This window comes from Ranitomeya variabilis, chromosome 1, assembly GCF_051348905.1.
Source record: "Ranitomeya variabilis isolate aRanVar5 chromosome 1, aRanVar5.hap1, whole genome shotgun sequence".
Lineage (NCBI taxonomy): Eukaryota > Metazoa > Chordata > Amphibia > Anura > Dendrobatidae > Ranitomeya > Ranitomeya variabilis.
The window spans coordinates 596784732-596856820 of NC_135232.1; the positions used below are offsets into that span (position 1 = coordinate 596784732).

Consider the following 72089-nt stretch of genomic DNA (forward strand, 5'->3'; position numbering starts at 1 on the left):
TAGATAGTAAGAAGATACAATAGGGAACTTCACGGTCAGCTGAAAACCCTATTAAAATACCATCCAGAAATTACTTTAAGACTCATGTGTCAACTCATGACACCGGAGTGGTAATTTCGGCCCACAAGAGCTTCCAGCTACAGAAACATAACATAACTGTGAACTGGAACAAAAATGCAAACAAACTTAGGACTAAGAGTCCAACTTAGCTGATAGTAGTCTAGAAGTAGGAACATGCAACAGAAAGGCTCTGGTTACATTGATGGCCGGCACTAGAATAACTGAGCAGCAAGGCTAAATAGGATACTCCCACATCCTGATGGAAACAGGTGAACAGAGAAAGTGAAGCACACAAGTCCAGTACCACCAGCGACCACCGGGGGAGCCCAAAAACCAAATTCACAACAGGTCTCCCATTCTTCTCCAGCCGCAGCGGAGACGTTGGTCCCAGGGTCTGCTCAGGCAGATACTCTGCGTCTGGCTACTGCTGTTTTTCCAGGCTCTGCCATTGTAGCTAGTACTGGTCAGCGGCGAGGACTTGCTGCTGGGTGGGATTTCCTTAAATGCCTTGCAACTATCACATCATATGATATAACATAGCCTGTATAAAAGCATAGGCAGTGAATGCAGCAGACTAGTTGAGGGGAATCTAGATAGTGAGAGAATGTCACAGGTCACAGCTTAAACATAACAAAGGTATGAGGCAGACATAAGAAACTGAAGCTAGACTGTCAAGAGCACAGATTGGCAACCCATTGATCATGATCGACCAATTGATAGAAGGTGTGTGCTGTGTAGAACTAGACTTCTTTACTTGAGTTATCCTAAGGATGTGGTTTAATTTAAATCTGTGAGGAAGCTCAGGAGTCATTAAAGGGCTGGCCTGGATGGAGAAGTTGAGTTAGTCACTGGATGTAATTGCAAAAAGTATCCTTGCTGTAGTGTCAGGATGATTTTCTTTCTATTGTACAGATTTTTATTTCTGCCTGAGAAGATTTGAGCATGAATTTGACAGTGACTTTCATAGTGGGAAAGGAGGAGTCAGAGCTATTAACATTTCTATCTATGGTCATAAATGGGTAGTATATGCCTATATAATAGCACGTAACATCCAGTGTGTACCAGACCTCTGTGCTAAGCAGCAGATATGGCTGTAGTCTATCTTCTGTTTATTCAAGGTAAGAAATGTAATGTTCTCATTTTATCATTATTTATTATAGATGCTAAATCCTGGAAAACATGAAGTTATAGAATGACTTTTTTTTGGTATTTTAAAAATAATGCTATTGTTTCAATTGTTGATTACATCAGATTTGGGGAAAATTTGCCCCTTCATCCAGAAGAGCATTTGTGAGATCAGGCTCTGACATTGGAGAGCACTAGCTTCGTAATCTCATTTCATGTTCATCCTACAGGTGTTGAGGTCCAGGCTGTATGTGGCCGGTTATATTCTTCCACCCAAAACTCCCCCACCAAGCTTTTATGGACCTAGTATAATGGGCACAGTCATATGGAACAAAAAGAGTGTTCCACAAGTTGTTTTCACAAAGCAGCAAGCAAACAATTGTCAAAAATGTCTGGTATAATGAAGTATTAAGATTTTTATTAACTTGAAAGTAGGTGGCAAGACCAATCTTTGCATGTCATTTAATGTCTGGTAGTATCTACTCTTACAGGGATCACGGGTCAAATGGTTTTGAATCAGCCACAGAACATTGCATTATTGGATGTTAATGGTATGGCTGTCATTACTTGTGTGTCCAACGAAGACTTAGACACCATAACTAAAATGTCCTGGTATTACAGAAAATGGAGAAGCAGTGAAGCCCTGGTCCGTGTGAAGTCATGTTCAACTGATAATGATACACACAAATATGTCTGTAAACAAGAGAAATACACAGCCAGCCTGGAGATATATCATGCACAAACCAATGACAGTGGAGTCTATTACTGTGTGTATTGTTATTCTGCTGGTTTAGAGAAATTTGGTAATGGAACAAATCTGATTGTTGGAGGTAAGATGACTACTTGGGCTTATAGTCTGGTCAAAATATAGGAATGGATTAATTTATATACATGGAAGGTTTTTGTATAAATATGTGGTCCTTAACCCTTTAAGAACAAAGTACTGTAATTGTTTTCCTTTAATTTGTTTCTTTTTTACGTTGTAATGGCCCAAACTTTTCTATTTTCCCATCAACATAACCAAGTAAATGCTTGCCTTTTTCTGGATGACTTAAATGTTTATGCAGCGTTATTACATTTACTGAATAATGTTTTAGCAAAACAGAAAAAATAGGATGGAATTACTTTAAAAACAAATCCATTTTGCCCTTGTTTTTTGAGGGTGTTATTTTATTTTTTTTTTACAAAATTCACTGTGCAAAGTTAAATACATTTTAGCTGTATTATGAAGATCAATACAATTAGGAGGAAAACAAATTTCTATAGTTGTATTTTTATTTTTTGGTTGAGTTATGTGTCAGCTTTTTTTTTTTTTTTTTAGATTCTGAAAGCTGTAGCTTTTAATGGAACCATTTTGGCAGTATTTCATTTGACTTTCTGATTTCTTTTTATTTAGTTTCTTAGTAGGCAAAAAATCTGCGATTTTTATATTTCTTTGTGGTGTTCACTTAGCAGGATAAATATTATCTTATGTTGGTAGTTTGGAATATAATAAAATAAAATGTTTTGCTTTTTGTAACTTTTTTATTTACATAATAAGAAAAGGGGATGTGAATATTTTTATATTTCTATGTTTTAATTTTTTTAGAAAACACCCAAAATGTAAAAGATTTTTCAGAATAAATGGAGACATATATGCTAAGGGGTTAATAAAGTGAGACCCTACACAAATGTGTACCTAATCTAGCAATATATCCATATACAATAAAACAAATATTTGTCACATATAGAAACAACACAATTTTCTTAGTAAACACAGTTCTTTTTGATAATTTTACGCATAATCATATTTACTAGTTTTCTCCTTTTACTTGTTCTTCTATTTCTTCTCTTCTTAATTACTTTCCTTTGAGTTTTCTTGATCTCAATTTTCTTCTTATCCTTATGTTTTTTTACCCTTTCTACATCAACATCTAAATGCATAATTTGACAAAAAATATTAGGAGTCTATAGGAAAAAGATTGTTATTATGGAAGTATAAATCATATAAATGTAAAGTCTATTCAATGCTGCCCATATTTCACATTTGCAGACAGGTCCACCTTCAGAACATCTGTTCATATTCTCGGTCATCTCCACCCATGGAATCATCTTATGTCTTTACATTTGGCTTGTGTAGTACTTTCGGCTCATAATACAGTTCACGTATACTGGAACATATCAGGAATTTATCACAAGGGTCGGATAATCTCACGAGAAAAACCAGATGGAACATGGACCATAATGAACTTAATCTCCCTTCCCAAGGACAACTGGAAACATGGGGAAAAAATAACTTGTGAAGTTTGGTTCAATACCTCTTCTTTCAGTATCCAAAGGAGTGTTCCAGATAAATGTAAGATCGAATCCAAGAAAATTTAAGTCATGGAATCAAATCACTGAATATGCTAAGATTTTAGAATTCAAGTCCTCCCATAGTATGATTAGAATATGTTTATTTCTAATTACTAGTAATAATGGGACCTTCATAATTGCCAACTTTAACCAAGGTCCATCCACCAAACCATGAATTAGCAAGATCATAGACTGATAAATAAAGTTTGTACCGTGTAACTATTAAATGATGAGATATGGACATTTTAGTGGTGAAAGTTTCTGGTTTATACATTATATTAATTTACAAGTCAATGTTAGAAATATTATATTATTCCAGTCAAAATTTGGATGGCTCTGATCATGTTTGCACTTTACTAATCTACTTTTTTTCTTAATGCAGTTTGTCTGTGTAAGGATGATTTTGCACATCCAAGATTCACAGTCTGAGTATAAGTAACAAAATCTAGACTAGCTATGTGTTTCCTAATTTAAACTCAACAGCGTCATACTGTATATGCTGTAGAGACTGTTCAGGTCAGGAGACCTCCAGCTTGTCCACACATCGAACTTAGATTGTGAATGTTGGACATCTGAAACCAGTTGAAGCTGTTGAAATCATCCCTTTTGTGAGCTCTGAATAGAAAGTTGATGAAATTAGGACCATATTAGAATGTTGGTTTTATTGGCTCAACTTTATGAGGATAATGTTAGGTAAAATCTACAAAGAAAAATGGTAATTATATTTCAAAAATGAATTTTCATCTTCAAATTCTCATGTTTTTGACATTTTACAGATGAGCTCAGTGAAAGTGTTACCTCGAAATGCCAAAGTTTCCTGATACCAGTAGTGACTGCTGGGATTTTATTGGTAATGACTTTGCTTCTTCATCTTAGTAGAACTCTGAAGCTAACAGGTAACACATGATTGAATGAGGGATAATAGGACACCTGATCTTCTACAACAGGTGTCTTCTACTGTCTGTCAGTGATATCCTTTTTTCTAAAAATTGCCTTCCCCAGAATTTGTGAATATTAAGCCTTGAACATATATACAAATGTGCCAACTGATAGACCCCTTAGAGTATAGTTCACAACTAAATGTAACCCCATTTGCAAATTGTCTTCATTCATTATTTTTTTTTATATTGTAGAAAATAAAACTCCCAAGAAACCTGCAACTGAGGTAAATATCATATATTAAGTAAAATAGAAGAGCAGACTAAAACTGTTGCCTTCACGGAGCCTGCATTTAGTCTTGGACCATCTCTAATCTTTGCCAACCACATACTAATAAACTGATTTTTCATCAGAGGCAAGGACCAAAAAATGAAAGCATTTTGGGTTCTTCTACTAGAATAACAGCATTCCGTATTTAGAGGAGCTGTCAACATAACCACATCGCGGAAGGACTGTCCATTCATTAGCCAATTGCTCAATATGTGATCATAAAAAAAATTCTTTATAGAGATGAGGAAATTAATTTGATCAAAGTCAGTATGAAAGCAAAAAAGCAGTATACATTTTTTCGTGAATCTGGACAGTGAGAGGATTTCACAACTCACAGCTTTGCCATAGATATAGGGAGAGAAAGCCATAAAGTACTGAATAGACATTACAGATAGTGTGTGACAGTACAGCAGTGAAGAAGATTAGTGTGTGAGGAGGAGAGAATTATACAGTTGTAATTGATAAGTAGAGAGATAAAGGAGAGTCATTGTGTTTGTGAGGCATGAACAAAGAGGGACACATAGTTGGCAACCGCTGTTTGCTTGAACTTTGTGATTATAGTGCTGCTTCAATTCGATAACACATACACATTGTTTTCAGAGCAATTAATGGCTTTCAAATATTTTTAATTTGTGGCAAATCGATTAGCTGCAACTCAAATTACTTAGCAAAATTATGCAAAGTCATTTACTTTGAGCATCAAGAAGTTCACTCATCACCAGTGGCGTATCTGGAGCTTGATGTGCCCCCATGCAAAATTTGGACTGGGTCACGTGCAATCCTGAGATATATATATATATATATATATATATATATATATATATACAGTACAGACGAAAAGTTTGGACACACCTTCTCATTTAAAGATTTTTCTGTATTTTCATGACTATGAAAATTGTACATTCACACTGAAGGCATCAAAACTATGAATTAACACATGTGGAATTATATACTTAACAAAAAAGTGTGAAACAACTAAAATTATGTCTTATATTCTAGGTTCTTCAAAGTAGCTATATATATATATATATATATATATATATATATATATATATATATATATATATATATATAATGTCCTCCTTCCTGGTATACACAGTGGGTATGGAAATTATTCAGAACCGTTAAAAATTTTCACTGTTTGTTTCAGTGCAGCCATTTGGTAAATTCAGAAAAGTTCATTTTTTTCTCATTAATGTACACTCTGCAGCACATCTTGACTGAAAAAAAAACAAATGTAGAAATTTTTGCAAATGTATTAAAAAAGAAAAACTGAAATATCACATGGTCATAAGTAGGGTTGAGCGACTTTCATTTTTTTAAGATCGAGTCGGGTTTTGTGAAACCCGACTTTGTCCAGAGTCGAGTCGAGTGCAGTCGGCCGATTATCGCTAAAAGTCGGGGATCGACTGAAACACGAAACCCAATGCAAGTCAATGGGGAAGCATAGTCGGCAGTGAGTGGAGGCCAGGAAAACACCTACAGTGCCCATTTTAATGCCAAAAACATCCATTCTTGTTTCTGAAGCTTGTCAATCTTAATTAACTTTATAATAATAGTTGGGCATAGGAAATTGGGGGTCATTTTGCAAAAGTTGTGGGGGGTAGGGCTGGTTTAAGCCTTTAGTGGGCTCAGGAAACGTGAACTACGTCACGGCGGTGGAGCAGGGAGAGGTAAGTATTTCAACGTTGCAAGTGCTGTGATCCTGAGCAAGCAGGGGGGGCCCACTCGTTCGCATTGGCACTGGCACAGGGCCCCTCAAAGTACGGTGGTGTGTTTGCATGGCGGGGGCGCCTCCCACCAGCAGCGACACTTTTGCATACTCTGAGGGGCCCTGTGCCAGTGACGTCGCCAACGAGTATGCCCCCCCCACCTGATGAAGGAACCTGCACTTTCATCTGCACCTTCCTCTTTGTCCCTGTGTAAGGTGGTATAACATGCGGGAAGGGGAACCTTACTTTCAGCAGGGTCAGATTCTGGCTGTGTAGAGTGCAAGGGGAATGTAGTGGTCTAGGTCAATGTACCAGCAGACTCATCTAGCAGTGGTTGGGCAATGGGCAGGATGAGGAGGAAACAGATATAGGGCCAAAGAATAAAGTAGGCTAATTGCAGTTCAAAATTGGTAACAGGACTAAACAGGCGGCATTGCTTTATTCAGTGCAGTAGCAAACCCAAGAGCAGCAGACAGTGTTTCAAGGGCCCAACCACACTAGTAGGCCAAATGCAGTTTAATATCTGATACTATAGGCCGAAAGCCAGAAGGTAGAAGCTCAGCTGTATTCAGTTGAGGGCAACACCAGGGAGGGGCAGACACCGTTAGTAGGCCGTAACCAAAGTTGAAGGCCAAATGCAGTTTAATATCTGATACTATAGGCCGAAAGCCAGAAGGTTGAAGCTCAGCTGTATTCAGTTGAGGGCAACACCAGGGAGGGGCAGACACCGTTAGTAGGCCGTAACCAAAGTTGAAGGCCAAATGCAGTTTAATATCTGATACTATAGGCCGAAAGCCAGAAGGTAGAAGCTCAGCTGTATTCAGTTGAGGGCAACACCAGGGAGGGGCAGACACCGTTAGTAGGCCATAAACACCAATTTTTTTTAAAAAAAACAGCACTTAATGAGAGCCAGAAGGTAAAAGCTCAGCTTTATTCAGTTGAGGACAAACACCAGGGAGCAGCAAACAGAGGTATTAGGCCCCATCCAGCAATAAAAAAAAAAAAAAAAAAAAGCTTAATAAGAGCCAGAAGGTAGAAGCTCAGCTTTATTCAGTTGAGGACAACACCAGGGAGGGGCAGACACCGTTAGTAGGCCCTAACCACCAATTTTTAAAAACACAGCACTTAATGAGAGCCAGAAGGTTGAAGCTCAGCTGTATTCAGTTGAGGACAAACACCAGGCAGGGGCAGACACCATTAGTAGGCCGTAACCAAAGTTGAAGGCCAAATGCAGTTTAATATCTGATACTATAGGCCGAAAGCCAGAAGGTTGAAGCTCAGCTGTATTCAGTTGAGGGCAACACCAGGGAGGGGCAGACACCGTTAGTAGGCCATAACCAAAGTTGAAGGCCAAATGCAGTTTAATATCTGATACTATAGGCCAAAAGCCAGAAGGTAGAAGCTCAGCTGTATTCAGTTGAGGGCAACACCAGGGAGGGGCAGACACCGTTAGTAGGCCCTAACCACCGATTTTTAAAAACACAGCACTTAATGAGAGCCAGAAGGTTGAAGCTCAGCTGTATTCAGTTGAGGACAAACACCAGGGAGGGGCAGACACCGTTAGTAGGCCCTAAACACCATTTTTTTAATTTAAAAACAGCACTTAATGAGAGCCAGAAGGTAGAAGCTCAGCTGTATTCAGTTGAGGGCAACACCAGGGAGGAGCAGACACCGTTAGTAGGCCGTAACCAAAGTTGAAGGGCAAATGCAGTTTAATATCTGATACTATAGGCCGAAAGCCAGAAGGTAGAAGCTCAGCTGTATTCAGTTGAGGGCAACACCAGGGAGGGGCAGACACCGTTAGTAGGCCCTAACCACCAATTTTTAAAAACACAGCACTTAATGAGAGCCAGAAGGTTGAAGCTCAGCTGTATTCAGTTGAGGACAAACACCAGGCAGGGGCAGACACCGTTAGTAGGCCATAAACACCATATTTTTATTTAAAAACAGCACTTAATGAGAGCCAGAAGGTAGAAGGTAAGATTTAGACAGTGGAGGACAATTTGAATTAGGGACTGCAGACAGACTTAGTAGGCTGTCCCCTGTGGACCATGCATCCACCACATTAACCCATTGCGCCGTAATGGACACGTAACCTTCCGTGGCCATGCCTACAGGTCCATGTGTCTGTTGTCAGGTGTACCTTTGGACTCACAGATTGACAGAGTGCATGGACAATGCGGTCTTTTACATGCTGGTGGAGGGGTGGGATGGCTTTTCTCGCAAAAGAATTGTCAACTGGGTAGCTCATAGCGTGGTACAGCATAGTCCTTCATGGCTTTATTAATATTAAATAAAATAAAAAAATAGGCTCTATGCACTGTAAAATAGGTTCAAGGGGTAAACGGGCAGCATTGTTGTGGTCAGTGGAGGAGGATTTCAAGGAGGCACCGCAGACAGGCTTACTAGGCCTAAAATACCTAAAAATAGGCTCAAGGCAGTTTAAAATAGGTTACATGGATACACAGGCAGCTTTGTGGTCAGCGGAGGAGGAGTATTGCAAGTAGGGGCCGCAGACAGGCTATCAAAGGCCTAAAATAACAAACAATAGGCTCATGGCAGTTTTACATCGGTTACATGGATACACAGGCAGGCAGCATTGTGGTCAGTGGAGGAGTAATGCAAGTAGGGGCCGCAGACAGGCTATCAAAGGCCTAAAATAACAAACAATAGGCTCATGGCAGTTTTACATCGGTTACATGGATACACAGGCAGGCAGCATTGTGGTCAGTGGAGGAGTAATGCAAGTAGGGACCGCAGACAGGCTATCAAAGGCCTAAAATAACAAACAATAGGCTCATGGCAGTTTTACATCGGTTACAAGGATACACAGGCAGGCAGCATTGTGGTCAGTGGAGGAGTATTGCAAGGAGTGTCTGACCCAGTACTCCCAAAATATAAATAGATGTTAATGTCTCGCAAAACAAATAAAAAAAAATAAAAAGGGTGGCATACTTAGGTACAGGGGTGGGCTCATCTGCTGAGTTTCTGACATAGTAATTTGGCAGTAAATATTTAATGGTGCCAATATAGGACACTGACCCAGACTACTTTAAGTAGCATCATAGATGTCTACAAATTGGTATTGTCGGTGCCAGACATTGAATGATGTCAGCGAATAGACTAAACATTGGTGGAGCTGTGCGAGATAATTTTGCACGTGGTAGAGCACAGTTTGAGCTGGGGGGAACTCTCTTGCGGCCGGCGGTACCGCCCCAGGGCCCCTCATGTTACAACGGTGTGTCTGACGTTGGGTGCGCACCACCACCGCCAGAGACACTACATTGTACTATGAGGGACCCAGTGGCAGTGCCGTCGACCAAAAGCGGGCACACCCACCTCTTCAGACAAACAGCACTGTAACGGGTGCTTGAGCCAAGTGGCGAGACCACGGCCCCGTGGGGGGAGTTTTCACATTGCGGGAGGTGTAAACCTGTCGTATGCTGGACAAACAGCTGCTGCAAATTAACAGATTGGAACACTCAGTAAGACCAGTCCACAAGCAAGCACTTTTTATAGGAAAGCTAGGTGTCAGCCGGGAAAGGTGGGGCAAAATAATTTGAAATCCAGGAGTGGTTCATTTTAATGAAGGTGAGATCATCCACATTTTGGGTAGCCAGACGATTCCTTTTTTCGGTTAATATTGAACCAGCAGCACTGAGTACTCTTTCTGATAGCACACTAGCTGCTGGGCAAGCAAGCTCCTGCAATGCATATTCTGCCAATTCAGGCCAGGTGTCTAATGTGGATGCCCAGTAATCAAATGGGAATGACGCTTGAGGGAGAACATCGATAAGGGCTGAAAAATAGTTCGTAACCATACTGGACAAATGTTGTCTCCTGTCACTTTGAATGGATGCTGCAGTACCTGTCCTGTCTGCGGTCATTGCGAAATCACTCCACAACCTGGTCAGAAAACCCCTCTGTCCAACGCCACTTCTGATCTGTGCACCTCGAACACCTCTGCCATGTAGCCCCCTGCAGCTTGTGTGAGACTGAGAACCATCACCGGCGCTGTGTGCTGGGAATGCCTGAATCAAACGGTCTACAAGAGTAGCTTGTTTGGTTGCTAATATTTGTTCGAGGTTCTCATGTGGCATAATATTTTGCAATTTGCCTGTATAGCGAGGGTCAAGGATGCAGGCCAACCAGTAATCATCATCGCTCATCATTTTAATAATGCGTGTGTCCCTTTTGAGGATACGTAAGGCATAATCCGCCATGTGGGCCAAAGTTCCAGTTGTCAAATCTGCGGTTGTGCTGGTTGGAGGGGCAGTTACAGGCAAATCTACGTCACTTGTCTCCCTTAAAAAAACAGAACCCGGCCTTGCAACGCCACTAATTTCTGTTGGCCCAGGAGAAGCTTCCTCATTCAAAAAGTACTCATCCCCATCATCCTCCTCGTCCTCCTCCACCTCTTCGCCTGCTACCGCGTCCTCAACACGGCCCTGACCAGACAATGGCTGACTGTCATCAAGGCTTTCCTCTTCCTCGGCTGCAGACGCCTGCTCCTTTATGTGCATCAAACTTTGCATCAGCAGACGCATTAGGGGGATGCTCATGCTTATTATGGCGTTGTCTGCACTAACCAGACGTGTGCATTCCTCAAAACACTGAAGGACTTGACACAGGTCTTGTAGCTTCGACCACTGCACACCTGACAACTCCATGTCTGCCATCCAACTGCCTGCCCGTGTATGTGTATCCTCCCACAAAAACATAACAGCACGCCTCTGTTCGCACAGTCTCTGAAGCATGTGCAGTGTGGAGTTCCACCTTGTTGCAATGTTGATGATTAGGCGATGCTGGGGAAGGTTCAAAGACCGCTGATAGTTCTGCATACGGCTGGAGTGTACGGGCGAACGGCGGATATGCGAGCAAAGTCTGCGCACTTTGAGGAGCAGGTCGGGTAACCCCGGGTAACTTTTCAGGAAGCACTGCACCACCAGGTTTAAGGTGTGAGCCAGGCAAGGAATGTGTTTCAGTTGGGAAAGGGCTATGGCAGCCATGAAATTCCTTCCGTTATCACTCACAACCTTGTCTGCCTCAAGATGTACAGTGCCCAGCCATGACTGAGTTTCATTCTGCAAGAACTCGGACAGAACTTCCGCGGTGTGTCTGTTGTCGCCCAAACACTTCATTGCCAATACAGCCTGCTGACGCTTGCCACTAGCTGTCCCATAATGGCACACCTGGTGTGCAACAGTGGCAGCTGCGGATGGAGTGGATGTGCGAATGCGGTGTGTGGACGAGCTCTCGGTTCTGCATGAGGAGGAGGAAGAGGAGGAGAGGGGGCGAACGCCTACAGCCAACTCTTTCCTTGACCGTGGGCTAGGCAAAACTGTCCCAATATTGCTGTCCCCTGTGGACCCTGCATCCACCACATTCACCCAGTGTGCCGTGATGGACAAGTAACGTCCCTGGCCATGCCTACTGGTCCATGCATCTGTTGTCAGGTGCACCTTTGCAGTCACAGACTGCCTGAGTGCATGGACGATGCGGTCTTTAACATGCTGTTGGAGTGCTGGGATGGCTTTTCTAGAAAAGAAGTGCCGACTGGGTAGCTCGTAGCATGGTACAGCGTAGTCCATCAGCGCTTTGAAAGCTTCGCTTTCAACTAACCGGTAGGGCATCATCTCTAATGAGATTAGTCTAGCAATGTGTGCGTTCAAACCCTGTGTACGCGGATGCGAGGATGAGTACTTCCTTTTCCTAACAAGAGTCTCATGTAGGGTGAGTTGGACTGGAGAGCTGGAGATCGTGGAACTAGCGGTGGTGCCGGTGGACATGGGTGAGTGAGAGAGGGTTGGAGATGGTATTCTTGCCGGTGCCCTACATGCAGTGTTTCCTACTGCAAACCTGGCGATTCCCTGACTTCTTTGGCCTGGCGACGAAAGCTGCACAGATACTGCAGGTGGTGCGGGAAATGGTGGGTTTACAGTGAGGGAAGGGATGTAGCGTTGCTGACTAGCTTCATTGGCCGAGGGTGCTGCAACCTTTAGGGACGTTTGGTAGTTAGTCCAGGTTTGCAAATGCATGGTGGATAAATGTCTATGCATGCAACTTGTATTTAGACTTTTAAGATTCTGACCTCTGCTTAAGGTAGTTGAACATTTTTGACAGATGACTTTGCGCTGATCAATTGGATGTTGTTTAAAAAAATGCCAGACTGCACTCTATCTACTATAGGATACCTTTTCAGGCATTGCAGACTGAGCTTCTTTAACCGGATGGCCACGCTGTCCTCCAACTGGTTTTGGTTTTGCCACGCGTTTTTGGCCAGATACGGGCCCGGCAGATGGAACCTGTTGTGATGTTGATGCCTGCTGCGGCTCCTCCTCCTCCGCTTCTGAACTACTGCCACCTGCACCCTGTTCCCCCAATGGCTGCCAATCGGGGTCAACAACTGGGTCATCTATGACCTCCTCTTCTATGTCGTGTGCAACTTCGTCTGTGTAACCGTGTAAGCCGGTGGTATAGCATTCGTGACGGGGCACCGTAGTCTCCGCTGGGTTTGATTCTGCCTCAGTACACTGCGAGGGCAATGTTCTGGTCTGAGTCAAAGGAACAGCATAGTAATCTGGCTGTGGCTGTGCATCTGTGCACTCCATGTCCGATTCAACTTCTAATGGGCATGGCCTGTTAACTGTTTCACTGTCTAACCCAGGAACGGTATGTGTAAAGAGCTCCATGGATTAACCTGTTGTGTCGACTAACGCATCCTTCACTGTTGTTCTGGGTGAAGGACACAAGGAAGCGACTTGTTCCTGACCGGGAGCATCCACTGATGATGCACTGCTCTGACATTTTGCACTTTCCGAGGAGGAGGCGAAAGAGCTAGAGGCAGAGTGAGCAATGAAAGCCAATACTTATTCCTCTTGCTCCGGCTTCAAAAGTGGTTTTCCTACTCCCAGAAAAGAGAGCGTTCGAGGCCTTGTGTAGGCAGACGACGTTTTTGGCTCAACAACTCGAGACTTCGGTGCTGTACTGCTTTTACCACGACCACCTGATGCTCCACCACCACCACTACCATCATTACCAGCTGACAATGACCGCCCATGGCCACGACCTCTTCCACTAGACTTCCTCATTGTTTGCAAAACGTAACTAAAGTAACGCTATTTGTTACTGTAAAACAACTTATAACTTGAACTCAAACTTCTGTAGGATTTATATATACCTTCATAGGTGCCTGACTGTTGTGAACTATACTTCTTGGCTCCCTCTTGTGGTCACTAGTGGTTTGGCACTTGGATTGTCTTGATCCAGGTTGGTACTCACCTGGTTCGTTAGGCCTGGGGTGTTGCTATTTAAACTTCCTGGATTCTCAGTCCAGTGCCTGGCATCGTTGTAATCAGTTCATTTCTGTTTGCTCCTGTCTTCAGGTCCTGGTTCCTTGCAAGATAAGCTAAGTCCTGCTTTCTTATTTTTGTTTATTTGCATTGTTCTTATTTTTGTCCAGCTTGTACAAAATGTGATTCCTGATTTCGCTGGAAGCTCTAGGGGGCTGATATTCTCCCCCCTCACCGTTAGTCGGTTCGGGGGTTCTTGGATATTCAGCGTGGATATTTTGTAGGGTTTTTTGCTGACCGTATAAGTCATCTTACTATCTTCTGCTATTAGTCAGTGGGCCTCTCTTTGCTAAAATCTAGTTCATTCTTACGTTTGTCTTTTCTTCTTACCTCACCGTTATTATTTGTTGGGGGCTTGTACTATAACTTTGGGGTCTTTCTTCTTGAGGCAAGAGAGGTCTTATTTTCCCTGATAGGGTTAGTTAGTTCTCCGGCTGGCGCGAGACGTCTAGGATCAACGTAGGTACGTTCCCCGGCTACTGTTAGTTGGTTGTGCTAGGATCAGATATACGGTCAGCCCAGTTACCACTTCCCTATGAGCTGGTATTTATGTTTGCAGACTTTGCTGAAATCTCTGAGTTCCTCTGCCATTGGGATCATAACAGTATGCCAGGCCAAGTGAATTGTTAATGCATTGCAGAAGCGGGATTAAAAGAAAAGAAGTTCTGAGGTTTTTTTTTTTTTTTTTCTTCCTTCCCCTTTTTCTCTGAGTGGCTTGAAGCTTTGCTGCAGGCATGAATGTTCAGACCTTGATTACTAGTGTGGATCAGCTTGCTGCACGAGTGCAGGGCATTCAGGATTTTGTTGTTAGCAGTCCTATGTCAGAGCCTAAGATACCTATTCCTGAGCTGTTCTCTGGAGATCGATTTAAATTCAGGAATTTTAGGAATAATTGTAAATTGTTTCTATCTTTGAAACCTCGTTCGTCTGGAGATTCAGCTCAGCAAGTTAAAATTGTTATCTCCTTCTTGCGTGGCAACCCTCAGGATTGGGCATTCTCGTTGGCGCCAGGAGATCCAGCATTGGCAAATATTGATGCGTTTTTTCTGGCGCTCGGATTGCTTTATGAGGAGCCTAATCTTGAAATTCAGGCAGAAAAGGCTTTACTGGCTATCTCTCAGGGCCAAGATGAAGCTGAAGTGTATTGCCAAAAATTTCGGAAATGGTCCGTGCTTACTCAATGGAATGAGTGTGCTCTGGCCGCAAATTTCAGAAATGGCCTTTCTGAAGCTATTAAGAATGTGATGGTGGGTTTCTCCATTCCTACAAGTCTGAATGATTCTATGGCGCTGGCTATTCAGATTGATCGGCGTTTGCGGGAGCGCAAATCCGCTAATCCTTTGGCGGTGTTGTCTGAACAGACACCTGTCTCAATGCAATGTGATAGAATCCTGACTAGAACCGAATGACAAAATCATAGACGTCAGAATGGGCTGTGTTTTTACTGTGGTGATTCTACACATGTTATATCAGCATGCTATAAACGCCTAACTAAGGTTGTCAGTCCTGTCACCATTGGTAATTTGCAGCCTAAATTTATTTTGTCTGTGACCTTAAGTTGCTCATTGTCTTCCTACCCTGTTATGGCGTTTGTGGATTCAGGTGCTGCCCTGAGTCTTATGGACTTGTCGTTTGCGAAGCGCTGTGGTTTTGTCCTGGAGCCTTTAAAAATTCCTATTCCTCTTAGAGGAATTGATGCTACGCCACTGGCGGAAAATAAACCGCAGTATTGGACACAAGTGACCATGTGCATGACTCCTGAACATCGGGAGGTGATTCGTTTTCTTGTTCTGCATAAAATGAATGATTTGGTCGTTTTGGCCATGGTTACAGACCCATAATCCAGTTTTGGATTGGAAGGCTATGTCTGTGTCGAGTTGGGGTTGTCAGGGAATTCATTGCGATTCTCCGCCGGTGTCTATTGCTTCTTCTACTCCTTCAGAAGTTCCTGAGTATTTGTGTGACTATCAGGATGTATTCAGTGAGTCCAGGTCCAGTGCTCTTCCTCCTCATAGGGACTGTGACTGCGCTATAGATTTGATTCCTGGCAGTAAATTTCCTAAGGGACGATTATTTAATTTGTCTGTACCCGAGCATGCCGCGATGCGTTCTTATGTCAAGGAGTCTTTGGAGAAGGGGCATATTCGTCCATCCTCTTCCCCTCTTGGTGCGGGATTCTTTTTTGTGGCCAAGAAAGACGGGTCTTTGAGACCTTGTATAGACTATCGGCTTCTGAATAAAATCACTGTTAAGTTTCAGTATCCTTTGCCACTATTGTCAGACTTGTTTGCTCGGATTAAGGGTGCCAAGTGGTTCACCAAGATAGATCTTCGTGGTGCGTACAACCTTGTGCGCATTAGGCAGGGAGATGAATGGAAAACTGCATTTAATACGCCCGAAGGTCATTTTGAGTACTTGGTGATGCCCTTTGGGCTCTCTAATGCTCCTTCAGTGTTTCAGTCCTTTATGCATGATATCTTCCGGAAGTATCTAGATAAATTTATGATTGTTTATCTGGATGATATTCTGTTTTTTTCTGATGATTGGGATTCTCATGTAAAGCAGGTCAGGATGGTGTTTCAGGTTTTGCGTGATAATGCTTTGTTTGTGAAGGGCTCAAAGTGTCTCTTTGGAGTGCAGAAGGTTTCCTTTTTGGGTTTTATTTTCTCCCCTTCTGCTGTGGAGATGGACCCAGTCAAGGTCCGAGCTATTCATGATTGGACTCAACCTACGTCTGTTAAGAGTCTTCAGAAGTTCTTGGGGTTTGCTAATTTCTACCGTCGTTTTATCGCTAACTTTTCTAGCGTTGTTAAACCTTTGACAGATATGACCAAGAAAGGTTCTGATGTGGCTAATTGGGCTCCTGCAGCCGTGGAGGCCTTCCAGGAGCTGAAGCGCCGGTTTACTTCGGCGCCTGTTTTGTGCCAGCCTGATGTCGCACTTCCCTTTCAGGTTGAAGTGGATGCTTCTGAGATCGGTGCTGGGGCTGTTTTGTCGCAGAGAGGCTCTGGTTGCTCTGTGATGAGACCATGTGCTTTTTTCTCTAGGAAGTTTTCGCCTGCTGAGCGGAACTATGATGTTGGTAATCGGGAGTTGTTGGCCATGAAGTGGGCATTTGAGAAGTGGCGTCATTGGCTCGAGGGTGCTAAGCATCGTGTGGTGGTCTTGACTGATCACAAAAATCTGATGTATCTCGAGTCTGCTAAGCGCCTGAATCCTAGACAGGCTCGTTGGTCATTGTTTTTCTCTCGTTTTGACTTTGTGGTCTCGTACCTGCCTGGTTCGAAGAATGTTAAGGCTGATGCTCTTTCTAGGAGCTTTGTGCCTGACTCTCCTGGAGTCTCGGAGCCAGCTGGTATTCTTAAAGAGGGAGTAATCGTGTCGGCCATATCTCCTGATTTGCGACGTGTGTTGCAGAGATTTCAGGCTGCTAGACCTGACTCTTGTCCACCCGACAGACTGTTTGTTCCTGATAAGTGGACCAGCAGAGTTATTTCCGAGGTTCATTCCTCGGTGTTGGCAGGGCATCCGGGAATTTTTGGTACCCGAGATTTGGTGGCTAGGTCCTTTTGGTGGCCTTCCTTGTCACGGGATGTGCGGTCATTTGTGCAGTCCTGTGGGACTTGTGCTCGGGCTAAGCCTTGTTGTTCTCGTGCTAGCGGGTTGCTTTTGCCCTTGCCCGTCCCGAAGAGGCCTTGGACACACATTTCCATGGATTTCATTTCTGATCTTCCGGTGTCTCAAGGAATGTCTGTCATATGGATGGTGTGTGATCGTTTTTCCAAGATGGTCCATTTGGTGCCCTTGCCTAAGTTGCCTTCCTCTTCCGATCTGGTTCCTTTGTTTTTTCAGAATGTGGTTCGTTTACACGGCATTCCTGAGAATATCGTGTCCGACAGAGGATCCCAGTTTGTGTCCAGATTCTGGCGATCTTTTTGTGCTAAAATGGGCATTGATTTGTCGTTTTCATCTGCCTTTCATCCTCAGACTAATGGCCAAACGGAGCGAACTAATCAGACACTGGAGGCTTATTTGAGATGTTTTGTTTCTGCAGACCAGGATGATTGGGTGACCTTCTTGCCATTGGCTGAGTTTGCCCTTAATAATCGGGCTAGTTCCGCTACTTTGGTTTCGCCATTCTTCTGCAACTCTGGTTTTCATCCTCGTTTCTCCTCGGGTCATGTTGAGTCTTCTGACTGTCCTGGGGTGGATTCCGTGGTGGATAGGTTGCAGCGGATTTGGAATCATGTGGTGGACAACTTGAAGTTGTCACAGGAGAAGACTCAGCGTTTTGCCAATCGCCGCCGCAGTGTGGGTCCCCGACTTCGTGTTGGGGAATTGGTTTGGTTGTTTTCTCGGTATGTCCCTCTGAAGGTTTCCTCTCCTAAGTTTAAGCCTCGTTTTATTGGTCCTTATAAAATTTTGGAAGTTCTTAACCCGGTTTCTTTTCGTTTGGATCTTCCGGTGTCGTTTGCCATTCACAACGTGTTCCATAGGTCTTTGTTGCGGCGGTACGTTGTGCCTGTGGTTCCTGCTGTTGAGCCTCCTGCTCCGGTGTTGGTTGAGGGCGAGTTGGAGTACGTGGTGGAGAAGATCTTGGATTCTCGTCTCTCTAGACGGAGGCTTCAGTATTTGGTCAAATGGAAGGGCTATGGTCAGGAGGATAATTCCTGGGTGGTCGCCTCTGATGTTCATGCGGCCGATTTGGTTCGTGCCTTCCACGCTGCTCATCCTGATCGCCCTGGTGGTCTTGGTGAGGGTTCGGTGACCCCTCCTTAAAGGGGGGGTACTGTTGTGAACTATACTTCTTGGCTCCCTCTTGTGGTCACTAGTGGTTTGGCACTTGGATTGTCTTTTCCCAGGTTGGTACTCACCTGGTTCGTTAGGCCTGGGGTGTTGCTATTTAAACTTCCTGGATTCTCAGTCCAGTGCCTGGCATCGTTGTAATCAGTTCATTTCTGTTTGCTCCTGTCTTCAGGTCCTGGTTCCTTGCAAGATAAGCTAAGTCCTGCTTTCTTATTTTTGTTTATTTGCATTGTTCTTATTTTTGTCCAGCTTGTACAAAATGTGATTCCTGATTTCGCTGGAAGCTCTAGGGGGCTGATATTCTCCCCCCTCACCGTTAGTCGGTTCGGGGGTTCTTGGATATTCAGCGTGGATATTTTGTAGGGTTTTTTGCTGACCGTATAAGTCATCTTACTATCTTCTGCTATTAGTCAGTGGGCCTCTCTTTGCTAAAATCTAGTTCATTCTTACGTTTATCTTTTCTTCTTACTTCACCGTTATTATTTGTTGGGGGCTTGTACTATAACTTTGGGGTCTTTCTTCTTGAGGCAAGAGAGGTCTTATTTTCCCTGATAGGGTTAGTTAGTTCTCCAGCTGGCGCGAGACGTCTAGGATCAACGTAGGTACGTTCCCCGGCTACTGTTAGTTGGTTGTGCTAGGATCAGATATACGGTCAGCCCAGTTACCACTTTCCTATGAGCTGGTATTTATGTTTGCAGACTTTGCTGAAATCTCTGAGATCCTCTGCCATTGGGATCATAACACCTGACACTGAAAGGAAAATCAGGCCCAATGTTACACAATGACCGTCCACGGCCACGACCTCTTCCACCAGACTTCCTCATTGTTTGCAAAACGTAACGGTATTTGTTACTGTAAAACAACTTATAAGGTGAACTCTAACTTCTGTAGGATTTATATACACCTTCATAGGTGGCTGACACTGAAAGGAAAACCAGGCCCAATGTTACACACTAGGTTTTCTGTGCCCCAATAATTTGAGACAGATGGCACACACAGGAGCAGCACTCAAGCAGACTTGCCAATATTTATCTCCCACTAACTATTTTTTTTTGAAAAGGGAGAATTTACCCAAAAAAACCAAAAAGGCCCAGTATTACACACTGCTTTTCGGTGGCACACAATGAGAGACAGATGCCACACACAGGACTGGCACGGAGGCAGACTTGCCAATATTTATCTCCCACTAACTATTTTGTTTTTAAAGGGAGAATTTACCCAAAAAAAACAAAAAGGCCCAGTATTACACACTGCTTTTCGGTGGGACACAATGAGAGACAGATGCCACACACAGGACTGGCACGGAGGCAAACTTGCCAATATTTATCTCCCACTAACTATTTTTTTTTTAAAAGGGAGAATTTACCCAAAAAAAACAAAAAGGCCCAGTATTACACACTGCTTTTTGGTGGGACACAATGGGAGACAGATGCCACACACAGGACTGGCACGGAGGCAAACTTGCCAATATTTATCTCCCACTAACTATTTTTTTTTGAAAAGGGAGAATTTACCCAAAAAAAACAAAAAGGCCCAGTATTACACACTGCTTTTTGGTGGCACACAATGAGAGACCGATGCCACACACAGGACTGGCACGGAGGCAGACTTGCCAATATTTATCTCCCACTAACTATTTTTTTTTGAAAAGGGAGAATTTACCCAAGAAAAACAAAAAGGCCCAGTATTACACACTGCTTTTCGGTGGCACACAATGAGAGACAGATGCCACACACAGGACTGGCACGGAGGCAGACTTGCCAATATTTATCTCCCACTAATTTTTTTTTTTTTTGAAAAGGGAGAATTTAGCCAAAAAAAAATAAAATGGCCAAGTATCACACAGTGGTTTTTTCAGTGCCACACAATGAGAGAGAGATGCCACCCACATCAATGGCACAGAGGCAGACTTGCCAATATTTATCTCCCACTAATTTTTATTTTTTTTTAAAAGGGAGAATTTAGCCAAAAAAAAAAAAAAATGGCCAAGTATCACACAGTGGTTTTTTCGGTGCCACACAATGAGAGAGAGATGCCACCCATAGCAATGGCACGGAGGCAGACTTGCCAATATTTATCTCCCACTAATTTTTATTTTTTTTGAAAAGGGAGAATTAAGCCAAAAAAAAAAAAATGGCCAAGTATCACACAGTGGTTTTTTCGGTGCCACACAATGAGAGAGAGATGCCACCCACAGGACTGGCACGGAGGCAGAGTTGCCAATATTTATCTCCCTGCAGTTATCTCAGAAAAGTATGGGAGGCAGCTAGAAAAAGGACTGCTGCACACAAAAGTGTGGACAAACACACAAGATAGCTGTGCAGAAAGGAAGGAAATACAGGATTTGTGCTTTGAAAAAAGCAGTTGGTTTGCACAGCGGCGTACACACACAGGCACAGCAACGCAGCTATCAGGGTCAGGGAGCCTTCTAAGGCAGCCCAATGAGTGACAGCGCTGAGGAAAAAAAAATGTAGCTTCCACTGTCCCTGCAAACAAAAGGTGGTGTTGGACAGTGGAAATCGCCACAGCACAAGCGGTTTGTAGCTTTATGTACCCTGCCTATCACTATCCCTGCTTCTGAAGAAGCGGCAGCAACCTCTCCCTACGCTCACATCAGCAGCAGTAAGATGGCGGTCGGCGGGAATGCCCCTTTATAGCCCCTGTGACGCGGCAGAAAGCAAGCCAATCACTGCAATGCCCTTCTCTAAGATGGTGGGGACTGAGATCTATGTCATCACGCTGCCCACACTCTGCGTCCACCTTCATTGGCTGAGAAATGGCGCTTTTAGCGTCATCGAAACGCGACTTTGGCGCGAAAGTCGCGTACCGCATGGCCGATGAAACGCTGGGATCGGCTCGGTTTCATGAGACGCCGACTTTGCCAAAAGTCGGCGACTTATGAAAATGAATGATCCGTTTCGCTCAACCCTAGTCATAAGTATTCAGACCCTTTGCTCAGTATTGAGTAGAAGAACCTTTTGAGCTAGTACAGCCATGAGTCTTCTTGGGAATGATGCAACAAGTTTTTCGCCCCTGGATTTGGGGATCCTCTGCCATTCTTCCTTACATATCCTCTCTAGTTCCGTCAGGTTGGATGGTGAAAATTGGTGGACAGCCATTTTCAGGTCTCTCCAGAGATGTTCAATTGGGTTTAGGTCAGGGCTCTGGCTGGGCCAGTCAAGAATGGTCACAGAGTTGTTCTGAAGCCACTCCTTTGTTATTTTAGCTGTGTGTTCTTAGGGTCATTGTCTTGTTGGAAGGTGAACCTTCGGCCAAGTCTGAGGTCCAGAGCACTCTGGAAGAGGTTTTCCTCCAGGATATCTCTGTACTTGGCTGCGTTCATCTTTCATTCAATGGCAACCAGTCGTCCTGTTCCAGCAGCTGAAAAACACCCCCATAGCATGATGCTGCCACTACCATGTTTCACTGTTGGAATTGTATTGGGCAGGTGATGATCAGTGTCTGGTTTTCTCCAAACATCCCAATTAGAATTATCACCAAAAAGGTCTATCTTCATCTCATCAGACCAGAAAACCTTATTTCTCATGGTCTGGGAGTCCTTCATGTGTTTTTTGAGCAAACTCTATGCAGGCTTTCATATGTCTTGCACTGAGGAGAGGCTTCTATCAGGCCACTCTGTCATAAAGGCCCAACTGGTGGTGGGCTGCAGTGATAGTTGACTTTGTGGAACTTTCTCCCATCTCCCTACTGCATCTCTAGAGCTCAGCCACAGTGATCTTGGGGTTGTCCTTTACATCTCTCACCAAGGCTCTTCTCCCACGATTGCTCAATTTGGCTGGACAGCCAGGTCTAAGAAGACTTCTGGTGGTCCCAAATATAGACAGATGTGTGCCTTTCCAAATAAGTCCTATCAGTTTAATTAAGCACAGCTGGACTCCAATGAAGGAGTAGAACCATCTCAAGGAGGATCATACGGAAATGGACAGCATGTGACTTAAATATGAGTGTCAGAGCAAAGGGTCTGAATACTTATGACAAAGTGATATTTCAGTTTTTCTTTTCTAATAACTATGCAAAAATCTGTACATTTCTGGGTTTTTTCAGTCAATATGGGGTGCAGAGTGTACATTAATGAGAAAAAAAATAACTTTTTTGAATTTACCAAATGGCTACAATGAAGCAAAGAGTGAAAAATTTAAAGGGGTCTGAATACTTTCCGTACCCACTGTATGTAACTCTTTCTGGTGTGTATATATACAGCTCTGGCAACAATTAAGAGACCACCACATAAAAACTCAGTCATGGGCAGTCCAATCTCCAGACCTGGACCCTATTGAAAACCTCAGGAATGTAATCAAGAAGATGATGGATAATCATAAGACATCAAACAAAGAATTACTTAAATGTTTGCGCCAGGAGCAGTGTGAAAGACTGGTGGAAAGCATGCCAAGACGCATGAAAGCTGTGATTAAAAATCATGGTTATTCCACAAAATATTGATTTCTGAACTCTTCCTGAGTTGAAACATTAGTATTGTTGTTTCTAAATGATTATGAACTTGTTTTCTTTGCATTATTTGAAGTCTGAAAGCACTGGCGTTTGTTTTTTTTTGCAATTTTGACGATTTCTCCTTTTCAGAAAAAAAATAAAAAATGTATTGCTTGGAAATTCGGAGACATGTTGTCAGTAGTTTATAGAATAAATGAAAAATTTACATTTAACTAAAAAAATATACCTAAAAAGAAAATAATCAGACAAACCGAACATTTTGCAGTGGTCTTTTAATTTTTGCCAGAGCTGTATGTATATACAGTATATACAGTGAAGGAAATAATTATTTGATCACTTGCTGATTTTGTAAGTTTGCCCACTAACAAAGACATGAAAAGTCAATAATTTTAAGGGTAGGTTAATTTAAACATTGAGAATATCAAAAATAAAATCCAGAAAATCACATTGTATAAATTATACAAATGTATTTGCAATTTGCAGTGAGAAATAAGTATTTGATCCCTTACCAACCATTAAGAGTTCTGGCTCCTACAGACCAGTTAGACGCTCCTAATCAGCTCGTTACCTGCATTAAAGACAGCTGTCTTGCATAGTCACCTTTATAAAAGACCCTTGTCCACAGACTCAATTAATTAGCCAGGTTCTAACCTCTACAACATGGTCAAGATCAAACAGCTTTATAAGGATGTAAGGGACAAGATCATAGACCTGCACAAAGCTGTAATGGGCTACAAAACGTAGGATGCTGGGTGAGAAGGAGACAACTGTTGGTGCAATAGTACGAAAACGGAAGAAATACAAAATGACTGTCAATTGACATCAATCTAGGGCACTATGCAAAATCTCACCTTGTGGGGTATCCTTGATCATGAGGAAGATGAGAGATCAGCCTAAAAGTACAAGGGGGAACTTGTTAATGATCTCAAGGCAGCTGGGACCACAGTCACCAAGAAAACCATTGGTAACACATTATGCGGCAAATGTTTAAAATCCTGCAGTGCCCACAAGGTGCCCCTGCTCAAAAAGGCACACGTGCAGGCCCATCTGAAGTTTGCCAATGAACATCTGAATGATTCTGTGAGTGATTGAGAGAAGGTGCTGTGGTCAGATGAGACACAAATTGAGCTCTTTCACATTAATTCAACTTGCCGTGTTTGGAGGAAGAGAAATGCTGACCCAAAGAACACCGTCCCCACTGACAAGCATGGAGGTGGAAACATTATGTTTTGGGGGTGTTTCTCTGCTAAGGGCACAGGACTACTTCACCGCATCAATGGGAGAATGGATGGAGCCATGTACCATAAAATCCTGAGTGACAACCTCCTTCCTTCTGCAGGACATTAAAAATGGGTCGTGACTGGGTATTCCAGCAAGACAATGGCCCAAAACATACAGCCAAGGCAATAAAGAAGTGGCTCAAAAAGAAGCCCATTTAGGTCATGGAGTGGCCTAGCCAGTCTCCCGACCTTAGTCCCATAGAAAACTTATGGAGGGAGTTGAAGCTCCTAGTTGCCAAGCGACCGCCTCAAAATCTTAATGATTTCGAGATGATCTGCAAAGAGGAGTGGACCAAAATTCCTCCTGACATATGCGCAAACCTAATCATCAACTACAGAAACTTTTGACTGCTGTACTTGCCAACAAGGGTTTTGCAACCAAGCATTAAGTCTTGTTTGCCAAAGGGATTAAATACTTATTTCTCACTGCAAAATGCAAATACATTTATATAATTTATACAATGTAATTTTCTGGATTTTATTTTTGAAATTCTATCTCTCAGTGTTAAAATTAACCTACCCTTAATATTATAGACTGTTCATGTCTTCATCAGTGGGAAAACTTACAAAATAAGCAAGGAATCAAATAATTATTTCCATCACTCCATGCCCTCCAACCTGGTATTTATGCCCCTCATCCTGGCCCCATTCTGGTATATGTCACTAATCTTGGGCTCCATCCTGATATATGCTGTATATCCCCCATCCTGGTATATATCCCTCATCCTGGTATATGTCCCCCATTCTGTTCTTTAATGTATAGAAATAAATAAACCATTATACTCACCTTCCCTGTTCTTTCCCGTCATGCTGTGTCCTCTTGTGAAGCCAACAGTTGCCTTCAGCATGCATCTGACAAGAGCTCATGATGTGACTGCCATGCACCCCCGATCACGAGCACGCCATCAGCTGCATGCCTCGGATTGGCCAGCAGCTTGTATTGCGCCTGAGGACGTACATTCAGCTAAAGTATTTGCTGGCGTCAGTGTGCCCTTCACCCACTTGGCCCTTTTACAGTGGCGACCACTGCGACCACAATCGTTATGCCCTTTCTCATCACTAATTCCTTTTAGTAAAACTGTTAATTACTGTATGCATCATAACTACTCCTATAAGTTCAGAAGCAGGAATTGTTTTACATTTTGGTTTTGAAGAATTAATATAAGGTTATTTTGTTTGTTTACGGTCTTCACATGATATAGATTTATATATACACAGTCAGTTGGGTGCATTAAAGCCAATAAATTTCTAAAGACAAAATGTATTCTTAACTGTACCATTGAGTTTTTGCTGCAAATGTATTGGTTCCAACAAAATTAACAATAAAACAATTTGGGTGTGAACAAAACTAAATATTTTGCAAAAGTTATAGTTGTGATTTTAAAGAGTTTAAACCTAGTTGTTTTCTCAGGACATGATAAGCATTTACATAAGACCAGAGTAAGTAGGGTGCACTAAAGCTAGCAACATATTATATTTTACTGAAAGAAATAAGACAAGATTGATAATCTATGTTTTTTCTTTTCTTTTCCAGAATGAAATAGTCTATTCTGAACTAAATATAAATCATCTTTCTGGACTCAAAAATTAACGTCAACAGTGAAATCCAAAGATGTTATCTGAATGAAAAGAACTGAATAATGTATTGTGATGTATGTTCTAATAAAAAATATTTAATTTAACAATTATTTTTCTTTTTATAAACATTCTGTTTTCTGAATGTGCCATTAAGTTGTGATCCAAATTATGTCCAGACATTTATTATGCTGATTGGGTCCAAAAATTGTGTCTCAGCTCACATTATTTTTTGTATTCCTCTTTTTCTATTGATCATCAGTATTACTGTATATGTGTGTCTGGTGTGCAGAGGGGAGAAGGGACCATTGAGCAAATCAGAATTTGTTGGTGCTGTCGGTAGAGTTGTTATGAATTGATTTGTAGCAACTGGTCCATCAGCCAAATCAGTGCCCACTTGATGGGAAGCCCTGAAAGCCACCTATTATCTCATGAAATTACTGGCTTCTCATTTTTTTAGCCAGCCTGACATTATCATTGTGTCATGATGCACATGTAACATCGCGCCTCACGTGCTAATCACTGGACGAGCCACTGATGACATTGGATAAGGGTTAGTTAATTTTTCAGTATATGGGGCTGCTTATTCCTTGCTCCCTGAGTTGACGTCTTTACTTATACTACATTAGTAAACAAAGAGAAAATTCCCGATCGCAAGGTCCAAACAAAATTAGGGAAAGAGCAATTCTTAGAAAAGTAAAAAGTTTTTATTGAAGCAAAATATGGTAAAAAGTGGGACTACAAGCAGAATGTTGCCCGCACTCATGTATACAGCATAAACAATACATAACAATCAATGCTACTCAAGAGAACAGATTGCAAAAAGAGTAATAGCTGTTGTAGCATAGCGACTGGTCATATGAATGATGGATGGTATGTATCGCAGAGGTGGGTGGACCTGTGATGGAAGGCTGGGTATGTTTTGCTCAAGCAGATCTACTGCTGAGGGGTTTGTTTACATTGGGAAGGCTTCCAGGTGATTGGAGAGATGGGTGGGTTCAGTCACCTACAAACCCAGCCAAAAAGGCGTGTCTGAACACGTAAGATGGTTTTGTGTGTAAGGACCTGTGGTGATGTCACGCTCACCTGACTAGCCATGTGACAGGTACCTGGGTGTGGTTACACCTATGTAAAGGAGGTGTGTGTAGCACAAGAGAGAGAGAGATTGAGTGAGTGTGTGAGTGTTTGTCAGGGTGGACACACTTCCGTGTGTCCTGGCAGGACACTGCAGAATGGCCTGTGTGTTGGATGGTTCCAAGTGGGGACGTCCTGGAAGCACACAGACACCATTCCAGGCTGGAGAGCCTGCGTGCTGGACATAGCTGTTGTGGATTCTGTTTGTGGGCTCCCTCTGGTGGTTACTGCTGGTACTGGGTGACTTTGGTGGGTTGCGGCCTCTGGTTTCCACCTGTCCATCAGAGGCTGGGTGTTTCCTATTTTACCTGGCCTTTCTGTCATTCCCTTGCTGGCTATCAATGTATTCAGATGTGCTCTGTTTGGTTCCTGCCTACCTGCTCCCAGATCTTTCAGGATAAGCTAAGTGCTGATTTTCAGTTGTTTGGTTTTTTGTCCAGCTTGCTTATGATGTCTCTATGCTAGCTGGTAGCTCTAGTGGACTGAGGTTCTCCCCATGTTCACCGTCAATATATGTGGGGGGCAACTATACCTTTTGGGGTTCATTCCTCTGGAGGCAAGTGAGGTCTTTATTTTCTCTGCAGTGCTAGTTAGCTCTTAGGCTGGTGCGTGGCGTCTAGAACCAACGTAGGCACGCTCCCTGGCTATCTCTAGTTGCGTTTGTCAGGCATAGGGCAGCGGTCAGCCCAGGTTCCATCACCCTAGAGCTCGTCCGTTATACATTTGTACTTTGCTTGTCCTGTGCTATCCCTAGCCATTGGGATTCATGACACATAGCATGGACGGTTGGTGTTGGAGACTCCTGGGAGTAGAGTCGTCCTGGAAGCACCTGGAGACCGTAGACCTAGACGGTCTGTGTTGAGGACCTGGGACTGACCTGAAGTCAGTGTAAGGAGTGGAACTTCTGAGAGGTAACCCCGGACAATGGGATTATAATATACAGCTGAGAAGCCTATCTGCTACGTGAACTGTCTAATGTTTCATGGCTGTAATGAAATGGACTGTACCCTGTCTGGTTTATGCGGAGTTTGAATAAACCATATGGACTGATATGTGTGAGATATCGTGCCTGAAGTGTTTATCCTGCTGCCAAGCGAGTATCCCCAAGACCCGTAGTGGGTGAAACGCTACACTGTGTATGTGTGAGGTGGCCAGGGTGGTGGTCAAGGCAAGGGGCTGCTGTTCCTGCACACCCTGGCATGCCGCAAAGAAAACTTAATGTGCTGTCTGTCATATGGTTTGCATATCACTCACTTTTAGATTGGAGATCTCCTCAGGTCGCACAGTGCTGGTTCCAGGTGTGACCACACATTGACTGACAGACTCAGAGTCCATTGTTAGCATATAAACTATACTCAACAAGTTCAGTTCAGTCACAGACACCACACAGAAATTCTCACTGACCACTGTTCCTTCCAGCTGTGCTGACCCTTGCTCTCCTGGCAATCTTAGTCTCTGACTTGAACAATCCGGTACCACAGCTGCCTGACTTCTCAAGCTAGTTCATGCTTGGGAATCCCCACATGTTTTCCCCTCCGAGGGTGAAATAAAGTATGGCTCTTCCAAACCATTTCCAGACCGTAGGGCTCAGATATTCTGGGATATCTCACTGAACCTAGTCGCTGCCATTCTCATGCTGCTCCTGTTTTCTTGTACCCATGTGACTTCCACCCCAAAGGCCCTGAAATGTTGGTTCCTCCTTGAACTTGTTTCTGGAACAACCTAACAGATTTCCATCCAACTCACTAACTTCACTAAACTAGGGAGTGTCCCAACCTCACTTACTCCTACCGTTTCCAACTTGGAAATTCCCTATTTCTTTAACTACTCCTGACCTGAACTTATCTAACTTCCTAATATATAGTGTCCCCACTGTCCTAAACCCACTTCTAACCATTATTACTACTCTAAGTAATCCTACACTTGTGCAATACAAGTGATTCTCAGAAAATTAGTATATCATCAAAAAGGTAATTTATTTCAGTTCTTCAATACAAAAAGTGAAATTCATATATTATATAGAGTCACTACAAAGAGAGTGATCTATTTCAAGTATTTATTTTTGTTAATGATGATGGTTCACAAGGAGTGGACTGCTGCTGGAGTCAATGCTTCAAGAGCCACCACACACAGATGTATCCAGGACATGGGCTGCAAGTGTCACATTCCTTATGTCAAGCCACTCATGACCAATAGACAATGCCAGAAGCATCTTACCTGGGCCAAGGAGAAAAAGAACTGGACTGTTGCTCAGTGGTCCAAGGTGTTGTTTTCAGATTAAAGTAAATTTTGCATTTCATTTGAAAATCAAGGACACAAAGTCTGGAGGAAGAGTGGAGAGGCTCACAATCCAAGTTGCTTGTGGTCTAGTGTGAAGTTTCCACAATAAGTAATAGTTTAGGGAGCCATGTTATCTGCTGGTGTAGGTTCACTGTGTTTTATCAAGACCAAAGTCAGCGCAGCCATCTCCCAGGATGTTTGTAATGACTTTATATAATATATGAATTTCACTTTTTGTATTGAAGAGCTGAAATTTTGGAGATGGAAATTTCATTCTCCAGCAGGGCTTGGCTCCTGTCCACAATGCCAAAAGTACCAATACCTGGTTTAAAATCAACAGTATCACTGTGCTTGATTGGCCAGCAAACTCACTTGGCCTTAACCCCATAGAGAATCTATGGGGTATTGTCAAGAGGAAGGTGAAAGACAGCAGACCCAACAATGCAGATGAGCTGAAGGCTGCTATTAAAGCAACTTGGCCTTCCATAACACCTCAGCAATGCCACAGGCTGATCGCCTTCATGCCACAACGCATTGATGCAGTAATTGATGGAAAAGGAGTGCCAAACAAGTATTGAGTGCATTTACTGAACATTAGTGTTGAGCATTCCGATGCTGCAAGTATCGGGTATCGGCCGATACTTGCTGTATCGGAATTTCCGATACCGAGATCCGATATTTTTGTGATATCGGGTATCGGTATCGAAACAACATTAATGTAAAAATGTGTAAAAGAAAGAATTAAAATAAAAAATATCGCTATACTCACCTGTCCGACGCAGCCTGGACCTCAGCGAAGGAACCGGCAGCGTTGTTTGTTTAAAATTCGCGCTTTTACTTGGTTACGTGAATTCCCGGCTTGTGATTGGTCAGGGCGGCCATGTTGCCGGGACGCGGACCAATCACAGCAAGCCGTGACGAAATTACGTCACGGTTTGCTGTGATTGGTCCGCGTCCCGGCAACATGGCCGCCATTAACCAATCACAAGCCGTGACGTCACGGGAGGCTGGACTTGCGCACTTTTTAAAAAGCGCGCGTGTCCAGCCTCCAGTGACGTCCCGGCTTATGATTGGTCACGGCGCCATGTTGCCGGGACGCGGACCAATCACAGTAAGCCGTGACGAAATTACGTCACGGTTTGCTGTGATTGGTCCGCGTCCCGGCAACATGGACGCCATTAACCAATCACAAGCCGTGACGTCACGGGAGGCTGGACTTGCGCACTTTTTAAAAAGCGCGCGTGTCCAGCCTCCAGTGACGTCCCGGCTTATGATTGGTCACGGCGCCATGTTGCCGGGACGCGGACCAATCACAGCAAGCCGTGACGTAATTTCGTCACGGCTTGCTGTGATTGGTCCGCGTCCCGGCAACATGGCCGCCCTGACCAATCACAAGCCGGGAATTCACGTAACCAAGTAAAAGCGCGAATTTTAAACAAACAACGCTGCCGGTTCCCTCGCTGAAGTCCCGGCTGCGTCGGACAGGTGAGTATAGCGATATTTTTTATTTTAATTCTTTGTTTTACATATTTATATGGTTCCCAGGGCCTGAAGGAGAGTTTCCTCTCCTTCAGACCCTGGGAACCATCAGGAATACCGTCCGATACTTGAGTCCCATTGACTTGTATTGGTATCGGGTATCGGTATCGGATTGGATCCGATACTTTGCCGGTATCGGCCGATACTTTCCGATACCGATACTTTCAAGTATCGGACGGTATCGCTCAACACTACTGAACATACATTTCAGTAGGTTAACATTTGAGATTTTAAAATCATTTTCAAGCTGGTGTTATACAGTATTCTAATTTGGGTTTTCCTTTACGGTAAGCCATAATTATCAACAGGAACAGAAATAAACAATTGAAATAGATCACTCTGTTTGTAATGACTCTATATAATATATGAGTTTTGTTTTTTGCATTGAAGAACTGAAATAAACTAACTTTTTCATGATATTCTAATTTAGTGAGAAGCACTTGTAGTTTCCTAACTCTATCCCTAGTCTTATACGATTACACAACTATACATTACACATGTAATCGCATACGAAACCATGTTACACTAAAACATACCCATTTTACTAGGATCAGATGCAGGGCATGACTTGACCCCGACACACCTTTACATATGGTACAGTCTCAATCATCTTCCAGACAAACTTTGCAGTATGTTTGAACCTGTAAAGTGATCAATGGCACATCAAGTGGAATAAATCACAAATTGTGACTATAGTTATAAAGAAATGTGTCTGAGTATTAGACCTGTGGATAAAGTGATGGTAAATCATGTAAGGACCACATTATATATCTGATATGGTGCAGAAAACAAATCATAGACAAAAATATTGAAGTATGGCAAGTAAGGGACTGTAAACCTACAGAGTAGTAAAATGTGATGTATGTCTCTGGGTGAAATACTGTAGGGGTATGTGTGTAAGTAGACAGTAGCTCTATATAGGTATAAGCCTCAAGATGAGGTATAAGCAGGGCCGGTGTTAGGGGCAGGCAAACCAGGCAGCCGCCTAGGACCCCCAAGCCAGTGGCGTGCCATTAATTGCAGCACACTACACAGCCGCTATGGGGCCTCTGAGTAAGAGGGGCCCAGCGTTGCACCGCCCCCTCATCCCCCCCATTCAACTTATCAGCATCATAGATGCCAATACAGTTGAAAACAGTGATGGATTAGAGAGCGTCATGTGATGCTCCCTCTCCTATCGCTCCCCTTCTGCCTCTGACTCAGCAGCATGTGCCAGCAGTGAAGCTGGTGAGACACTCTGAAGAAGCCAGAACAGCAGGGGGACAAGGTGGAGAGGTACATATTGTTTGTGTGTGTGCACTATAGTGTGTGCATGTGTGTGTACGCATTATAGTGTGTGTGTATGCATTTTAGTGTGTGTGTGCAATATAATGTGTATATAATGCGTGTGAGTGTGTGCATGCAATATAGTGTGTGTGTGAGTGTGTGTATGCAATATAGTGTGTTTGAGTGTGTGTATGCATTATAGTGTGGGTGTGTCTGCTGCACAATACTGTGTGTGGGGAGGCAGCACTATACTGTATGGGGGGCTGCAATAGACTGTGTAGGGGGCTGCACTATACTGTGTGGGGGGCTGCTTTATACTGTATGCGTGTAGAGAACTGCATTATACTGTGTGTGGGTGGGCTGCACTATACTGTGTGTGTGTTTGTGGGGGGCTGAATTGTACTGTGGGGGGCTGCATTATGCTATGTATGGGGGTTGCATTATACTGTGTGTGTGGGGACTGCACTATACTGTGTGTGTGTGGGGAGGCTGAATTATACGGTGTAGAGGGCTGCATTATACAGTATGTGTGCACGGGGCTGCCGTATACTGTGTGGGGGAGGTGATGCACTATACTCTGTGTTTGCAGGGGGGCTGAATTATACTGTGTTTTTGGGGCTGCATTATACTGTGTGGGGGGTGTATTATACTCTGAGGGGACTGCTATATACTCTGCGGGGCTGCAATATACTCTTAGGGGGCTGCATTATACTCTGAGGGCACTGCATTATACTCTGAAGGGGCTGTATCATACTGTGTACTGTATGTGTGGGGGCCTGCATCATATTCTGAAGATGCTGCATTATAATGTGTGGGGGGTGTATTATACTGTGTGTGGCTACATTATACTCTGAGGGGGCTTCTATATACTCTGCAGGGCTGCATTATACTCTTAGGGGGCTACATTATACTCTGAGGGGGCTGCAATATACTCTGAGGGCGCTGAATTATACTCTGAAGGGGCTGTATCAAACTGTGTATGTGTGGGGGGCTGCATTATATTCTGAAGGTGCTGCATTATACTGTGTGGGGGGGCTGCATTATACTGTGTATGTTTGAGGGGCTGCACTATGCTGTTTGTGTGTTTGTGGGGGCTGCATAATGGTGTGTGGGGGGCTGCATTATACTCTGAAGGAGCTGCATTATACTCAGGGGGCTGCACTATACTGTGTATGGGGGCTGCATTATACTGTTTGTGTGTAGAAGGCTGCATAATACTGTGCGGGGGTGCTGCACTATACTGTGTGGAGGGTTGTATTATACTCTGAGGGGGCTGCTTTATATTCTGGGGGGCTGCATTATAGTGTGCGTGGGGGCTGCATTATAGTGTGCATGGGGGCTGCATTATACTCTGAGGGCACTGCTATATACTCTGAAGGGGCTGCATCATACTGTGTATGTGTAGGGGGGCTGCATTACACTATGAGAAAGGGGGTGCATTATACTGTGTGTGTGAGCGGGCTGCACTATACTGTGTGTGTATCTGGGGGGCTGCATTATACTGCATGGGGCTGCATTATACTCTTAGGAGCTGCATTTTACTGTGTGGGGAGGCTGCATTATACTGTGTGAGTGGGGCTGCATTATACTCTTAGTGGGCTGCATTATACTCTGATGGGGCTGTATTATACTCTGAGAGGGCTGCATTATACTCTGAGGGGGCTTCATTCTATTCTGAGGGGGTTGCATTATATTTTGAGGGGGCTGCATTATACTCTGAGAGGGGCTGCATTATGCTCTATGAGGGGACTGCAGTATACTCTGAGGTGGGCTGCAGTATACTCTGAAGAGGGCTGTATTATACTCTGAGGGGGCTGCATTATGCTCTATGAGGGGACTGCATTATACTCTATGAGGAGTTGCAGTATACTCTGAGGTGGGCTGCAGTATACTCTGAAGAGGGCTGTATTATACTCTGAGGGGGGCTGCATTATACTCTATCAAGGACCATGGTGAGTGCATTTTACTATATGTACTATATGGGATCTGCATTATACTCTATCAAGGACTATCTGTACCAATCATTATTCCTCAGCCAGAGTAAGGGTAAGTGTACACACGGTCAGTAAACGATGCAGGTTGGACACCGCATACTTGTGCAGCATCCAGATGTTACTGCATAGTGGATGGGATTTCAAGAAATCCCATGCCCACTATGTGTGCACAGAGGCTCACCTGCGGAGAAAGACATGCAGTGCGTCCCTACAGAACACAGCATGCCTATTTATCTTGCGGAGACATGAGCCTCCGCAAGATAACTATCACCCGTACAATGTACTGGACATAGTGATTCACATGTGGATTCACCAGCGTTCAATAGTCAGCAGCGTTTGGAGGCAGCGGACTTGTGCTACATCCAAAGTGCTGCCAATTATTGAATGTGTGCACTGTGCACCTATGCTAAGGAGGCCTGGAAACAACCATCGAACGACTTCAGTATTGTCGATCACGCTTGTTTACTGACCTGAACTTAGCGCTTGTAAATACAACAGAAATATTTCTGGGTGATGGTGCAGTATGTGAGCATTTGGGGCCCCACTTTAAACTTTTGCTCAGGGCCCCACTTTGTCTAAAACTGGCCCTGGGTATAGACAATAATATAGTAGAGGCAACACTAGTAAAAAATCACTATATAGTAATAGTCAAAGCACTAAAATGGAAGAAACAAATACTCGTTTAATGTTTACATAGCTATGTGTAGACAAAAGGTACAATGTGAGAGAGGTTACCTAGATGGTCAGAGAGGTGAGTGTGGCACACGCCCTGACATGCGTTTTAGACAGGAGTCCTTCATCAGAGGGTAGCATCCATCAAAAACCTGGAGGTTTAAAAAAGATCGAAAGGCCAATAAGAGGAGACTGGTGAGAGGACAGGCCGCACGCGCTGCCAGGAGGAATCTGTAAGTCGCAGACTCCGGCGTCATGTGACCAGTGACACCAGGGCACAGACCTGTATTTTTTAGTTCCCTTAGGGGGCTTGAGGCTGTCATCATCTGATCAGTTGTATTATACACAGCAGTGCTACAGCACCACCATATATAGCAAAAATCATGGTCTCCTATGAATGCCAGCTACAGGCTGGCTTTAACAGGAGTGCCGTAATGACAGGTACGGGAATCTTCAGCAAACCTTTGTAGCCCCATGCGATCACATCATAGGCGCTGTAAAATCTTATAATAATAATAATATATTATCACTTACATATTGATAGGTACAGAGATTCAAATAATGAACCAGGGCCTAGGGAAAGCGAATGAATTGTCAGCTATTCCGGAGGTCTTGGCTTCCATCTGTCCTCTGTATGTCAAAATCTAAAGGTTGCTTGTCAACTGGAGCTATAAGTAGTTGACTAAGGTTACTTGAAGCCGGTAAACAAAATATAAATAGGCAACATAGCATGAGGTAATGCATGGAGTCATTAGGAATATTCTGGAATCTACTTTTATGGTATAAGTTATGGACATAGAAGTGGATCACCTTATGTGGATAGTATGTAGGAGAAAATAGTAACCAATGGAAGTCTATGGGACGGAATTGTATATAAACCGTCTCTTCTCAGCATGGGGCAGTTCTCATACCTTGAGACTCTCTACATGGACGAACACATCATGCCACAAGACCATATGTAAGATCAATGCTTGCTTTCATTTTCTTTTTAACCTAATATTTAATTTTGTGTGCAATGAACTTATAATTTACTTTTTCTTCATTTTTGTAATCACTTTTTGAATGGACATTAAATGAGTTCTGTTTTATCCACACAATTCTATTTTTGCTTTTCTTCTCAATCCTCACTGAGATACGTTTTCTAACATTTTGGCGAGCCAGAGCCAGATCTGTCTTTTGTATGTGGAATTCAGCCCCTTCAGGGGGGAAATTGCTAAAACACCTGTTTGAGTTGTTAAAGGCGCAGAAATTCCACTATATCGTGTTACAAGAGTCAGGCGGAACCTACAGACAGAAGTGAGGATTCGTGCTGCAAGTCCCATCCGGACGGAGCTCTGAAGAATCAGTAAAGACAGAGGATCATCTTCCATTTGACGATTGGATCATTTCAGGAGGAAAAGATATTCCATAGGTAAGAAAATGGAGTTTATCCATGAATACTCTAAGAAAAGTAATAAAAAGTGTCAGTTTGTTCATAGCCATACAAATGCACAATTATGGTCTAGTTTGTATAGTCAATGTGAAGCAGAGAATCTTAAAATTGATAAAAGGTTTTTTTCTGTAAAAAAGTTACAAAGGAAGCTTCAGAATGTAATGCACATGGTCCGAGTGTACAATAATTTAGTTTTTGATAAAACTGAAACTCAGACACAAATATGTACTATCACACAAGACATTGGTCATACTGACACACAAGGTGACACACAAGGTGACACACATGAAACTGACGGGGATTACTTTGATTGTCCAAATTGTTTGATATTGTCTGAACATATTGAACAATTGGAAGATCAAATTGATACTCGAACAGAATTATTGTCCAAATTGAGACAAGATATTAAAAAAGCTTCTGTTGTTACACGATCAAAAGACCAAGAAGACAATGCTGCATCATTTATACCTGACACACAAGAATTAGATGAATCGGTAGATTTACATGCAGAAGAATTACAACGGAAAAAATTCCATGACAGAGCTGCACGCATTAATCTAAAAATACATGATCAGTTAATGAAAATTGCAAAAGACATTCCAAAATTCAATGACAAGATGGATGCCTTTTACAATTCAGACATTTTTGAATCAAACACAGATAAATACAATCTTAATGATGAACAGAAGAACAAGATTTTCAAAGTATGGTTACCCTCACATATGGGAAGAAGGTTACAGACCACACCCAGATTAAATGAGGAACATGAATTGACACATAGTACTAGAGAAGACAGACTTAGGCAATTAAACTTGTTCTTCACGGGAGAATCGTCTCCGACAGCTGAACTTTTGGAACAATTAAAAACTAATATTAATGAGGATCCGTTTGAATTTTTGGTAAAATTTGAGCAGGCCTATAGAATGGTGATGGAAATTGGGCCTAATCAGGAGCCAACATCCATGATCAGGTTTTTTGTGAAAAAGTTCAAATATTTGGATCCTGCCTCAGAGCAAATGGATAGTACTCAGCCATCATTGCAAGAAGCAACAGTTTTTATCGACAGAGTAAGGAGATCCATGAAGCAAAATCAGGTTAAGGCTAAAATAGCAGTAGTTCATGAAAAGGAAGACAGTCAGCTGAAACCTAGACCCACAGTAACATTCAAGAGCAGAGATTAAGTAGAACAAAGAGGAAAAAATACTACACAAAGAAACAATATCCATTGTTATTTCTGCGGTATACCTGGACACTTAAAGTGGCAATGCAGAAAATTCTTGAGAGCAGAAGCAGAGACAGGTACACAAGGGACAGGTAATCTTGGAAGGGAAAACGGTCTCATGCCAAAATTATCCACCAGACCTTCTGCACCTCCATTACAGTCTAATGCCCCCACTCACACTGACAACAGACAAACGCAGTCACCATATGCACCATTAATCAGACAGATCAGAGAGATGACAGTGAAGGAGACCGAGTCCAGAAAGAGAATGCCAAGTGCTTTTAAAAAGGATGCTGGACTTCTCCCATCTCATTCATCCTTCTGACAATCACAGACAATTCCTACACCTCATCCACTGGAATTTGTGACTCGAGTTACATTAGATGAATGTGGAAGACCATTTGTCAAGGTAAATCTAGCAGGACAGAATGTTGTATTTCTCATTGATACAGGAGCCCAATTAAGCGTCACAAATCTTGATCTGAAGCTACAACCAGATTCACCAGTTTGTACAATTGTTGGTTTTAGTGGAAAAGGTGGAACTAGAGCAACCTTAGTTACCGATGTGATATTGGAAATACCTAGTTCTTTCAAAACAGGAATTGACATTTGGTATTGTCGTGACTCTGAAAATATACTTGGCACAGATTTTATGCAGATGGACACTACTATGCAGGATATTCCATTTTTTATCCCAAAAGAGAACAGGTAGTAAAACACAAATTACCAAGTCATTTTTCAGCTCAAAGGGCAGAACTAGAAGCAGTAAAAATGGTGCTACAGCTGAACGAAGCTGATGATCAGTGTCCCATTGTAATCTACAGTGATAGCTCTTATGTTGTGAGATCACTGACAGATTATTTGCCAGTTTGGGAAAAAAGAGGCTATGTAGATTCTTCAAATAAGACTCTTGTTCATAGTGACACACTGAAAACAATTTTCAAAATAGCATCAAAAAACCCTAATGGTTTTGCTATTGTCAAAGTGCCAGCCCACAAAAAATCTGATGATGAGTTATCTGTAGGAAATGCTACTGCAGATAGGTTAGCCAAAGAGGCAGCCCTGACAGGAGAAGAAGTGTTTCAACCAGAGATTATTGAGCTTTTAGCAGTTCAAAGAACAGACACGCATATCCCTTCATTTGCGGAAGAACAGGAGAAAGACACATCTCTTGTTGCTTCCCGGGTTGATCCAAAACCTCCCTTTGTTTGTGAAAACGGGGTTTTGTGTCATGACTTAAACGGGGAGTTGCGTCCTGTTGTACCAAAACATCTACAGGCTGAGTTCACAAAATATAATCTTGAAAGTTTGGGTCATTTGGGCCAACAGAAATTGTTAGACATTCTCAGAGAGAAATTTTACTGGGAAAAGATGGAAGAGACAGTACAAAGTATTGTCCAATCATGTCTCATTTGTGCCCAAATTAATCCAAGACCAAAAGGACAGAAACCGCCACTACTCCGAACCGCACCTGCAGATGGTCCATGGTCTACACTACAAATCGACTACATTGGTCCGTTACCATCAGGTAAAAATGGTCTGCATTGGTTGTAGTAGATGTTTTTTCCAAATGGGTTGAAATTTTACCTGTCAGAAAAGATGATGCTTTGTCTACAGCTAGAGCATTAGTTAATCATGTCTTTTGTACTTGGGGGATCCCAAGAATGATCTCCTCTGATAGAGGAAGTCACTTTACAGGAAAAATCATGCAAGCCGTTTGTACTATTCTAGGGGTACAACAACAGTTCCATGTACCTTACCATCCACAGTCTGCTGGTATTGTGGAAAGGATGAATAGGACAATAAAATCCAGAATTGCCAAGATGCTATTGGACAAAGGCAATACTTGGGTTGATGCCGGACCTTTTGTATTGTTGAGTGTGAGAGGAACAACTTCTTCCACAACTCAGTTCACTCCTTTTGAACTAATGACAGGAAGAAAAATGCCCTTGATTTTTCCACATGAACCATTTTTGTCCACACCTCAAAAATATGCTGTTGCAAGGTCCAAATGGTTGCAATTGTTGCAGGAAAATTTGAAAACAATTCTTCCACATGCTGCATCAAGAATGCAGAGAATGGAGCCACCATATGAGTCCAAATTCAAAAAAGGGGCTCAGGTGATGATCAAAACTTTCAGGAAGAATGGACCTTGGGAAAGTAACTGGGAAGGTCCCTTTGATATCATTGAAACCATGGGACAAGTTATGATTCTTGTGCAACGAGCATCTAATGTGGTTAAAAATACCCGCAGACAACAAAGAGTGTGGGTACATGTTGATCAATACAAATTGTATATTGCAAAATAATGATACTGCATTTCTTTTAGGAAGAAATGGATTCCAATAAGAGCTGGAATACGAAACACCATGTCCTTGACGGAAGGGATTCAACACCAATCCTTCGGGAGAAAACGACAGTTCCCAAGAAAAGCTACTATCTGATGGGAATCGCATTTCTGCTGCTATGTACTATTTCAACTGTGATCTACGCAGAAGACATCCTACATCGTGAAACAGACACTAGTGAAGTGAATGAACCTTTCAAAAGAACTCTACATTCGAGGAAACCAAGAGGATCAAGTCTACAAAACCTTAAAGTAGAAGATATACCGGACAATTCAGTAGATATTACTGGAAACATTTGCATGGGTTATGGAGAGAAATGCTGTATTGAGCTACACTTCATACACGACACTAACATAACATTACATGCTACCACAGGACCTAAGGCTGGGTTTATACAGTTACAAGGAGATTATGTACACAACAATAAGACGGGCACATGGGAATGCAATCCTACAGATGTGTTATACTGGAATATAGAGATAAGAGGTGAAGAAAAAGCTGTGTGGTCAGGTGATATTACAAATGATATGATCACAAAAGGGAAAGTTGGAACATCCAAAACAGATATTTGGTTGAAAACACAACTTTTTGGGAAAACTTTAGATCCATCATTACTTTCTATTACAGAAGGAGATGAAGATTGGGTAAAAACATGGAACTTCCAGATAACTAGAGAACCAGTACAAGTACAGGTATCTGTAATTTTTACAGTAACAAATACTATAGTTCCAGAAGTAAGGGTTACACCACAAGCAGTACATAGCCAAGAAAATATGTCTCCTTTGTCATTAAAATGCAACACAAGGTTAGAGTTACCTTCGGAATCTCTGTTAACCTGGACCAAAGATAGATTATTTTTGGGAAGTTTTTCAAATGGTCCAACGAATGTTATACACAGAGGTCAATCCGGAAATGTGAGATGGTTGAATAAGAATTTTATTTTTTCTGTAGATAATCCATCTCCTAAGGATTCTGGACTTTACCAATGTTGCGTTTTAACGAAAAATAATTACAAACAATGCAAAGATGTAAATGTAAATGTATGGTCAGCAGTAGATAATGTTTGTACACAGACAAGATTTCAACCATCTACTCCTTTCCAAATTAACCAATTCCAATCTAAACCTATATTACGAGATGGAGTGTTTATGACTATGATAGGGACTTTTAAAATGTCTAATTGGAAAATTTCTTCTAGATATCCCCAATGTCAATCACATCTCATTAATATGGAAATGGGAATAGAACAACGGTTTGGGAAAAGAACTCCAACACAAGTTAGAAGTAGGAGGGGAGTGTTGGAAGGAATTTTGGGGGGATTAGGTACAGTAGGAAGTCTAATTAACACCATGGACATACATACACTTAAATCAGATTTGGAAAATATTGGGTATATCGGAGGTAAAGGAGTAAAAATTCAGGAAAGTTTGAATCAAGTCCTTGAGAAGATGGTTTTGACTACTGCTACTGTATTGGGGTCTTCTGTATCACATCTACAAGATGCTACTTTAGCATTAATAAAAAGTGAACAGGAATCTCAAGTGGCCAAAACATGTCTAGAAATTCAGATTGAATATTCCACCAATCTGAAAATGATTGCACAAGCATTACAAAGTGGAATTACTCCTTTAGGACTAATGAGAAATTTGCCTACAGAATATAGTTTTGCATTTAATCATACAGATTTGTGGGTAAATAAGTGGTTAGGATGTGACCAGGATATTTGTGTAGGAACATCACTGATTCCAGTATCGGGAAGAGAAGAAACCTTGGTTCCTATAACTGTTCTGGGAATTCCTGTTAGTCACACACAATTGCTATATTATCAATTACAGTACACAGATTTTGCATTTGACGGAACAAACACTGAACAATTGGACATTTCTTCATGTTTAAATTTTGTTTCTAAGGTAATGTGTCTACCTGGACAGGATAAAGTCATTTATCATTCATGTTTCAATAATCATACCTCATGTCATGCCAGAGTTGAGAATGTACACACGATCCATGACTTGGTGACACCAGTAAGCGCTAATAAGATTTGTTTCCAAGTTATGTCAGAGAAAGAAGTTGTTTCTGCAACTCCTGCAATCTCCTGTGTACATGCTGAAAATCTGACAATAGGTTTATATTGTATTGAGGGAAATGTGAAAACTCTCTCAAAGAAGGAAGGAAGTATTAATATTACATTAATAAGTTCAAGAAATCTAAAAATCCTTCCAATACAGTTCAATTTGTCCCAAATAAATAATTTTCCTTGGAATATGTGGACAAATGAGATAAAGAAAGACAAGGGATTGTTAAATTAATTAACAAAACAATTAAAAGAAGCTGAATTTGTATTCAGACATGAGCAAGGGAATTTAAATGATATTGAACATGAATGGACGAGTATGTCAGGCTCATCTTGGTGGAAAAATTTAGGAAAATCAGTAACTAGTTGGTCACAGTCTTCAACGAAAATGGCAGTAGGAAATGTATTATCTAATCCGATTGTTATTATATTTATTATAGTTTTGCTGTGTATTATATTAATAGTTATTATGTGTAAAATTAAGAACATTTATAAAAAGATAAAGACAGAAATGAAAAAGAAAGATGACATTTTGAGAGAAATGCTGAAAAGAAAAATATAATTCTCTAATCTAATTTTAGTTTTCAAAACTCAGGTGACATTCGAGACAGATGTTAATACAAGGTTTTCGGAATAAAGAATGAATGTGATACGAATGGTGAGAGAAAGATTTTAGGGTTAATTATGATATTCTCAAATCATAATCAGGGGGGAATGTAAAATCTTATAATAATAATAATAATAATCTATAATAGAACGCTGGGAGCGTCACTCTGTCCGAAGCCTTTATAGACTGCGCAAGCGCCGGCGCAGTCTGGACCCCACAGAGCGACGCTCCCAGGAGATCGCGGTATGCGTAAGCGCTGAACGCACACCGCGATCTCCAACGGAGAAGCAGGGACGAGCCAGGAGGCGGAGGGTGAGTATACTTACATGTCCCGTTCCACCGACGCACTTCCGGGCCGTGACTGTCCCCCTGCTCCCGGAATCGGCACCTGCGCAGTCCGCGCTTTCCGGCGCCATTTTCTTGAAGACACATTGCAGTGTCTTCAAGAAAATGGCGCCGGAAAGCGCGGACTGCGCAGGCGCCGACTCCGGGAGCAGGACCAAGAAAATGGCCGCACCCAGCACAGCCGCCGCACCCAGCACAGCCGTCACAGACACGCACAGCCGCCGCACCCAGCACAGCCACGCACAGCCGCCCACTGCCACGCACAGCCGCCCACTGCCACCGCACCCAGCACAGCCGACCACAGCCGCGCACAGCCGCACCCAGCACAGCCGCGCACAGCCGCCGCACCCAGCACAGCCGCCCACAGCTGCCCACAGCCACGCACAGCCGCCGCACCCAGCACAGCCGACCACAGCCGCCCACAGCCACGCACAGCCGCCGCACCCAGCACAGCCGCCCACAGCCACGCACAGCCGTGCACAGCCGCCCACAGCCACGCACAGCCGCCCACAGCCACGCACAGCCGCCCACAGCCACGCACAGCCGCCCACAGCCACGCACAGCCGCCCACAGCCGCGCACAGCCGCCCACAGCCACGCACAGCCTCCGCACCCAGCACAGCCGCCCACAGCCACGCACAGCCGCCCACAGCCACGCACAGCCGCCGCACCCAGCACAGCCGACCACAGCCGCCCACAGCCACGCACAGCCGCCGCACCCAGCACAGCCGCCCACAGCCACGCACAGCCGCCCACAGCCACACACAGCCGCCCACAGCCACGCACCCAGCACAGCCGCCCACAGCCGCCCACAGCCACGCACAGCTGCCTACAGCCACGCACCCAGCACAGCCGCCCACAGCCACGCACAGCCGCCGCACCCAGCACAGCCAACCACAGCCACGCACAGCCGCCCACAGTCACGCACAGCCGCCCACAGCCATGCACAGCCACGCACAGCCGCCGCACCCAGCACAGCCGCCCACAGCCACGCACAGCCGCCGCACCCAGCACAGCCGCCCACAGCCACGCACAGCCGCCACACCCAGCACAGCCGCCCACAGCCACGCACAGCCGCCCACAGCCACGCACCCAGCACAGCCGCCCACAGCCACGCACAGCTGCCGCACCCAGCACAGCCGACCACAGCTGCCCACAGCCACGCACAGCCGCCCACAGCCACGCACAGCCGCCCACAGCCACGCACAGCCGCCCACAGCCACGCACAGCCGCCCACAGCCACGCACAGCCGCACCCAGCACAGATGACCACAGCCACCCACAGCAACGCACAGCCGCCGCACCCAGCACAGCCGCCCACAGCGACGCACAGCCGCCCACAGTGACGCACAGCCGCCCACAGCGACGCACAGCCGCCGCACCCAGCACAGCCGCCCACAGCCACGCACAGCCGCCCACAGCCACGCACAGCCGCCCACAGCCACGCACAGCCACCCACAGCCGCCGCACCCAGCACAGCCAACCACAGCCACGCACAGCCGCCGCACCCAGCACAGCCGCCCACAGCCACGCACAGCCGCCCACAGCCACGCACAGCCGCCGCACCCAGCACAGCCGCCCACAGCCACGCACAGCCGCCGCACACAGCACAGCCGCCCACAGCCACGCACAGCCGCCCACAGCCACACAGCCACCGTAAACAGCACAGCTGCCCACAGCCACGCACAGCAGCCGCACCCAGCACAGCCGCCCACAGCCACGCACAGCCACCCACAGCCACGCACAGCCACCCACAGCCGCCGCACCCAGCACAGCCAACCACAGCCACGCACAGCCGCCGCACCCAGCACAGCCGCCCACAGCCACGCACAGCCGCCCACAGCCACGCACAGCCGCCCACAGCCACGCACAGCCGCCCACAGCCACGCACAGCCGCCCACAGCCGCGCACAGCCGCCCACAGCCACGCACAGCCTCCGCACCCAGCACAGCCGCCCACAGCCACGCACAGCCGCCCACAGCCACGCACAGCCGCCGCACCCAGCACAGCCGACCACAGCCGCCCACAGCCACGCACAGCCGCCACACCCAGCACAGCCGCCCACAGCCTTGCACAGCCGCCCACAGCCACACACAGCCGCCCACAGCCACGCACCCAGCACAGCCGCCCACAGCCGCCCACAGCCACGCACAGCTGCCCACAGCCACGCACCCAGCACAGCCGCCCACAGCCACGCACAGCTGCCGCACCCAGCACAGCCAACCACAGCCACGCACAGCCGCCCACAGTCACGCACAGCCGCCCACAGCCATGCACAGCCACGCACAGCCGCCGCACCCAGCACAGCCGCCCACAGCCACGCACAGCCGCCGCACCCAGCACAGCCGCCCACAGCCACGCACAGCCGCCACACCCAGCACAGCCGCCCACAGCCACGCACAGCCGCCCACAGCCACGCACCCAGCACAGCCAACCACAGCCACGCACAGCCGCCGCACCCAGCACAGCCGCCCACAGCCACGCACAGCCGCCCACAGCCACGCACAGCCGCCCACAGCCACGCACAGCTGCCGCACCCAGCACAGCCGCCCACAGCCACGCACAGCCGCCGCACCCAGCACAGCCGCCCACAGCCACGCACAGCCGCCCACAGCCACGCAGCCACCGTACCCAGCACAGCCGCCGCACCCAGCACAGCCGCCCACAGCCACGCACAGCCGCCGCACCCAGCACAGCCGCCCACAGCCACGCACAGCCGCCCACAGCAACGCAGCCACCGTACCCAGCACAGCCGCCCGCACCCAGCACAGCCGCCCGCACCCAGCACAGCCGCCCGCACCCAGCACAGCCGCCCGCACTGATGGGGGCGCAGGATGGAGCAGCACGTGATAGGATGGGGGCACAGGATGGGAGCACATGACAGGATGGGGATGCAGGAAGGAGCAGCACATGACACGGTGGAGCAGCACATGACAGGATGGGGGCGCAGGATGGAGCAGCACATGACACGGTGGAGCAGCACATGACAGGATGGGGGCGCAGGATGGAGCAGCACATGACACGGTGGAGCAGCACATGACAAGATGGGGGCGCAGGATGGAGCAGCACATGACAGGATGGGAGCAGCACATACCAGGATGGAGACCATATACCAATATAAATGCTCGCCACCCGGGCGTAGAATGGGTTCAATAGCTAGTAATAATATATTATCACTTACATATTGATAGGTACAGAGATTCAAATAATGAACCAGGGCCTAGGGAAAGCGAATGAATTGTCAGCTATTCCAGAGGTCTTGGCTTGCATCTGTCCTCTGTATGTCAAAATCTAAAGGTTGCTTGTCAACTGGAGCTATAAGTAGTTGACTAAGGTTACTTGAAGCCGGTAAACAAAATATAAATAGGCAACATAGCATGAGGTAATGCATGGAGTCATTAGGAATATTCTGCAATCTACTTTTATGGTATAAGTTATGGACATAGAAGTGGATCACCTTATGTGGATAGTATGTAGGAGAAAATAGTAACCAATGGAAGTCTATGGGACAGAATTGTATATAAACCATCTCTTCTCAGCATGGGGCAGTTCTCATACCTTGAGACTCTCTACATGGACGAACACATCATGCCACAAGACCATATGTAAGATCAATGCTTGCTTTCATTTTCTTTTTAACCTAATATTTAATTTTGTGTGCAATGAACTTATAATTTACTTTTTCTTCATTTTTGTAATCACTTTTTGAATGGACATTAAATGAGTTCTGTTTTATCCACACAATTCTATTTTTGCTTTTCTTCTCAATCCTCACTGAGATACTTTTTCTAACAGGCGCGCCAATGGATGCATAGACTGATATGTCCCCCAGCCGGAATGCATTAAATGTCACTCTAACAGATGCAGGCAGAGACAGATGATGGCTGAAAGGTATTGGGAAAGATTCAGACTCTGATTGAAAGTCAGGGATCCGACATATGACATAACTGTAGGTCATATGTTGGGAAGTGTTAAATATTAATTATTGATTATTGACTTACTCTTACTAAGAGGTGCCAGATGGATTGACAAGTACCAGAAGTACTATAAGTGCAGGATGTACTGATGATAGACATGCTGATGACCAGAGCCCAGCGTTGTCCAACAAAGGAACAACAAGCTGAGATATTTCAAGGTAAGAAACATGGATGTCATTACGTCTTATTCTAAGCTAAGTTGAATGAAATGTATATCTTTAGACAAATCTAACTTAGAAGTTTTATGGCTCAGCTCATACGCAGAATGCAAGATTGAGAATCTGAAGATAGATAGTAAAAAGCTGATGTCCTTCAATAGAGAAAGAGAAAAATTGAAAAATATTTTACAGTTGGTTGACGTAGTTCACAAGTTTGTGTCAGAGAAATCCAAAAATGACTGTAAAAAATAGTGTCAGATGATACTAGCGATGTTTCTGAGATCGACTGTAATGTGGAGATGGAACAAGATGTGACACACGTATCTATAACGGCCACTCAAGGTGACCTTGTGTCTCATGATGTACAAAAATGGAGGAAACATGGGAGGAGACATGAGAACTGACATAGATGACATATGAGGGACAGATGTACAAAGACCACTAAAAATAGAAGAAGACTCAGAGGCCCAACTCCAAATTAAAGTTAGAGAAAATTTGTAAATTCAGATTTATTTGGGAGTTTTGCTGATAAGTTTGATTTAACTAATGAGGAGAAAAATCAGTGGTTTAAAATGTGGCTTCCTGTACCTTTTTCTAGACGCTTAACATTAAAAATATCTTATGATAACGACTCACGTGGAGAATTAAATGACACATACAGATTAAGAATTCTCATTTTCTGTGGATTAAATGAAAATTATCCACATATTGATATTCTTCAAAAATTAAGGATTGGCCAGAAAGAATGTACTTTTACATTCATGTCCATATTTGAACGGTTATATAAAACTCTGATTAAAAATGTCAAAATACAATCAATGATAAATTGTTTAGTAAACAAATTTGGATTCTTAAATTCTGTATCATATTATTGCATCACAAAAAGATTCTTTATTTGAATGTGCCCAATCCCTTGACTTTACTAGGAAACTTGAGAATTGTGAAAGGAAAATAAATTGTGCTAATTTTGTAAAATCAGACAGAGTAAAATCTTATCAGAAGCCAGAATCAAAATCTCCTAAACTGAGTTATCCCCAAACTCAAATCTACGAAGTATGTAGAAAATGACATATTTGCTATAAGCGCTACCAAATGATCCAAGAGTCCACTGAAAACATTGAAACGTTGCACAGAAAGATTTAAAAACTCAAGGTTCAGACCACTCTGTAAAAAGACAAATGGCGGAAATTGACAAACAGAAACAGGTGATTTCTGAGAGCAACATCATGGGGGGTAGACTTAAGACTCCATTATCGGAATTCTTGAAAGAATCTGTAAGTTTAAAAATGGCAATGTTCAATTGAGCTTTTCAGTACATTATCGACAGAGAAATAAGATTTGTTTTGGGAATTGGCTAAAAATGTAATTATATGTTGTGTAAAAGTGTTGTACAATGTATTATTTAATTATCTGTAATTATCTTAAACAGTATAATTCTGTAGTTCTATAGTTTTTGTAGATATATATATATATATATATATATATATATATTCATACAGTAAATAGTATACTTGTATAAGTAGATATTGTATAACTGTATTTTTATATGTATAGTGAAACAATTAAAATTTACTCCAGTAATAATACTTAGAATGACATTAAATACATATATTAAATATATACATATGTATAAGATATTTACATTGTTTTGTTTTTGGATGAATATGATATTTAACCTTCTTTTATTTTTCCTTAGAATTTTCATTTCAAAGCAGAATTGATCAATAACCTCTTACATGGATTTATGTCTTTATTTACACAGGAAGTTGTAATAACTGCATGATTTTATATATTTAACAGTTAGAAGAAATAATATATGACTAACAATCTAAATTTAGTTTTTGTGTGCTGTTACATTTTTTGTAACATTTTGCAGATTTTTTTTTCTTTGCATGGTAATATATATATATATATATATATATATATATATATATATATATATATATATATATATATATATATATATATATATATATATATATATGTATATCTTTACTGCATAGCATGACATGACAGTCACAGCCGGTGACAACTGAACTGTGGGCTATTAATGAGGATACCATACCCCTATTTCAGTTTGTGTAACTTAAAGCTTGTAACCTCAGTAAGAAGAACTTCTGAGAGACTTCAACTTTTGCAAGTCAAAGCAAGGTTCAGATTCAGTTGCAACTCCTGCACCAAGTATAGGTACAACTCATGCCCAATTTTATTATGAGTCCTTCTATCTATAGAATGGTTTACTAAGTGTTATGTGGGGAGTATTCAAAGAAATGTTATGATATTACATTTTATAGTTTTCAATGAATTGATAATTTGGATAGAATAATTTGGGTTAATACACATGTATTCATATTTTTGTATGTGAAATATGTGGTTTGAACTTATATGTGTGTCACAGTCTGAGTGATGACTGGCAGAAGAGCGTAAGAGCAGCTGCTGAGACAGTAACAAGAGTAACGTGTATGTGTGATGTATGGGAGGCCTCATGGCATGCTATGAAATATTACCTAATCAACATATATTTCTAGATTTCTTTAGTAATTATTTCTTGATGCAGTTAATAGTGGATAAGTGTAATCACACATCAAAATGATTTATCAAGAATATCTACATTTAAAACATTTTTTCGAAATGATAATTTTATGGCATTCAGTGTTTTTTTAATGGTTACATAGATGGGTACACATCTTCAGACAAATATATGGCATAAACCTGATATGACAGTTATAAAAAAAATATTTTTAACCCCTTTCTGACCTCGGACGGGATAGTATGTCCGAGGTCAGAAGCCCCGCTTTGATGCGGGCTCCGGCGGTGAGCCCGCATCAAAGCCGGGACATGTCAGCTGTTTCTAACAGCTGACATGTGCCCGTAATAGGTGTGGGCAGAATCGCGATCTGCCCATGCTTATTAACTATTTAAATGCCGCTGTCAAACGCAGACAGCGGCATTTAACTACCGCTTCCGGCCGGGGGGCCGGAAATGAGCGCATCGCCGACCCCCGTCACATGATCGGAGGTCGGCGATGCTTCTCCATTGTAACCATAGAGATCCTTGAGACCTCTATGGTTACTGATCGCCGGTAGCTGTGAGCGCCACCCTGTGGTCGGCGCTCACAGCACACCTGCAATTCTGCTGCATAGTAGCGAACATCAGATCGCTGCTATGTAGCAGAGCCGATCGTGCTGTGCCTGCTTCTAGCCTCCTATGGAGGCTATTGAAGCATGGCAAAAGTAAAAAAAAAAGTTAAAAAAAATGTGAAAAAAATAAAAAAATATAAAAGTTTAAATCACCCCCCTTTCCGCCCATTCAAAATAAATCAATTAAAAAAAATCAAATCTACAAATATTTGATATCGCCATGTTCAGAATCGGCCGACCTATCAATTAAAAAAAGGCATTAACCTGATCGCTAAACAGCGTAGCGAGAAAAAAATTTTAAATGTCAGAATTACGTTTTTTTGGTCGCCGTGACACTGCATTAAAATGCAATAACGGGTGATGAAATGAATGTATCTGCACCAAAATGGTATTATTAAAAACGCCAGCTCGGCACGCAAAAAATAAGCCCTCAACCGACTCCAGATCATGAAAAATGGAAACACTACGGATATCGGAAAATGGCGCAAATTTTTTTTTTTTTTAGCAAAGTTTGGAAATTTTTTTCACCACTTAGATAAAAAGAACCTAGTCATGTTAGGTGTCTATGAACTCGTACTGACCTGGAGGATCATAATGGCAGGTCAGTTTTAGCATTTAGTGAACCTAACAAAAAAGCCAAACAAAAAACAAGTGTGGGATTGCACTTTTTTTGTAATTTCACCGCACTTGGAATTTTTTTCCCGTTTTCTAGTACATGACATGCTAAAACCAATGATGTCGTTCAAAAGTACAACTCACCTCGCAAAAAATAAGCCCTCACATGGCCAAATTGATGGAAAAATAAAAAAGTTATGGCTCTGGGAAGGAGGGGAGCGAAAAACGAACACGGAAAAACGGAAAATCCCAAGGTCATGAAGGGGTTAATTTTGGTTTTTATAAATGAACTTTTTCATAAAATAATATTTTTTGATATTAAGGGGGAAATGTGTTTTTGATCCTGATTACATCATCACATTTCATCAATACTTCTTCACACAATTTAATTAAGAAGAAATATTAATAAGGTACTATTGGGTATAATAACATTAAGTATTATAAAAGAGTATTTTTTTACTCTAATGAAGGGTATTACATGCAAAGTTGCATACAAGGTTATGACAAATATGAAAACATCCAGATAATAGAAATATTAAGGGTATGTGTTACTGAGAACATAACTACTCTGCATTTGTCATCAACATATAAAGACCTTATTTTTATTCTAATTTTTATTTTTCCTTTTTATTCTTACTTCATTTTTATTCTTTTTTTTTTTTATCTCAAGAAAAAAAAACATCAATATTTATTAAAGTAGATCTATTGGCTTAGAAAACCGGGTGATAAACAATGGTTAAACATAGAAGAAGCAATGTCCCCTCTTCCTTTGCGCTCCATTCTGCTTGGACAGAACAAGGATTTGTCCTTATACAAAATAACAAATATGCACACAATAGCCACAGTTAAAATATGGGAGAAACTAGGCATGACCCTAGCCCCACCCCTATCTCCACTGACTAAAATCTCAGATCTCTTAGACTCACTTCCCATTGCCGCTACGCACTTACCAATAGAGCAGTTGTTTAAGGATGGTGTACTACTATCCTTACAAGATTTAAACAAAATGCCTGGACTCTCGGGTTTAACGCTCTTGCAACATGGCAAACTCTCCCATCTCTTTCACCAAAAATATCGGTTGATTGACACTAATAGATCATTAACCCCTTTTGAAACCTTATGTGCAAGAACAAAAACCCCTACCCGAATCCTTTCAATAATATGCCAATCACTAATTAGTATAGATACACCATTGAAACATGCTTATCTAGCTAGATGGGAAAAAGACATAGGTACCTCCTTCTCTGAAACACAAATAAAATATATATATATATAGAAACTCGCATGGTCCATCTACATGTGTGCGGATTCAGGAAAATTCCTATAAAATAATCTCCAGATGGTATATAACACCCAAGCTCACCCAGAGATGGCATCGCAATATAACCACTAACTGCTGGAGATGTGAAGTAGCGGATGGTTCCTACATACACATATGGTGGTCCTGCTCGAAACTTACTTCGATTGGAATGAAATTAATTCTATTATATATAAGGTCTTAGGAAAACGGACAACTTTGAATCCAGAAAATGTCTTTTTAAACTTTCCTCTCTGGCCAAATGAAAAAAACGCCTCCAAGATGGCTCAGTTCATTATAGCGGGAAATCTTTAATTCCATACTGGAACACTAAGAACATACCCACCTCCAGCCAGCTCTGTTCAAAAATTCAGCAACTGTTCCACATAGAAGAAGTAGCTGCAAGAGTGAACCGTACCACTGATAATTTCTACAACACTTGGTATTCTTGGTCCCAAAATTCTTTTTACTCTGCAATCATGCCATAAGTCATTCAATACCCGGGGTGCGATCCCGGCCTGACCCCCCCCCCCCCACCCCCCCAGCTCCTCCCCCCCTCTTTTTTCCACTATCTTTCTTTGCTTCCCCCTATACCCTCTCATCTCTCTAAATCTATAAAGTTACTTCCCTATCAACAATTTTGAATGAGAGTTTGGACTCATTTTCTTTAAAAATACTGTATATAGACTTATTAGTGTCAGTTGACTTGAGTTTGCAACGCTAACTTGACACACGTTCTTATGTATTTTGATATGCTCATTTGTAGTTCTTGATGTTCTATTTCTCTGTAATTATTAAAACTTTAATAAAAAGAAAATTGAAAGAAATATTTATTAAAGTAATGTCTAGTACAAGAATATTGCTTCATTAAACAAAGTGATGATATGGCTCCATTAAAAGAAAAAATGTTTAAATTCTAAGTTAAAACAATTCATTCATTCATTCATATTGTTACGGCTGGCGGAAAGCACCGAATGATTAAAGATGGTAAAGGTGCGTTCGCAGACTGGGGTCCACCGTGCAGAGATGGAACCTGCTGCTAAGTAATGGCGGCACTATATGGTGGTACTACGCCTGAGTAAACTCGGGTTCAGACACCCGGTAAGAACTAAAGTGAACTCTGTTGCTTCACAGAGTCACAGTGAAACAAATGAAACGCTGTGCCCTGTTAGCGAACACAGGATGCAGCATATGAACGCTAGTGGGATCCCTAAGATTCGCCCCACTAAGACGGTGATTGATCCTGCTCTGACCCTCGGTGGCTTTTGAGCCCACGCCTGAGGATGCCCCGAGTCAGATGCAGAGATCAAGCGGGAGATCCCACCCTACACTGACCAGCTGTCAGGATAAGTAAAGATTACAGCACGGAGTGCGTGCAGTGCCGTGCAGGCGGACACTGCTGGTTTGACGAAGTACAGATCGTGCTCTGGTGTAGGATAGCACTGTCAGGTGCTAGATAACTCCAACATTCACAAGCAATTAACATCACTAGGAATGGGAATGATTAAGGAGCAATCACCAGAACAGGCATACATCCACACACACACAATAACAGGTTTATTCTAGCGCATGGCCGCTCGGCCATGCGAACCTTTTATAGCTGTAGCTCTCAAGGACCTTCCTAGTGGTCCAATAGGAGCTGCTATAAGACCTGACCGTGTGACCCCCAATTGGAGGTCATCCTGTGGGCATGTGTCATGATCTCTGCAGGCAGAGATCATAGCAAGCCTATAGAGGGACAAGCTCTCGGAAGATGGAACTATACTGACCATGAACTAAGCCTGCCGCGCAACTAGAAATAGCCAGGTAGCATTTCCTATTTATTGCTAGATGCCCAGCTCTGGCCTAAGACCTAAATAGCTAGCAGAGGGAAATATAAGACCTGGCTCACCTCTAGAGAAATATTCCAAAGAAGACAGTAGCCCCCCACATATAATGACGGTGAGTTCAGATGAAACAACAAACGCAGCAGGAAAATAGTCTTAGCAAATTTGAGGTCCGCTTACTAGATAGCAGAAGACAGATAGTATACTTTCATGGTCAGCAGAAAAACACTAACAAAACACCATCCAGAGATTACCTTAAACTCTGGCATTAACTCATAACACCAGAGTAGCAATCCCTGATCAACGAGAGCTTTCCAGACACAGTAACAAAACTTCAGCTGTGAACTGGAACAAATAGGCAAAACGAAACATGGACAAAAGTCCAACTTATCTAGTAGTTGTCAGAAGCAGGAACAAGCACTGAGAGGCATCAGATAACATTGTTGACCGGCAAGAAACCACCAGAGAAATGAGCTTAAATAGCGACACCCACTACTGATGGAAACAGGTGAAACAGGAAAGAGGATGACAAGTCCAATTCCACAAGCGGCCACCGGGGGAGCCCAGAATCCAAATTCACAACAGTACCCCCCCCTCAAGGAGGGGGCACCGAACCCTCACCAGATCCACCAGGGCGACCAGGATGAGCCCTATGGAAGGCACGAACAAGATCAGAAGCATGAACATCAGATGCATTGACCCAAGAATTATCCTCCTGGCCGTAACCCTTCCAATTGACCAGATACTGGAGTCTCCGTCTGGAAACACGAGAGTCCAAAATTTTCTCCACAACGTACTCCAACTCACCCTCAACCAACACCGGAGCAGGAGGCTCAACTGAAGGTACAACAGGTACCTCATACCTGCGCAATAACGACCGATGAAAAACGTTATGAATGGAAAAGGACGCAGGGAGGTCCAAACGGAAAGAAACAGGATTAAGAATCTCCAATATTCTATAAGGGCCGATGAACCGAGGTTTAAACTTAGGAGAAGAGACCCTCATAGGGACAAAACGAGAAGACAACCACACCAAATCTCCAACACAAAGCCGAGAACCAACACGACGATGACGGTTGGCAAAACGCTGAGTCTTCTCCTGGGACAACTTCAAATTGTCCATAACCTGCCCCCAGATGTGATGCAATCTCTCCACCACCGCATCCACTCCAGGACAATCCGAGGATTCCACCTGACCGGAGGAAAATCGAGGGTGAAACCCCGAATTACAGAAAAACGGGGACACCAAGGTGGAAGAGCTGGCCCGATTATTGAGGGCGAACTCTGCCAATGGCAAAAAAGCAACCCAATCATCCTGGTCAGCAGAGACAAAACACCTCAGATATGTCTCCAGGGTCTGATTAGTCCGCTCGGTCTGGCCATTAGTCTGAGGGTGAAAAGCAGATGAAAAAGACAAATCTATGCCCATCCTAGCACAGAATGCCCGCCAAAATCTAGACACAAATTGGGTACCTCTGTCAGAAACAATATTCTCAGGAATACCGTGCAATCGGACAACATTCTGAAAAAACAGAGGAACCAACTCAGAAGAAGAAGGCAACTTGGGCAGAGGAACCAAATGGACCATTTTAGAGAAACGGTCACAGACCACCCAGATGACAGACATCTTCTGGGAAACAGGCAGATCTGAAATAAAATCCATCGAGATGTGTGTCCAAGGCCTCTTAGGAATAGGCAAGGGCAACAGCAGTCCGCTAGCCCGAGAACTACAAGACTTGGCCCGAGCACAAATGTCACATGACTGCACAAAGACTCGCACATCTCGTGACAGGGAAGGCCACCAGAAGGATCTTGCCACCAAATCCCTGGTACCAAAAATTCCGGGATGACCTGCCAATGCAGAAGAATGTACCTCAGAGATGACTCTACTGGTCCAATCATCCGGAACAAACAGTCTATCAGGCGGACAACGATCCGGTCTATCCGCCTGAAACTCTTGCAAGGACCGCCGCAGATCAGGAGAAACGGCCGACAAAATTACTCCCTCCCTAAGGATACCTGTGGGTTCAGCATTACCAGGAGAGTCCGGGTCAAAACTCCTAGAAAGGGCATCTGCCTTAACATTCTTAGAACCCGGTAGGTATGACACCACAAAATTAAAGCGAGAAAAAAATAAAGACCAGCGCGCCTGTCTAGGATTCAGGCGCCTGGCAGTCTCAAGATAAATCAAATTTTTGTGGTCAGTCAATACCACCACCTGATGCTTAGCCCCCTCTAGCCAATGGCGCCACTCCTCAAACGCCCACTTCATGGCCAAAAGCTCCCTATTCCCAACATCATAATTCCGCTCTGCGGGCGAAAATTTGCGAGAAAAGAAGGCACAAGGCCTAATGACGGAGCAGTCGGAACCTTTCTGCGACAACACTGCCCCAGCTCCGATCTCCGAAGCGTCAACCTCAACCTGAAAAGGCAGATTCACATCAGGCTGACGTAACACAGGGGCAGAGGCAAAACGGTGCTTAAGCTCCTGAAAGGCCTCTACAGCATGAGGGGACCAATTAGCAACATCAGCGCCATGTCTGGTCAAATCAGTCAGTGGTTTAACGACATCCGAAAAACCAGCAATAAATCGGCGGTAAAAGTTGGCAAAGCCCAAAAATCTCTGAAGACCCTTAAGAGAGGAGGGCTGAGTCCAGTCACAAATAGCTTGCACCTTGACGGGATCCATCTCAATGGAAGAGGGAGAAAAAATATACCCCAAAAAGGAAATTTTCTGGACCCCAAAAACGCACTTAGACCCCTTCACACATAAAGAATTAGACCGCAGAACCTGAAAAACTCTCCTGACCTGCTGGACATGAGAGTCCCAGTCATCAGAAAAAATCAGAATATCATCCAGATATATTATCATAAATTTATCCAGAAAATCGCGGAAAATATCATGCATAAAAGACTGGAAAACTGAAGGGGCATTAGAAAGACCAAAAGGCATGACCAAATACTCAAAGTGGCCCTCGGGCGTATTAAATGCGGTCTTCCACTCATCCCCCTGCCTGATCCGCACCAAATTATACGCCCCACGAAGATCAATTTTAGAGAACCACTTAGCACCCTCTATACGAGCAAACAAATCAGTAAGCAATGGCAATGGGTATTGGTACTTAACAGTGATCTTATTCAGAAGCCGATAATCAATACATGGTCTCAAAGAGCCGTCCTTTTTTGAGACAAAGAAAAACCCAGCTCCCAAGGGAGAAGAAGATGGACGAATATGTCCCTTTTCCAAAGACTCCTTTATATATTCCCGCATAGCAGCATGTTCCGGCACAGACAGATTAAACAAACGACCCTTTGGATATTTGCAACCCGGTATCAAATCTATGGCACAATCGCACTCACGGTGCGGAGGTAACGACCCAAGCTTGGGTTCGTCAAAGACGTCTTGATAATCTGAGAGGAACTCAGGGACTTCAGAGGGAATGGACGACGAAATAGAAACCAAAGATAAGTCCCCATGAATACCCTTACATCCCCAGCTCAACACAGACATTGCTCTCCAGTCCAAGACTGGATTGTGAGACTGCAACCATGGCAATCCCAGTACCAAATCGTCATGTAAATTATACAGCACCAGGAAACGAATAATCTCCTGGTGATCCGGATTGATACGCATGGTTACTTGTGTCCAGTATTGTGGTTTATTATTAGCCAATGGGGTGGAGTCAATCCCCTTCAGAGGAATAAGAGTCTCCAAAGGCTCTAAATCAAAACCACAACGATTGGCAAAGGACCAATCCATAAGACTCAGAGCGGCGCCAGAGTCAACATAGGCGTCCGTGGCAATGGATGACAAAGAGCAAATCAGGGTTACAGACAAAATAAACTTAGACTGAATGGTGCCAATGGAAACAGACTTATCAAGCTTCTTTGTACGCCTAGAGCATGCTGATATAACATGAGTAGAATCCCCACAATAGAAGCACAATCCATTCTTCCGTCTAAAATTCTGTCGCTCGCTCCTGGACAGAATTCTATCACACTGCATACTCTCTGGCGTCTTTTCCATAGACACCGCCAGATGGTGCACCGGTTTGCGCTCCCGCAGACGCCTATCAATCTGAATAGCCATTGTCATGGACTCATTCAGACCTGCAGGCACAGGGAACCCCACCATAACATCCTTAACGGCATCAGAGAGACCTTCTCTGAAAGTTGCCGCCAAGGCGCACTCATTCCACTGAGTAAGCACAGACCATTTACGGAATTTTTGGCAGTAAACCTCAGCTTCGTCTTGCCCCTGAGATAGTGCCATCAAAGTTTTTTCTGCCTGAAGTTCCAAATGAGGTTCCTCATAAAGCAAGCCCAAGGCCAGAAAAAACGCATCCACATCGCGCAACGCAGGATCCCCTGCTGGCAATGAGAAGGCCCAATCTTGAGGGTCACCCCTGAGCAAGGAAATCACAATCCTAACCTGCTGAGCAGGGTCTCCAGCTGAACGAGACTTCAGGGACAAATAAAGCTTACAATTATTTCGGAAATTCTGGAAGCTAGCTCTATTCCCTGTGAAGAACTCCGGCAAAGGAATTCTCGGCTCAGATACTGGAGCATGTACCACAAAATCTTGTAAATTTTGTACTTTCGTGATGAGATTATTCAAACCCGCAGTTACACTCTGAAGATCCATTATTTGTCAGGTGCACACAGAGCCATACAGAGATTAGGAGGAGAGAGAGAAAAAAGACTGCAGCAAGGCAAACTGGAGGAAAAAAAAAAAAAAAAAAATTCCAGCAGACTTCTTATAACTCTCCTTTCTCAACCTGGGTCTTTAACACTTTAATGGCCGGTCAAACTGTCATGATCTCTGCAGGCAGAGATCATAGCAAGCCTATAGAGGGACAAGCTCTCGGAAGATGGAACTATACTGACCATGAACTAAGCCTGCCGCGCAACTAGAAATAGCCAGGTAGCATTTCCTATTTATTGCTAGATGCCCAGCTCTGGCCTAAGACCTAAATAGCTAGCAGAGGGAAATATAAGACCTGGCTCACCTCTAGAGAAATATTCCAAAGAAGACAGTAGCCCCCCACATATAATGACGGTGAGTTCAGATGAAACAACAAACGCAGCAGGAAAATAGTCTTAGCAAATTTGAGGTCCGCTTACTAGATAGCAGAAGACAGATAGTATACTTTCATGGTCAGCAGAAAAACACTAACAAAACACCATCCAGAGATTACCTTAAACTCTGGCATTAACTCATAACACCAGAGTAGCAATCCCTGATCAACGAGAGCTTTCCAGACACAGTAACAAAACTTCAGCTGTGAACTGGAACAAATAGGCAAAACGAAACATGGACAAAAGTCCAACTTATCTAGTAGTTGTCAGAAGCAGGAACAAGCACTGAGAGGCATCAGATAACATTGTTGACCGGCAAGAAACCACCAGAGAAATGAGCTTAAATAGCGACACCCACTACTGATGGAAACAGGTGAAACAGGAAAGAGGATGACAAGTCCAATTCCACAAGCGGCCACCGGGGGAGCCCAGAATCCAAATTCACAACAGGCATGCTCAGTATGGGAAAAGCAGGACTTAGTCCCTGAAACGCCTGCTCGCTGCTGATCAGTACTGGCTACAAAGGCAGAGCCTGGAAAGGCAGCAGTAACCAAGCGCACAGTATCAGCTTGAGCCAGATGCTGGGACCGACATCTCCACTGAGCAGGCTACACTATGGCTGGAGGAGAATGAGAGACCGCAGTGGACATGGTTTGAGATTCCCCCTGTGCAGCGGCAGAATTCAACTCCTAACACATATATTCTTATTTTGGTTCATGGCTATATATTCTTACGTATTATTAGTCTATTATATACACTCACTGGCCACTTTATTAGGTACACCTGTCCAACTTCTTGTTAACACTTAATTTCTAATCAGCCAATCACATGGCGGCAACTCAGTGCATTTAGGCATGTAGACATGGTCAAGACAATCTCCTGCAGTTCAAACCGAGCATCAGTATGGGGAAGAAAGGTGATTTGAGTGCCTTTGAACGTGGCATGGTTGTTGGTGCCAGAAGGGCTGGTCTGAGTATTTCAGAAACTGCTGATCTACTGGGATTTTCACGCACAACCATCTCTAGGGTTTACAGAGAATGGTCCGAAAAAGAAAAAAAATCCAGTGAGCGGCAGTTCTGTGGGCGGAAATGCCTTGTTGATGCCAGAGGTCAGAGGAGAATGGGCAGACTGGTTCGAGCTGATAGAAAGGCAACAGTGACTCAAATCGCCACCCGTTACAACCAAGGTAGGCCTAAGAGCATCTCTGAACGCACAGTGCGTCGAACTTTGAGGCAGATGGGCTACAGCAGCAGAAGACCACACCGGGTACCACTCCTTTCAGCTAAGAACAGGAAACTGAGGCTACAATTTGTACAAGCTCATCGAAATTGGACAGTAGAAGATTGGAAAAACGTTGCTTGGTCTGATGAGTCTCGATTTCTGCTGCGACATTCGGATGGTAGGGTCAGAATTTGGCGTAAACAACATGAAAGCATGGATCCATCCTGCCTTGTATGGAGCATCTTTGGGATGTGCAGCCGACAAATCTGCGGCAACTGTGTGATGCCATCATGTCAATATGGACCAAAATCTCTGAGGAATGCTTCCAGCACCTTGTTGAATCTATGCCACAAAGAATTGAGGCAGTTCTGAAGGCAAAAGGGGGTCCAACCCGTTACTAGCATGGTGTACCTAATAAAGTGGCCGGTGAGTGTATATTCTTTTAATAAAGTTTCAGTAATAAAGATGGAAACACGTAATTAAACCTATGACATAAAAATGTTCTATCACATGAAGAATATGGTTAATAATGTATTATCATTTATTATTGTTTTATTATTCCAAGCATGAATTTCATAATAATATTCTGATAATAATTATATGGATATTATTGATTGCTATGGTACGCTGTGATATTACAGGTTAGGAAAATTGCCAGATTTGGTATAAAATTAGGAAATGAAGACTTCAATCAAGATACTGGAGTTACGTTAATATAGACTTTTCATATTTCTAAATTCAATTGATTCTTAAAAGTTGCAAGAAGAAAAGCCGCTTTCCAGAACTTTGACAAGGTAACAATGCTATGATTTCTGAGTAATAGCAGACTGTATCAATTACAATTCATTTTACCACTGACAACTACAACTGCAGTATCCATCAATGACAATCATGATTGCAGAATCTAACCTGACAACCACAATTGCAGCGGACAATGATCCTATGATGCTAAAATGAACTGTGTTATCACATTTTTATCAAGTTCCAGTGGTTTCCTATCACCTATAAAGCTTTGATGAAAGCTGGTGAATAGTGTTGAGCATTCCGATACCGCAAGTATCGGGTATCGGCCGATACTTGCTGTATCGGAATTCCGATACCGAGTTCCGATATTTTTGTGATATCGGAAATTGGAATCGGAATTTCCCAGTGTATGGTTCCCAGGGTCTGGAGGAGAGGAGACTCTCCTTCAGGCCCTGGGATCCATATTCATGTAAAAATAAAGAATTAAAATGAAAAATATGGATATACTCACCCTCTGACGCGCCCTGGTAGTAACCGGCAGCCTCCGTTTCTAAGAATGAGGAGTTTAGGACCTGTGATGACGTTGCGACTTGTGACTGGTCGCATGAGCAGTCACATGAGCGGCACACGACCAATCACAAGCCACGACGTCAGCCGCGACGTCATCGAAGGTCCTAAACTCCTCATTCTTAGGAACGGAGTCTGTCGGTTAACAGCGGTAAGGTCCAGGGGCCGCCGGACGGGTGAGTATATCCATATTTATTATTTTAATTCTTTATTTTTTACATTAATATGGATCCCAGGGCCTGAAGGAGAGTTTCCTCTCCTTCAGACCCTAGGAACCATCAAGGATACCTTCCGATACTTGAGTCCCATTGACTTGTATTGGTATCAGGTATCGGTATCGGCGATATCCGATATTTTTCGGGTATCGGCCGATACTATCCGATACCGATACTTTCAAGTATCGGAAGGTATCGCTCAACACTAGTGTTGAGCGATACCTTCCGATATGCATTGGTATCGGTATCGGATAGTATTGGCCGATACCGGCAAAATATCGGATCTCGCCGATACCGATACCCGATACCAATGCATTTCAATGGGACACAAAGTATCGGAATGGTTCCCAGGGTCTGAAGGAGAGGAAATTCTCCTTCAGGCCCTGGGATCCATATTCATATGTAAAATAAAGAATTAAAATAAAAAATATGGATATACTCACCTCTCCGGCGGCCCCTGGACTTTACCGATGTAACCGGGAGCCTCCGTTCCTAAGAATGAGCGCGTGAAGGGCCTACGATGACGTCGCGGCTTCTGATTGGTCGCGTGAGCGGTCACATGAGCGCTCACGCGACCAATCAGAAGCCGCAACATCATCGAAGGCCCTTCACGCGCTCCTTCTTAGGAATGGAGGCTGCCGGTTACAGCGGTAAGATCCAGGGGCCGCCGGAGAGGTGAGTATATCCATATTTTTTATTTTAATTCTTTATTTTACACATGAATATGGTTCCGATACCGATTCCCAATATCACAAAAGTATCGGAACTCGGTATCGGAATTCCGATACAGCAAGTATCGGCCGATACCCGATACTTGCGGTATCGGAATGCTCAACACTACTCAACACTACTGGTGAACAATAAGGTAATTGTCAGGCAGCTACAACCCTGACATGTGTCCTGTGCATTTGGACTAAGGACTGGTTATGGTGCTATGTTTAGTAAGGAAGAGTCATTTTAACTCTTGCTGTGCTTACCAAAGATGTCACACTTGTTCCAATTCCAGTGCGGATGACATGGAGGATTCCAGAAATATCAAAGGCGAGCCAATGTAAGTCCAGGTCTGTCCAGGTGACACTGCACAGATATTAAAGCTACATTTCATCTATGGACTTTCTTTTCTTATCAACATTTGAATTTATGGACTGTAATTGACCCAAGACACACAGTCTCTACAATATCTTAATGCTATCATCTATTTCAAAGGAATTATCATCTAAACACTGTGTTTTAAAAGACCCAAGAAGAAGACAGAAGACATCAAGATGAAGACCAGATGACATCAGATGATGATGATCGGACCTGAGATGCTTCAATTTAGATATAGGGAAGTATAATTATATATTTTATATGAATATTGGTCATGGCTTACCATAACATGAATGTACATATCATTATGTTATTGAGTACGTATAACAATAATTTATTATTATTAATATTATTATGGACATTAAATTATTTTGCCAAAGAAGAAGAAAAGAAGAAGGAAGATCTTATTACTCTAAAGATGAACTTACCTACTTTGAGGGTTCCAATCAATGTCAGTCACCCTCAAAAGGGGGAATTGTTAAATATTAATTATTGATTATTGACTTATTCTTATTCTCAATTCTGTACAGAGCATATTGCCTTTCGCTGACATTACATGTGCTATTCCTGTATATTTAGCTCAGAGTAAAAGATAACATTATATACAGAGAACACGTGCTCTATGGGACATATATATCCATGACTCACAGGAGGGAGGGGCTCGCTCTTGCTCTCTTAGGGTCTCTCACTCTCTGCGGACATACATGGCACACAGACTTCAGACAAGATGGACAGCTGGTATGTGAGTTAGCCATGTGCTTCTTGTTGCCTTCTATAGACACAGACGCCATTTACCATTCAGAATCTCAGGAAGGATGGGGAACAAACTTTGATATGGACAAATGGACAATCTCTTTGTAACTATTTCATCTATGTTATGTTTTGCTGCAATAATGCTTTTTGGTGGACAATCCAATAAACCACTAAATTTTTTTAATACGAAATATCATGACATTTTCTTTAGAGTATCGTATCTGGTAAAGTGTCCTGAATAATTAAATATAACTATTTTTAACAAGAAAGAGTTAAAAAAATCTAAAAATCCAATCTGAATTCAGGATTGTATAGAGCAGTAAAATATCTTTCTGTGTTTAGGAATCCAGTGGGCAGACCTAATAAGTTATTGACAGCTAACATTCACAATTGTACACTTCAAATGTGAGGTGGTCCCTAAATTAATGGTTTTGCAAAGTTTGTTGTAAAAATGAGAAATCGCTGGTCAACTTTTAACCTTTATAACGTCCTAGCAAAAAAAATTATATTTAAAAATTCTGCTGATGTAAAGCAGACATGTGGGAAATGTTATTTATTAACTATTTTGCGTGATATGACTCTCTGATTTAAGGGCATAAAAATTAAAAGCTTGAAAATTGTGAAATTTTCACCATTTTTTTTCACAAATAAAAGCAAGTCATATCAAATAAATTTTACCACTATCATGAAGTACAATATGTCACGAGAAAATATTCTCAGAATCAGTGAGATCCATTTAAGCGTTCCAGAGTTATGACTAGTGTTGAGCGATACTTTCCGATATCGGAAAGTATCGGTATCGGAAAGTATCGGCCGATACCGTCAAAATATCGGATCCAATCCGATACCGATACCCGATCCCAATGCAAGTCAATGGGACGAAAATATCGGAATTAAAATAAACCCTTTATACACTTGTAGGTTCATTCTACATGAAGGAAAACAACTAAGAATAATGTAGGATGTATTGGGGGACGTGGCGGAGATATTAAAGGGACAGAGGTTTAGCCCAATGTAATAGAATAGCAGGATTTTTAATTTTTTTTTATGAAGTTCGGCGTTAGAAAGAATTTGACTATGTTATTTTTTTTTTTTTTTATGTCAGATATTGATGTTTCACTACTTCCACGCCCTTCACCTTCTTTTTTACTTCTCCCACGCTTTCTTCTTAATTATCCTCATCATCAGCTTCTTTGACATCAACTTCTTCACCTTATTCATCTTCTTCTTCATCTTCTACCTATTATTTTTTGGGTTACATTGTTCATATTCTTTTTATTTTACTCTTATCTTCATCATATTCAACTTCTTCATCATATTCTTATTTGTGACAGGCATTCCCGTAGTTGTTATCTATAAAAGTTTGAAGATTACACCTTCCGTTCTGCCTGTCACAAACCAGTTACATTTGTCCGCGTTCAGTTTGGCCTGCAGCATCAGGCTTTATCCAGGGGCACCACGAGGAGGAACGGACTCACCCCCATACACTGCTTAGTCTTCTTCTGCTTATAATTTACATAATATTTTTTTGCTCTGATATTTTGTGTTATGCTTAATGTCCTTCTGCTCTTTGTTCTGCAGCCTCTTGTTCTTCTGCTTCTCGGTCTTCCAGGTCGTCGTCGTCTCCAGGGTCGTCGTCTCCGGGGTCGTCGTCATCGGGGTGGTCTCCGGGGTCGTCGTCATCGGGGTGGTCTTCAGGGTCATCGTCTCCAGGGTCGTCGTCATCACGGTGGTTGTCGTCTCTGGTGTCGTCGTCATCTTAGGGGTGTTCTTCCGGGTCATCGTGTTTAGTCTCTTGAACTTGGAAATGTAGCAGAAGGTACAAGAAGGCTGAGAAAATGCCGAGAACCAGCTGATGGAACTGGAACTCGGATGGCTACCCGAAGGTCCAAGAGCCAATGGAACTACCGAGGACCAGCTGACGTTACTGGAACCCGGTTACTAAGCAGGAGGTACCCGTGCCTGAAAGCACTACCAAGGACCACCTGACGTTGGTGGAACTCGGATACCCAGAGGGAGGCACCTAAGCCAAAGGCTCTGCCCGGAACCAGCTGACGGTACTGGAACCAGGATGGGGAGCAGAAGGTACAAGAGCAAAAGACACTGCCGAGAACCAGCTGACGGTGCTGGAACCCGGATGGGTAGCCGAAGGTCCAAGAGCCAATGGAACTACCGAGGACCAGCTGACGTTACTGGAACCCGGTTACTAAGCAGGAGGTACCCGTGCCTGAAAGCACTACCAAGGACCACCTGACGTTGGTGGAACTCGGATACCCAGAGGGAGGCACCTAAGCCAAAGGCTCTGCCCGGAACCAGCTGACGGTACTGGAACCAGGATGGGGAGCAGAAGGTACAAGAGCAAGTGTCTGCGTGGCTTTTGCAGGACACGTTGCCGGCTGCACAGCAGGGGAACAGCTGGCGGTGCTGGACCCCACTGACACATTGGCGAGGTGTTTGGCTCTGTGCAGCCAGCACTTCCGGACAGCAACGAGCGGTGTTGTAGCCCGGGCTCTGCAGGGGGAGCAGAGTGTAGGCCGAAGCCTACTTGAACCAATTTCAAAGGTAACCTTTAACCCCCCCTCAGGGGTTAGAAAGTAGAAGAGCCACAGCTTATGCAGCAGTAGTGCTGCACAAGTCAAAGGTTGCTCTTTTAATTTCGCTCCTTGCACACGCTGAATGAAACACGTATAACATTTAGCCCTTTATACAGTCAAACTGTGTAATGGAGGCGAGAGTTCCCTTTGTAATGAGACGCAGCACAGGTGTCAAGAATCCCACCTTGGTGCTGGGTGCAGCCTCCCGAGCGTTGTTATTTGCTGTACAGGAGTCTGCGCTGTCGTGTTATCCCCTGGCCTAGCGCCGTTAGCGCTGCCCATGTTCTGGCATCATGTAATGTCGGCCGGTGCGGTTCGCGATGACCATGAATCCCAGCCCCGCAGTGTCTTAACATTGTTAAAACATTGCGGGGCTGGGATTCAGGGCCTGGCGCAGCACATATGTTCGCCTCTCACACTCGGGTCCTTACACCCGCTTCAGACTGTGCGGCGTCATCTGATCCCTTATCGCATGCCACGGCCATGAAGCCGCACAGTCCGAAGAAGGCGGAAGGAGAGGAGGGACAGGCGAACTGATGCACTGATCCTGCCCATCAATCACACCCTCGCAGTCCCAATAAATAAGACACCGAGGGGCGTTGTGTGGGTCAGGGCGGCCGCAGAGGCGCAGCCAGCCAAACAATGATGCCAGAAGACGGGCAGCGCTACCAAGGGGGTTGCAGCGTGTCATTACAAAGGAAAGTCACACCACCGGGACGGTTAAATGGTCACACAGAGGACACATTTTAGACGTGTTTTCAGTTCCACATGTGCGAGGAGAATACGTTTCTGAGCCACCTTGCACACATGCAGCATTACCGCTGTACAAGGTGGCTGGATAACGTAAAAACGCCTGGGGGAGGGGGGACAGGTTCCCTTCAATTTCAGTTCTTGTGTCTGCGTGGCTTTTGCAGGACACGTTGCCGGCTGCACAGCAGGGGAACAGCTGGCGGTGCTGGACCCCACTGACACATTGGCTGGTGTTTTTCTCTGTGCAGCTAGCACATCTGGGCAAAAACTGGCGGTGTGTTAGAGCCCAGGGACAGCAGGAGGAGGAGCAGGAGGAGGAGGAGCAGGGGGAGGGGAGTGTAGGCCGAAGCCTGCACAGGCGGCAGCTTTGGGTGTGTTGTGTCTGCGTGGCTTTTGCAGGACACGTTGCCGGCTACACAGCAGGGGAACAGCTGGCGGTGCTGGACCCCACTGACACATTGGCGAGGTGTTTGGCTCTGTGCAGCCAGCACTTCCGGACAGCAACTAGCGTTGTTGGAGCCCGGGCTCTGCAGGTGGAGCAGAGTGTAGGCCGAAGCCTAATTGAACCGATTTCAAAAGTCACCTTTAACCCCCCCTCAGGGGTTAGAAAGTAGAAGAGCCACAGCTTATGCAGCAGTAGTGCTGCACAAGTCAAAGGTTGCTCTTTTAATTTCGCTCCTTGCACACGCTGAATGAAACACGTATAACATTTAGCCCTTTATACAGTCAAACTGTGTAATGGAGGCGAGAGTTCCCTTTGTAATGAGACGCAGCACAGGTGTCAAGAATCCCACCTTGGTGCTGGGTGCAGCCTCCCGAGCGTTGTTATTTGCTGTACAGGAGTCTGCGCTGTCGTGTTATCCCCTGGCCTAGCGCCGTTAGCGCTGCCCATGTTCTGGCATCATGTAATGTCGGCCGGTGCGGTTCGCGATGACCATGAATCCCAGCCCCGCAGTGTCTTAACATTGTTAAAACACTGCGGGGCTGGGATTCAGGGCCTGGCGCAGCACATATGTTCGCCTCTCACACTCGGGTCCTTACACCCGCTTCAGACTGTGCGGCGTCATCTGATCCCTTATCGCATGCCACGGCCATGAAGCCACACAGTCCGAAGAAGGCGGAAGGAGAGGAGGGACAGGCGAACTGATGCACTGATCCTGCCCATCAATCACACCCTCGCAGTCCCAATAAATAAGACACCGAGGGGCGTTGTGTGGGTCAGGGCGGCCGCAGAGGCGCAGGCAGCCAAACAATGATGCCAGAAGACGGGCAGCGCTACCAAGGGGGTTGCAGCGTGTCATTACAAAGGAAAGTCACACCACCGGGACGGTTAAATGGTCACACAGAGGACACATTTTAGACGTGTTTTCAGTTCCACATGTGCGAGGAGAATACGTTTCTGAGCCACCTTGCACACATGCAGCATTACCGCTGTACAAGGTGGCTGGATAACGTAAAAACGCCTGGGGGAGGGGGGACAGGTTCCCTTCAATTTCAGTTCTTGTGTCTGCGTGGCTTTTGCAGGACACGTTGCCGGCTGCACAGCAGGGGAACAGCTGGCGGTGCTGGACCCCACTGACACATTGGCTGGTGTTTTTCTCTGTGCAGCTAGCACATCTGGGCAAAAACTGGCGGTGTGTTAGAGCCCAGGGACAGCAGGAGGAGGAGCAGGAGGAGGAGGAGCAGGGGGAGGGGAGTGTAGGCCGAAGCCTGCACAGGCGGCAGCTTTGGGTGTGTTGTGTCTGCGTGGCTTTTGCAGGACACGTTGCCGGCTACACAGCAGGGGAACAGCTGGCGGTGCTGGACCCCACTGACACATTGGCGAGGTGTTTGGCTCTGTGCAGCCAGCACTTCCGGACAGCAACTAGCGTTGTTGGAGCCCGGGCTCTGCAGGTGGAGCAGAGTGTAGGCCGAAGCCTAATTGAACCGATTTCAAAAGTCACCTTTAACCCCCCCTCAGGGGTTACAAAGTAGAAGAGCCACAGCTTATGCAGCAGCAGTGCTGCGCAAGTCAAAGGTTGCTCTTGTAATTTTTCTCCTTGCACACGCTGAATGGAACACGTATAACATTCAGCCCTTTATACAGTCAAACTGTGTAATGGAGGCGAGAGTTCCCTTTGTAATGAGACGCAGCACAGGTGTCAAGAATCCCACCTTGGTGCTGGGTGCAGCCTCCCTTGCGTTGTTATTTGCTGTACAGGAGTCTGCGCTGTCGTGTTATCCCCTGGCCTAGCGCCGTTAGCGCTGCCCATCTTCTGGCATCATGTAATGTCGGCCGGTGCGGTTCGCGATGACCATGAATCCCAGCCCCGCAGTGTCTTAACATTGTTAAAACACTGCGGGGCTGGGATTCAGGGCCTGGCGCAGCACATATGTTCGCCTCTCACACTCGGGTCCTTACACCCGCTTCAGACTGTGCGGCGTCATCTGATCCCTTATCGCATGCCACGGCCATGAAGCCGCACAGTCCGAAGAAGGCGGAAGGAGAGGAGGGACAGGCGAACTGATGCACTGATCCTGCCCATCAATCACACCCTCGCAGTCCCAATAAATAAGACACCGAGGGGCGTTGTGTGGGTCAGGGCGGCCGCAGAGGCGCAGCCAGCCAAACAATGATGCCAGAAGACGGGCAGCGCTACCAAGGGGGTTGCAGCGTGTCATTACAAAGGAAAGTCACACCACCGGGACGGTTAAATGGTCACACAGAGGACACATTTTAGACGTGTTTTCAGTTCCACATGTGCGAGGAGAATACGTTTCTGAGCCACCTTGCACACATGCAGCATTACCGCTGTACAAGGTGGCTGGATAACGTAAAAACGCCTGGGGGAGGGGGGACAGGTTCCCTTCAATTTCAGTTCTTGTGTCTGCGTGGCTTTTGCAGGACACGTTGCCGGCTGCACAGCAGGGGAACAGCTGGCGGTGCTGGACCCCACTGACACATTGGCTGGTGTTTTTCTCTGTGCAGCTAGCACATCTGGGCAAAAACTGGCGGTGTGTTAGAGCCCAGGGACAGCAGGAGGAGGAGCAGGAGGAGGAGGAGCAGGGGGAGGGGAGTGTAGGCCGAAGCCTGCACAGGCGGCAGCTTTGGGTGTGTTGTGTCTGCGTGGCTTTTGCAGGACACGTTGCCGGCTACACAGCAGGGGAACAGCTGGCGGTGCTGGACCCCACTGACACATTGGCGAGGTGTTTGGCTCTGTGCAGCCAGCACTTCCGGACAGCAACTAGCGTTGTTGGAGCCCGGGCTCTGCAGGTGGAGCAGAGTGTAGGCCGAAGCCTAATTGAACCGATTTCAAAAGTCACCTTTAACCCCCCCTCAGGGGTTAGAAAGTAGAAGAGCCACAGCTTATGCAGCAGTAGTGCTGCACAAGTCAAAGGTTGCTCTTTTAATTTCGCTCCTTGCACACGCTGAATGAAACACGTATAACATTTAGCCCTTTATACAGTCAAACTGTGTAATGGAGGCGAGAGTTCCCTTTGTAATGAGACGCAGCACAGGTGTCAAGAATCCCACCTTGGTGCTGGGTGCAGCCTCCCGAGCGTTGTTATTTGCTGTACAGGAGTCTGCGCTGTCGTGTTATCCCCTGGCCTAGCGCCGTTAGCGCTGCCCATGTTCTGGCATCATGTAATGTCGGCCGGTGCGGTTCGCGATGACCATGAATCCCAGCCCCGCAGTGTCTTAACATTGTTAAAACACTGCGGGGCTGGGATTCAGGGCCTGGCGCAGCACATATGTTCGCCTCTCACACTCGGGTCCTTACACCCGCTTCAGACTGTGCGGCGTCATCTGATCCCTTATCGCATGCCACGGCCATGAAGCCGCACAGTCCGAAGAAGGCGGAAGGAGAGGAGGGACAGGCGAACTGATGCACTGATCCTGCCCATCAATCACACCCTCGCAGTCCCAATAAATAAGACACCGAGGGGCGTTGTGTGGGTCAGGGCGGCCGCAGAGGCGCAGCCAGCCAAACAATGATGCCAGAAGACGGGCAGCGCTACCAAGGGGGTTGCAGCGTGTCATTACAAAGGAAAGTCACACCACCGGGACGGTTAAATGGTCACACAGAGGACACATTTTAGACGTGTTTTCAGTTCCACATGTGCGAGGAGAATACGTTTCTGAGCCACCTTGCACACATGCAGCATTACCGCTGTACAAGGTGGCTGGATAACGTAAAAACGCCTGGGGGAGGGGGGACAGGTTCCCTTCAATTTCAGTTCTTGTGTCTGCGTGGCTTTTGCAGGACACGTTGCCGGCTGCACAGCAGGGGAACAGCTGGCGGTGCTGGACCCCACTGACACATTGGCTGGTGTTTTTCTCTGTGCAGCTAGCACATCTGGGCAAAAACTGGCGGTGTGTTAGAGCCCAGGGACAGCAGGAGGAGGAGCAGGAGGAGGAGGAGCAGGGGGAGGGGAGTGTAGGCCGAAGCCTGCACAGGCGGCAGCTTTGGGTGTGTTGTGTCTGCGTGGCTTTTGCAGGACACGTTGCCGGCTACACAGCAGGGGAACAGCTGGCGGTGCTGGACCCCACTGACACATTGGCGAGGTGTTTGGCTCTGTGCAGCCAGCACTTCCGGACAGCAACTAGCGTTGTTGGAGCCCGGGCTCTGCAGGTGGAGCAGAGTGTAGGCCGAAGCCTAATTGAACCGATTTCAAAAGTCACCTTTAACCCCCCCTCAGGGGTTACAAAGTAGAAGAGCCACAGCTTATGCAGCAGCAGTGCTGCGCAAGTCAAAGGTTGCTCTTGTAATTTTTCTCCTTGCACACGCTGAATGGAACACGTATAACATTCAGCCCTTTATACAGTCAAACTGTGTAATGGAGGCGAGAGTTCCCTTTGTAATGAGACGCAGCACAGGTGTCAAGAATCCCACCTTGGTGCTGGGTGCAGCCTCCCTTGCGTTGTTATTTGCTGTACAGGAGTCTGCGCTGTCGTGTTATCCCCTGGCCTAGCGCCGTTAGCGCTGCCCATCTTCTGGCATCATGTAATGTCGGCCGGTGCGGTTCGCGATGACCATGAATCCCAGCCCCGCAGTGTCTTAACATTGTTAAAACACTGCGGGGCTGGGATTCAGGGCCTGGCGCAGCACATATGTTCGCCTCTCACACTCGGGTCCTTACACCCGCTTCAGACTGTGCGGCGTCATCTGATCCCTTATCGCATGCCACGGCCATGAAGCCGCACAGTCCGAAGAAGGCGGAAGGAGAGGAGGGACAGGCGAACTGATGC

General features: G+C 44.4%; 1 protein-coding gene across 1 annotated transcript; it reads left to right on the forward strand.

The window, feature by feature from the left end:
• Nucleotides 1–1146: 1146 nt before the first annotated feature.
• LOC143808060 (uncharacterized) lies at nt 1147–26001 on the forward strand. Its single transcript, XM_077290352.1, has 6 exons — nt 1147–1178; nt 1677–2015; nt 3218–3520; nt 4296–4415; nt 4653–4684; nt 25883–26001. The coding sequence occupies exons 1-6, from the start codon at nt 1148–1150 to the stop codon at nt 25937–25939; spliced, it is 882 nt and encodes a 293-aa protein (XP_077146467.1). The 5' UTR covers nt 1147; the 3' UTR covers nt 25940–26001.
• Nucleotides 26002–72089: the final 46088 nt, after the last annotated feature.

Coding starts and splice junctions, on each gene's coding strand:
- LOC143808060 (XM_077290352.1), top strand. CDS start 1,148: ATGGCTGTAGTCTATCTTCTGTTTATTCAAG. Junction 1,179..1,676: donor CTATCTTCTGTTTATTCAAG/GTAAGAAATGTA, acceptor CTACTCTTACAG/GGATCACGGGTCAAATGGTT. Junction 4,685..25,882: donor CCAAGAAACCTGCAACTGAG/GTAAATATCATA, acceptor TTTCTTTTCCAG/AATGAAATAGTCTATTCTGA.